At 36.0% G+C, this 72089-nt stretch overlaps 2 protein-coding genes across 2 annotated transcripts; both read left to right on the top strand.

The window, feature by feature from the left end:
- Nucleotides 1-47638: 47638 nt before the first annotated feature.
- LOC121726156 (insecticyanin-A-like) lies at nucleotides 47639-54896 on the top strand. Its single transcript, XM_042113387.1, has 4 exons — nucleotides 47639-47737; nucleotides 53608-53821; nucleotides 54179-54286; nucleotides 54712-54896. Exons 1-4 carry the CDS (start codon nucleotides 47639-47641, stop codon nucleotides 54894-54896), a joined length of 606 nt encoding a protein of 201 aa, XP_041969321.1.
- Nucleotides 54897-59991: 5095 nt separating this feature from the next.
- LOC121726151 (bilin-binding protein-like) lies at nucleotides 59992-68372 on the top strand. Its single transcript, XM_042113382.1, has 4 exons — nucleotides 59992-60090; nucleotides 62468-62678; nucleotides 64903-65010; nucleotides 68173-68372. Exons 1-4 carry the CDS (start codon nucleotides 59992-59994, stop codon nucleotides 68358-68360), a joined length of 606 nt encoding a protein of 201 aa, XP_041969316.1. The 3' UTR covers nucleotides 68361-68372.
- The last annotated feature ends 3717 nt before the right edge of the window (nucleotides 68373-72089 follow it).

The following is a 72089-nucleotide window of genomic DNA, read 5'->3' as shown; positions in this document are numbered from 1 at the left end:
ATTTCTATGCAAAATTACACGTCAACTATTTTCTCGTGTATTTGACATTATGTCGCCATAGTAAAAAAATATCTATTCTAGTAGATCTTTCAAACCTGTTTCTAATCTGTTGGTTGGTGGGGACGTTTCTTCCCAAGGTCCTTTGGATTATCGTAGTAGAAGCTACGAAGAGTCAAATATACACGTAGCTAAAGTCATAACCCATATTATTATGACTTCCTCATAGTCGGTAATAAAGGGTAATGTAATATTAACCATGACTTCATAAAGCAGCGTCACAAGTAAAAATAATTAATAGGCGGTTCTAATGAGAGATTAAAACATTAACGGTGGATAAGCTTTTATAAAATATAAACGCTGAAATTTTCTTTTCTCGTGGATAAATAAAATACACTTTTTCGCAATATAAAATTAATCGAAGTAAACAAAGGAGTCCATTTTCTGAAGTTTTACACGTTTTATTATTTAATTAACGTTTTTATATTGGTCCCTTTAAAAAGTATTTCCTTATTTTGTTTATGAAAAATTAAAGGACGAAATTTAATACTTACCTACGAAAGAGTTTTAAATTGAAAGCTGTTACTGATATTATGATAAAAAAAAATATTACTTACTGATAAAATTTTGCCAGCATGTTTATTTATTACTTTCTTATTTTACTTGAAATGTGTTTTTTTTATATTATAACAATAGCAGTACTAACAAATAAAATGATACGCGTAAGTCGTAAGTCGTAATAGGATTAAATATCGTATACTAGGAATAAGCACCTGGGAGACCAAATTTTTTTGGTGTTGGGGAAAAAGGACGTATCAAAAAATTTCATACAGGGTGTAACAAAAAAAAGTGATAATACTTTAGGGTGTGTATGTGTTCCTTGTAGAGAGTTCACTGTGAAAGTAGCAGCGCTGAAAGACCTTGTCTTTTCACTTTTGTATGGGGAAACTCGTGACACTGGGGCGCTTGCCTACAAAAGTAAAAAAAAGGTCTTTCAGCGCTACTACTTTCACAGTGAACTCTCTATAACAGGGGTCACCAAATGGCGGACCGCGGTCCGCATCCAGACCGCCAACCCATTGTGCGCGGACCAAGCATGTTCGAAGATGAAATTCGTTAAAAATTAATTTTAGTCTCGACATACTGATGAACATGTAGCAACAAAAAATGACACTTTTCTAATTGATACAAATAGGTCTTTGTAATTTCCGTAATTACATTTGTTTATTTTTTTTATGTGCGGACCACGAAGATCATTTTATTTCTTAAAACGGACCCCGAGCGAAACTAATTGGTGACCCCTCCTCTATAAGGAGCACGTACACACCTTAAATTATTATTACTTAGTTTTGTTACAACCTGTATAGTCTCCACTCTCCAAACAAAGTTCAAACACAGGATTGACAATTTGCTCAGCTCCCCTTTAAACGCATTCTAATAGCATCGAACTACAAACTATCGAACTCAGAGACAAAGTGAGATTTCGACATAAGCCCCATACATTTCCTGTTAAAATCTTCATTTAATTATAATTAAATAAATAATAATAATCGTCTCTGACTGCGGCATAAGTACCGTTAAGTCAACATAAAAGTTGTAATTGTATTCCGAAGTTCAGTGTGTAGATAGATAAGTCGATCGGAAGTTCCCGATCCGATCAGCTGAGAGCAAGTGCACACGGTAGAACACTTACCGTAGGATAGTTTAAGTCCGACAGTATGCTAAATCGGATCCGTGAAATTTGAATTTCAAATGTCCGTTTGAATTTGTGTATTTTTTGAAGTGTTGATTTGACTGTAATGCGAAGTTAAAAGGTACATTCGAGACTATATGAGAATCAGGGCTCTGGTCGTACAATCATTGCCTATAATTAATTTTGTAGATAACTAATACTCATACGTCTAGGTAGACTAATTGACGTTTACACCAAATAAAAACCCATTTTCACGGTAGGCGATGATGGATAACCTATTGCAGTCTGTAGAATACACTATTAGACAAGTTGATTCCTTAGCAGATGGTGGATCTTGGTCTTGTTAAGTCAAACCCCTCCGACCGATCACAGCTAACATTGAATTGACATAAGCATACTACATGACGTAGGTCCGTCAACTGCCTATGAATCAATTTCCTCGATGGTACCTACATAACACTTATAAGTTTTATAGAAAGTCTGTCTTTAATAATTAAACATAATTAAAGATTTTTCTTGACAGCTATATTATTGTACAGTTTACCAGTTTATCTTCACTAAATCGGACCTGCATAGTAGATAATATTGTATCGCTGAGTTCGATTCAGTATAAAATATTAGTACATTCTACAGCATCATTTAACTTGATCATATTATATTATGTAATAAGTGATCGTCCAAATTATTGAAATTTATCTCACTATAAGGGTCAAGCCATACCAAAACGCATGTATCGCTGCGCAACAAGACAACCGGCAACTAGATTTCGTATCCGGGGTACTATTTCATAATATCCATGTCGTGTCCCTTGCGAATCGCAAGTTGCGATGCTTCTCTGCGCAGAGCATCGCGACCTATGATCGCGACGCAGCGTAGTGCTACAACTATGCGCCGGCGCTGTGCGATGCTGCCCGGAAAAAAAATTATAAATAGGAATATCTTTTTGTGCCGTACACAAATTTTAATTTTTACATTTGATGAGAATAACAGTTAAACTTGTATTCCGATAACGTGAGGTAATGCGATGCCTTTTATTTTTTAGATGAAACGTTATTTTCTACATAAGATGATATTGGAATGTCTTTTCTCTCTCTCTATTTAAAGGGAAGGCCCTTGTCTGCCGCCACTTATAACTGTCATTCCCCAGCACTTTAGTTCTCTATATGACATGACATTTGCAGAATTGAAGTTTAATGGCGCATTTAAAAATTCATCGCGAGGCGTCGTGACTTTGCAATGTGAATAAACCCTAAGGATCTATACAGACGAACTGCAATCCAACCGCAAATAGCAGTTCAAGTGCAGTTTGAACGCAGTTGACACGACTGCAATAGAACTGCAAACCATTATCAACTGCATTCAAACTGCACTTGATTGCAGTTGAAATGCGGTCCGTCTGTATAGACCCTTACGCAAAATAGCAAAATCTGGGTATAGCGGTTTAATATGTGACAATATAGGATCGACACAAAGCAATCGGCTTGATTACACCGATGGAAATCATATTGTGGTGGTACATGGGTAATACGGCGGTTTTATTGCGTTCCACATATTCTATTCGTTACCGCATAGTGCGGTTCACAACAATTACCCCATTGTGGCGCGTAATTGGTTCGATTCCTGCTCGAATGTAGTGAGAATTACAGCGGGAACAATTGATGACTTGTATTCGAAATGTTATCGAAAGGGAACTGCTTGGAAATTATAACAGAGTTGTTCGATTCCGCTCACGTATAAAACTACATATTTGCACTGCGCAATTTTTTTATGGAAAGCCATATGGACAAACACAGTGACATCAATAGGCGTTAATATTTTTATTGATAAAACTGGTTTCAGACTCAACAGACTACGCTATAATATAAATAGCATATTATAGTATACAGCTCCTAGCACAAGAATATCGCACACCATACATTGTTATGGACACGTCCAAACTGTACTATAATATATATTATTAGCTTGCTATACGCTATGTATGGTGCGCGATATTCTTGTGCTTTGATCTATATACCATATGCTATTATATCATAGCGTAGTTTGAAACCTGCTTAAGTGAGAAAAGTCACCTTTAGACTATTTACATATTATAAATAAAGAGAAAGAGAGCGCCAAGGCTCTGTCACTAAAGTTAATAATAATTAGTTAATTAGTATCACAGTATTACAATATTCCCTAAATATTGTAACACTGTGTTAGTACGCTGGATGTGCAGTCCAATGTTAAGACGTTGGAATTACGAATTTACTATAATTATTATTATTATAGAAGTTAACTTTCAAATTCATAAAAACATAGGACTCCAAAATTGACACAACCTTAGACAAGAGAAAAGACGATACACACTTATTCTTTCTCTTTAATACATTTTGTCTTTGATGTTTTGTTCCGTTATACGAGGAACTCCTATAATTTCGCATAATAATAAAGTAATTCAGTAAAATACTATTTTACACATCTAGTGAATCCTCCTATACGTCTTATTTTGTATAACTACCATTGGTTTCATTTTGTATAACTTCCATGTTGTTATCGTTCTTCCGTGAGTGTATACAATTATTGACGTTGTCGGTAACAAGTAACGGGGCCTTTACGTAAACACCCCCGTTACGTGTACACACAAACCTTTTCGTGCTTACATACTTAGCGCCTGTTTAATTTACAGCTCTGTTTGTCAATGTAGTACACAAAATAACGAATGTGTATAAGGTTAAATAAACTCTTTCCCAAAATATCATAACTAAGCAAATACTTAAGGTATTTTTGTATAAATTCATGTTATTTTATAAATATTGACATTCAATAGTAAGTAGATATTAGACTTTCCTGAACTACTAACATATATTTATTAAACTAAGCAATAATTGAACTAATAAATTAATTGTTATTTTTCATTTTCTTCGACCTTTCTTCTTCATATATTTGACTCTGATAATTAATATATATGCACTATCTTTCTTCACAAAATATAGTACGGGAGCCCAGCCCAGAACAAATTTTTTTGTGATTACTAACAAGCTATTTTTTGTGAGTAGCTACATTTTGATAAGACAAACAACATTTTTATTTTCGAAAAATCTCGAAAGTGGTAGCTAACAGAGATAAAAAGGATTTCATACTTTGACTTGATGGCCCTAAAATATGGATTGTTTTATTTGTAGGACAAGGTTACTCTTAAATTATCTTATATCTTTAAATGAGCAATTCTTGTATATATCTATACATCTATACTCTATACATACATACATACATATAAATAAAATTGGAGTGTTTGTTTGTAATATTGAAAGAACCGTTTTTTACTAAATGCATATGAATGTATATAGGGTACAGACACCAAAACAACATTTTTTACAATTTTTGTCTGTATGTCTGTCTGTCTGTCTGTCTGTCTGTTTGTTCCGGCTAATCTCCGAAATGGCTGGAGTGATTTTGACGGGACTTTTTCTGGCAGATAGCTGATGTAGTAAGGAATAACTTAGGCTACTTTTTAACGGACTTCCGAAAAGGAGGATGATATATTTTACTATTTTTGTATTTGTTCTCAGACAACTACGCCATTTGTGGACCGATTTTCAAAATTCTTTTATTGTTATATGAGATGTAGCCCGATTTCGGTAACATGGTCACAAAAGTGGTGATCTGATGATGCGATCCATGAGAAATCGACAGGACTCCTTGAAATTCATATAGAAACATATAGTGATTTTACGTTTTTCTGAAGGATTTCAAGCTTAAACTACCAAAAAATAAGAATTTGCATCGAAGTATGCCCTGGTTCCGAAGGTCCTTATATATACATTATAGAGCTCTTGAATCCTTATAGATACATGTTCCGGAATTTCGGTGTTGTTTCAACAACTAAAAGCATAATAGACAATGTGTCAATAATTATACTAATCATCATCATCGCTATAATAATGCCATATCTTCACATTATTATCAAAACTCTTGCCTTTGATTAATAATTACACACCATTACAACATTAATGCAGATTCTACGTAATAAAACACTGGTTTTGTGGGATATTGGTGCCTAAAGTTTACGCGGACGAAATCGCGGGCAACAGCTAGTATATTATATAATTGGAATCTCGGAATCGGCTCCAACGATTTTCATGAAATTTAGTATATAGAGGGGTTTCGGGGGCGATAAATCGATGTAGCTAGGTATCATTTTTAGAAAATGTCATTTTATTCGTCTTTTAGCGCTGCTGCTTTCACAGTGAACTCTCTACAAGGAATCACTTATTTTTGTTACACACTGTATATTTATTATTTTTTTAAAGCTCACATTAAATTTTAATAGGAGTAAAAATCTCATTAAACAATAATTACCAGTACCGTCAACAACGTGATTAGTATAATATAATTCACAGAACGCTTCTCTCATCTAAATAGAAAACACACATGAAAGCCCTCCCGTAATAAAATTTCATTTGATGACTACATTTTTATAATTCTGTTTGTTCACGAAAATTGGTTTCATACAAATTACACAAAGTTTAAACGGGAGTATTTTAGCCATATTGGAAAGGTCGCATTTCGGTAAACTTGGTATTCCGAAATATATTCTTTGTACGACTCAGTAAATGCAGAAGACAGTCCCCCAGGAACCCTTTATTTTGCGCAATAGAAAGGAACCGAAGTTGATTTTGTATCACAGTCGTTGGGCAGATTCAATCTAACAAATGAAAGTCGTGTTTGTTGCTAAACTTTTCTAAAACGGCTGGACTGATTTTAATGAATTTTTGTGTGCTTATAACTCTGAGAATCCAACATAATATTTTTTTTCTGGACGAACCAGATATAACTAACATTTTATAACATAAGGACAATTACTAATTTTTTCCCTTACAATTTGAACAAAACTTATAAGAGATGAGGTATATCTGGCTATACATAAAATCCAAATTCTTCTGATTGCAAATCATTTTCCCAGCCCTTTTTATGCAAAAAACCGGCAAAATTATAACTGTTACTTACTAAAAGGCTTCTTCCACTCATTTCTTCAAATTATTACGGCCACGTGTAACTTCTTCTTATTAGTCATCGCCAATAATTATAATTATCTATTTGATTTGAATTAAAGTTAAGAAGTCGTTGGTGTTTGTTGTTTACAACTCGAAATAAATCAAAAAGGGAAATTATTTTGCAGAAACGAGTACGATTCGTTGAAAAACATAAAAAATATACTTACATCATTTATTACAGATCAAGTCCATATTCATCGGGAAAAAAATTAAATATTTCCTCTTACCTTTCTAATAGTTCCTGCAAATGAATGAGTATTAATGTGCCTCTTCAGGAGCTAGCTGGCAGAAAAATTAGCAATAAATCGTTCTTATGCAGCCATTTTCATAGAAATAAAAAGCTGAAATCATTAAAAACTAGTATTTAGTACGATCGCAATTAGGTCCAATATCGAATATTTTACTAACAAAGCACAATTTCCGCTTCATTGAGGAAATCTTGTATTCGATTTAAAATTAATAAACGATTTTTATATTGAGAATTTTATGGCCTCATAATGACTAAGGGTCAATTCAGACCGCAACGCGACGAGGCGAGGCGCGGCGCGGCATAAATTTGTATGGATTTGACAGATTTCAATTGCGTGAGACGTCTTGCGAATCTGTCAAATCCATATAAATTTAGAAATGCATCTACGCGTCGCGTTGCGGTCTGAATCAACCCTTAGGCGCTCAGTGACTAAGTTCCTGGAATAGTATTTAATATGTGTCAATATGTCACGTTCAAAGATCGGAAACGCTCAGTGAGCGGAAAAAAGCTCACAACGCGTTGTGGTCACAACTCACAGTATAAAACATCCACAACGCGAAATTCGTGTTATGACTTATGATAACGCGCACGACGCGTTGTGGCAATCAAAAGATCAAATAGCGAAATTCGTGTTATGGCTGACATTCTATTCGTTGTGGCAATCATTTACAAGACATTGAAAAGACATAAAAGAGCTGCGAGTCAAATTGCATAGGAACATTTATTTTCATTTTATTTTTTTCTAATTTTCATTTAATTTTTTTCCAAGAAACTGTAAGTGCGAAAGGTATTACAAAAAACACTTCGAACAATTTTTTTAAAATAACTTTTAAGATGCAGGAAAATATTTTATTTCAATTGTATAATTTATCTTTCTTGCGTATTTTTTCTGCGACGGCTACATTTCTATAAAATTACAAATTGTAAAGTTTATTTCAAGGGAAAAATATTTAAGCTATGTCTTGTTCGAAGGAAGCTCGGTCACCTTTTTGTGTACATGGGGAAAATGACACATCCCCAGTGGATTGGGGACATCTGCCGGGGTATGTGAGACTGCCCTGTCGTCGGTCTACCCACTAAAACCTCATGGTGCTCCACTCCTCGCTCAAGGCAAAGTTTCGAGTAATATCTCCTACCACAACATGCTCGGTCATCACTCTCACATGAAATAGTTTGGAAAAAAAAACTAAAAGAAACACCCTTTTTTCCTACGCCAGGAAAGGTCCTCAGACTCGGAGTATCTCCATACCAAATTTCAGCAAAATCGGTTCAGTGGCTTGGGCGTGAAGAGGTAACAGACAAAAAGACAGACACACACTTTCATATTTATAGCATTAGTTTGGATTATATTATTTGCTTTTCAGCTCGCACGTCTAAAATTGAAATCAGCTCAGAATAATTAAAATTGAATGTGGATACAGTGTAGAGTTGTGTGTTTTCCATTAACAGATATAAACAGTAATATTCAAGGTTGAGTGATTACACCGAGTGGTGCCGCAGCCCGCAGCTTAACCGGTTGTGTCATAGAGACCGTAGCCGTGTAGAGGGGCTACGGCGTAGGCCGCAGTATTCTAGTTTAGGGCGTTCGCTGCGTTGAGCGTGTGCCCGGCGCAGCTGCCCGGCGCGGGCGCCCGTCGCGCCGTGCGCCCGCCTGACCGTCGCGGGAGGCCGCGACGGTCACCCGTCTCTCGTAGCGGGCCAGTATAATTTCGATCGCGCCGATACCTATGGATTTTTTATTGATATAAGTACTAGCTGTCCCGGCAAACGTTTCTTTGCCATATAAAGTATTTCGCCCGTATTATTTTATTGAAGTGACTAAATAAGTATGTCACCATGGCAAAGTCCACCGCTATCCCGGCGCACAAACAATGGTCGCCATCAGTCTCGAGTTGTAATAATTTACTATTATTTATTCAAGAAATGCACTTTTCAATATATAAAGTACCCAGTAGCCAATTCTCAGACCTACTGAATATGCACAATGATTAAAATACTAAAATAGCTATAAAAAATAGGAGTTGGTGATAAAAAAGTAAAAATTTAGGGTTGCATGTATTTGTAATGCCACATTATAAAAAAATAAAAACAAAAAATTTCGTCCAAAAATAAAAATAAAAATTTAAGGGTGAACAACCCTTATTCCTTAGGGGTATGAGAAATAGATGTTGGCCGATTCTCAGACCTACTCAATATGCTCACAAAATTTCATGAGAATCGGTCAAGCCGTTTCGGAGGAGTACGGGAACGAACATTGTGACACGAGAATTTTATAAATAAGATTACCTAGGCAACAGACGACGACGCTGACGTGTACAAAGGCGTCAGCCAATCAGCCCATTCGTCACGTCTAGATTGTTGACCCGTCGCCCGCGGGCCGGGCACCGCTGCACGCGCCGCGTGCGACGACTGAACTGTCAACTACCTCACGCAGCGCTGCTCTATGGGATGACATGCAACAAGCACGCCTCGCGGGTGGCCGCGCCGGGCGCACGCTTAAGAGGATACGATAGAGGATAAGAGGATACTTAAGAGGAAATTGAAAATAGGTACTTGAAAATGTATTGCTGTCTCACCAATCTCAAGTCTCCCACCGCAGAGCGCGATAGAGACAACACGACAAAAGTTCTAATAAAAGAACAGAAAATCTTCGATTCGTTGTCCGCTGATTCCTTCCCCAAAACTTAACCGATTTAAGTACTTTTTACATTAAAAATTAAAACAAGGCTTGAGCTGTGTCCCTATGTTTTATTTTTTTTGTATATTTTAGCCAGTTTTGTTTTCTGGCTGTTTGAACACAGAGGAAAATCTTGCCATTTTTTTTTTGTTTTTGGACGTTCTTATCTTTTTTAATAATAAAATTATGAAAAAAAATAAAACATAGGGACATGCTAATAGTGGCCATAGATATTCAGGAAAAAAATCATAACTCTACCGGCATTATCCAGGGAGGAAACAGGGGACAGCGTTTATAAGGAAAAACGGCGGTGTGGACTCCTCTTAACGCAGCGAACGCCCGGATGGCCGCTGGGCTCAATTCAGACCGCAAAGCGACGCGTAGTTGCATTTCTAAAGTACTTCTCACGCAAATGAAATCTATCAATTCAATTAAGCGACTAAAAGAGCAACATTTTTTAAACTTTTGCATGGGAAAATTCCTGACGCTCGCCCATAAAATAAAATTTTGTTCTTTCAGCGCTGCAACTTTCACACTCATTATAAGGGTCTGTCTGCTACCTCTTCTTACCTTCTTTGCTGAAATTTGGTATGGAGATACTTTGAGTCCCGGAAAAGGACAAAGGATACTTTGTATCCCAAAACATGTACGGTTCCCACGCAATAAACGAATTTTGGCGCAACGGAGTTGCGGGCGTCATCTAATTATTAATCTCTGTTATTCGGCATGTCCCCTCTGTGGCACACTCCCAGGCGCAAGGTGAAGTGGCTGTAATTAGGTCACGCGATAAAATTCGTGAGGCGCCTCTGACACTTGTCTCTGCAGATCACTTCTACAACTTAAATTTGACGACGCATTACAACCAGAGTGATCTGTGACATTGGGTGAAGCCAAACGAGCGTAATTTGTGAGATGTGACTCGCAGAATTTCTGCGACTCACATCTGCGACTCATATCATGGGGGTGCATTTCAAATAGCCAATCCGCCATCTTGGATGTCCGCCATGTTGGATTTAAGTCACGTGACTATTTTTTTTTTCGTATTTCTGATAGCAAACCCTTTCATTTGATACCCACATCATGGGGGTGCAATTCAAATAGCCTGTCCGCCATCTTTGAGAGGCCGCCATATTTGATTTGTAATGACGTTTCTTAACTAATCATTTAGAACTCAGAGCCATGGGCGTATATAAGGGGGGTGTCCTGGGGGTCCGGACCCCCCCATCACTATCCATCTTACTTGTCCAATTTCGACAATAATATATGTACTTACCTCGCCGATTAAAATCGGTGCGGTACATGTATAAAAGAAATATTTTTGATTTCCTAAACACGTTGCCTATTTGCTGCAGCGGAACCCTTCATGGGCGATTCCAACTCGCACTTGGCCGCTTTTTTACGTTAGGGACCCCCCCCCCCCCCCCCCCCCTTATCAAAGCTATATATACGCCCGTGCAGTCAGAGCGTGTGGCAAATTTCATTGTAATCGAAGACCGGGAAGTGGGTCAAATTAAGATTCCAAGATTTTCTTACACACGTACATAGTTACAAGTGAAACTAATAAAACCGTGAAAAAAATATTAGTACCAACAATATTTCCAAGACTTGTAACTTGAAGCAAGCTGATCCGAACAGTGATGAATTCGTCTTGAACAAGCTCCCGGCTTGGTTATTACTTATTAGTTATTACAAGTTACTCAAACGAAAAGGCAAAATTAAGCTTTGCTTCGTTTGCATTTCATCGAAAATGTCATCAATATTATATTCTCCGGCAAAGTTGACTTGCCGTAATATTGCGGTAGTATATTTTAATATTAGAAATATGGTACAGTGTACAATCGGCAGCAATTATTGTATACCGTAGGTAAATAGGTACTCAAAATAAGAATCAAAATCAAAATTGATTTATTTTAGATTAAATAAAACAGAAGTTGATTCCTGGGCAGATGGGGGACCTACGTAGTTTGATTGCGTTACGTCAAACCCAGCCGGCAGGTCACATTATAGTAGAGGAGCCCAGGGTGCTCATCGTGTTCATAGAGACCTCTCGAGCGTCATAGAGAACTAGTAGGTTTATTACATTAGGTAAAACTGATAAAAGAATAATAAAGACGTTTTTTATTTTAGTGGTGAGTTCAGAAACTGCAGCCATTTTAAAGTTATAAAAAAGAAAATATATTCAGAAAATTGCTTATTTAGGTAAATTATAACAAGATTTTAGACAACAAGGAATAAATCATTTATTTTAATGCAACACAAAAAAATATCTGCGCAGCTTAGTTAGGATAATATGAAGCTTTATTTTTTTATATTTTAAAATGTCCCTACAAGGTAAGGTAAGGTTTATGGTTTATTTTAAGGTGCGATTAAGATAAGGACGATTCAAAGGTTAAGTAAGCCTAACCTTTGAATCGTCAGTGCTTAATATGGAAGCTTCTTTGGAGTATGCTAAACACCCCCTATCTTAATCTGACAAATCCGATGACATTTAAATATTCGTTTGAAATCTGATTTCTATACCATGACAACAAGACACAATATGTCGGAAGCTTAATCTGAATTCTGACACGCTCGAGCTCGTCGCGAAATCCACTCTTCCCCTCCCTAACTACAATTAACATTGAATTGACATGAACCGACCAAATGACTAACAAGGAATCAATTTTCTTGATGGTATACCCGAGGAAATTGATTCCTAGGCAGTTGATAGACCTACGTCGTTTAGTCGGCTTACGTCAATGCAATGTTAGCTGTGAATTGTGATTGGTCGGATGAGTTTGACGTAACGCGACCAAATTACTTAGGTCCCTCAGTTTAAATAGAATTCTTTGCTTAGGTCCGTCATCTGCCTAGGAATCAACTTCTCTGATAGTACAAAGAGCATTACTTAATTAAGGACTTAAAAAAGTATTGTTTTATACAAAAATGTTAAATACTACGCGATAGTTCTATGAAATTACATCTGATAATAATAATTGAAAATGAAAATTTCATTAAGTATCCCCGTTTCAATCCATATTTTTTTATGCATCTGCACCCAGTAAACACTAAACACCCAGAAGAAACGACTGTCAGCTGACTTCGGAAATGTTAAAAGTACGTATTATGTTGGTTACTGCCTTTTTCTTTCGCTCTTCTCTTCTTGGCGGGGCACTGCCGTGCACGATATTTAATAATATGGCACGTAATTGACACACCCTTTGTATTTTTTATTGAACATCATAAATGTAATGAAATAAGGAAAATAAAAAATACATTTTTTTCCTTCACTTTCCCGCTTCCCGCTTCCCGTAACGCTTCTGTCATTTTGATGTGATCAAATGAAACACAATATAAACGTTTTCATTACGTTTTACTGCCGTCAAAATTAACACCAAACAAAAAATACGCATTCCTGAAATCTGCGAACATAATTTCAGCGTTTTATTGCTTATTTTTTTACAACTTTTTACAACGTTTATATTTCGAAAACCATTTTCGTGCTACGCTTTTATGGTATTTTTATATCTATTGTTTTTTTGTGAATTCAATACCTTTTGAAACACGAAACAACGGTCGCATTTTTCGAATGCAGAGACCATTAACAGCACTTAAAAATGTAAAGTTGATTGTTTAGACGATGTTTAAATGCCTCCGTTTTAACGAGAGCAAATGAAGGTAAAAAGACTGTTAAATTTTATCCTGTCCGAGGAATTAACGAAAAAGCTTTCGCGTGTATAGGGTGATTATCCGGGCCGGGACACAATCGTTTGTTTAGTCCTCGTTTATCTACTAAATCCTTAATGCCACCAAATGTTTACAGACTTTATTGTAACATGCTTGTGCATTTTTATAAACTGCTTTCATAAAAGAACTAACCATAAATACCTACTACTTGAAAAAAGCTAGCGAAAATAACAAAAAATGTTAATTTTTTTGTTACTGGTCGCTGGAATTTATGGCACACACATTGTAAGCGGAGCTTGAAATATAGTATTAATAATCATTAGAACCTCAATAGATAGACCGACGAATAGGCATCATTATTTGGTGATATGATAGGTAAATATCATGTTTTACATATATTAAATATTTCGTGAAAACTCGTCGCTTTTTGCAAACGAAATGTAATGACTCATTATATCAAATGCGAAGCTTATATCGAATTAATGATTGCGATTAATGTACCTCGAATATCAATTTATCATATGAAATTAAGCTTTATTATGAGCAAAGAATCCACAGTATCATGTTTTAATTCAAGCGCTCAATAGGTGCTCTCGCTGGCCAATTAATATCGGGAGGATTAAAAAAAACAAAAGACGCCTTTTCCGGGAAATTAACAGGCTTTGCGACTTCTGGGAAACCTTCTAGGATAACTGGTAGCATCTGTTTTGTTTAAAATATACTTTGTTCTCGTTTTTTAGGGTTCCGTACCCAAAGGGAAAAAATGGGACCCTATTACTGAGACTTCGATGTCTGTCCGTCTCGAGGCCGTATCTGAAGAACCGCTATAGCTAGACTTCTGGAATTTTCACAGATTGTGTATAACTGTTGCCGCTACACAGTGTATTTTTTGTCCAAAAAATTGGCCATGCCTTTTTTTTGGAAATCTCATACAGAAATGTTATGTAAATAATTTATTAGTATTTACATGCGTTGATTTCTTATTATAAACAATAAAAATTCACTTTAATATTTTTTTTCAAAAAAGTTAAAAATTGCCATAACTTTTTAAACATTTACTTAATTGTCTTCTTGATTATTCTGATCAACAATAATAAAAAAACACACAATTTAACCCAATTTACATATTTCTGATACAAGTTTTTAATGATTTATTTACGATTTATGTTTTTTTTTCTTTAATTTTTTTATGAACGTATTTATAATTATTTGGATTTTATTTTTATACAGAATTGTTACTTAATTGTACTAGAATTCGTGTAAAAAAAATTAGATCCAAATAATAAAGGGCACCGAAGTTAGAGGCTTCCAAAGTTTTCTATGGTAACTATGGTTTTAGGGTTATCAATATTTCTATACCAAATTTTTTATTAATTTAAACTTTGTTTTTTTTTTATTCCTGACTAATATCTAATACTTAAACAGAAGGTTAGAGAAACTACATTGAGTCACTAAAGTAACTTTATAAATCGAGAAAATATTTTATTAATGCCGTGAAATATTTTTAAGCAGAAACAAAAAAAAAATTCAAAACTTATTAATCGGGACTAAACGCGACTTATTCTAATAGTAAGTCCCGATTAGTAAATTTTAATTATAAGGCAACGCGAAAGCTTAAAACGGTTACTTTTTATTTCAGTTTTTAAATATAAAAATACTTCAGTAAAGCAATATGCTATTACAAAAGCTTTGCAGTTTTCATATTAATTTGAATCCTACAATACTTATATGCTGACTTGGAAATTTCTTAACAAATTACAACTTTTCTAATGTACACATGGTGAGACATTTAATATATTTTATAATTATATTTCCGGTATAAAATGGTCTCATATAGATTTAACTATTACCGGAAATTTATTGTTTAATAGGTAGCCGGTGCAGACCGGGTCCGGTTTCGGATTTTATTCTGGTCTTAAAACGTCACGTGAACCGGGTGTCCGGGTTCCAATTAAAAAAATTAATATTTTAAATAATTTTATTGGGTAACGTATTATAACAAGTAGAATATTTGGTATTAATGATAATAATTTGTATAGAAAATATTAAAAATTATCAGACTTTAATTGAACTTAAAATAAATCTTTAGTATTAAAAAATAAGTGTCTGTTTGTGATACCAAACGATCAAATTAAGGCCACCTGGTGGCCGATTCTGTATCGTACATTTGTGAGTTAATCACTGAGTTAGTAACGAAACGGAGGAGTGAGCAACGGAAAGTCTCGCTTTTGTATGCATGTGAATACAAAAAGTGGCACTTTCTGTTCCTCACTCCTCCGGTTCGTTACTAACTCAGTTATTAACTCACAAATGTACGATACAGAATCGGCCAGCAGAGAAATTGAATGTCACGTGAGCGAAGCCGCGCGCAACAGATAGGTAATTGAATAAAACTATGTTTTCACTTGAAATTCCTGAAATAATACTCTACCAAACACACAGTGTTTCGACTAGTACATGCAAACAAGACAATATATTATATTTTATATTATTTAAGTATATTCATGGCATGTTACTATGGTAGATTTTTTGACTGACTTCAAAACTCGATACCTATAAGAGTGGAACAGCAGTGAAGCAAAGGGGAGCAGAGTAGTAAAGTATAACGCGAAGAAAATGTAAACTGTGGATAACATAATGAATTTCCACGCGGGCGGAGTCGCGGGCAGTAGCTAGTAAGTAAAAAAGACTATTACCTTCTATTTGTTTTGTTGAAGTTATAAACTTTATTAGAAAAATGAGCATAATATAAAAACCTACTTCAAATATTATTAAACTATACGGTAGCAACCCTATCCAAAATAATATAAAATTCAATAACTCCGGTGCCCCGCCTCATTTGGATCCCATTTTTTTTTGGGTTATAAGTATCAATAAAAAGAATATTTCAGTCTTAGTTTCAAATCCAAATATGAAAAGACATGGCGTTAAAAAAATTAAAACATAAATTTACAAAATCAGTCATAAATACGTAATCTTAAACAAATAAAGCCTGGATGTTTTTCGTTATCGTAGGGCTTGTAAGACACTATTTAGATCAATTAATAAAATCTTAAAATAATATCAAACTTTTGAGCTATAACTGTTTCTATATTTTTTCTGGAAACCATAGATTTTTTTTTTCAAGTACTAATTTGCATTCTTCTATATGAAATGGGCAGTCGGGTGTTCTCGTCCAGCATTTATAATCATAAATCCTATAAAATTAAGTAATAAAAACGGCATAGCCAATTTTTTGGACAAAAAATACACTGTGCGCTATAACAACAAATACTAAAAGCAAAATTAATTTAATATTAAAGGGGAGCTCCCACACAACAAACGTGATTTTTTGGCTTTTTTTTTCTTGATATCAAATCCTCAATTATATGTTTACTTAATAATTAATGATAACATTAAAATTAAAGAATTAATTTAGGGAGGCTCCCGCCTCCTATACAAAAAACAAAATTTTTGCTCTATGACGGTACGAAACTTGGTCAAAATATTAACTTATTTTCGATCTCTTACTCTTACGTACTTACTCGTAGCAAAATCATTGTACTTGCGGGCAAGTGGCAACTTACATAAGATATTAGATAATAGTTTTGACAGAGAAGTTAGGAATTAAATATTTGTAGGATTTTACATGGCATACCTACCGCTTGCGATTAGCTATGACTTATGAGTTATGACAAACATTTTTGATCACTATCATCATTATCTAAAATTTGAAAAGCATTAAGTTCTCTACACTTTGAATAGAATAGAATAAAATTTATTTGTGAAATGCAGGGAATACCACAGAACATATATTAATAGGACCAACAAGTAATACATGTAATAGGTGTTAAACTTAATAATAAATCGTTTCGCTACATTTTCACCTTCGTCAAGATATACAAATAATATTGAGAACCCAGGAATTGGCTGCAGGTCGATGATGACGGCCCACATAACGAATGTCCAGACGTTTCTCTTGGAATTGAATTTCAGGTAAGTTATTTGGGCTGCAGATTTGATCTGGAGCCGTGATTGCGAGCCGCACGGGCTAGCCTTGTAGCGTATATCGTGAAAATTGGTAAACCAATAAATACATGGCCGGCGTAGTGGGTTTAATTTGTGAGAATTGAAGTTTGATATCATCTTATTGCTTCATAAAATATGAAAACATGATAGTACAGGTTCTCCAGAACATTTTTGACTATTAACTCAAAATACAAAAAAATCAGCTAGTTAGGGTTCCCGACATGACACATTACAGAACCTTAAAATGGAACCCTGACCAGCAGATTTTTTGTATATTGATAGTTTTGTAGATTGCTAATATGTAGTTATATAATTTAACAGTAACATTGTCCTACAAATAGAACAATCCATAATATTTGAGGAGCATCAAATCGAAATATTTAATCCTTTCTATTTCTGTTAGCTACCACTTTCGAGAATTTTTGCAGCGGAAATTGTTGTTCGTCTTATGAAAATGAAGCTACTCACGGAAAATTAGATTGATAGTTATCAGGTCAAAAAAATATAATACTTATGTGAAATTTTCAGAAGTCTATCTATAGCGGTTTTTGAGATACAGTCTGGAGATAGACAGAGAGACGGCCAGACAGACGGATAGACATCGAGGTCTTAGTAATAGGGTCCCGTTTATACCCTTTGGGTACGGAACCCTAAAAAACCACTATTCGATACTGATTAGTGATTACGATTAGAAAATTTAGTTCACCGCCTACTCTTTTTTGACAGTTTGTACTTTGAGTCCCGGAAAAGGACATATTAGGATACTTTTACCGGAAAAATTTGCGGTTCCCGGGCGATCAACGAATTTTTGCGAAACGGAGTTGCAGGCGTCATCTAGTACTGAACATCTCTCAACTTTATTAAGGCGACGCCTTGATAATTTGGCTGTAGCGATATCGATTTTTCTCAGCAATGACTAAAGCTAAGAAATTAAAGTTCATTGTCAGTATTCATCATGTCTTTGTCTTTGAATTACCCATAGCATAACACGATTGGTCAACTTTTGTAACACAGAATAATCAATCAAAAAGACCTCTGTAAAAAAAGGGATTCCTATTTTGCCAACAGAGGAGAGTGATTTAAGCTTTCAAAAGTACATAAATTGGTTCAAGTATACACTTTAATTTGCTCATAGCTTATATGAAATGTATTTATGGTTTTAAAAGTACGCGACAAAAAACCATTTTGTCGCTTACGCCCTTTCCATTTTTTGCTGTTCCATTGCTTGTTTAGAAAACAAGCAATCTAAAACATATCCAAAACGGTTTTTTACTTTAACGCGGCGTCACCTTAAAGGAAACCTACACGTTACTACAACAGCAGTCGTGCAAAAAAAGGTAAAATCGGTGATTATTAGCAGACCTGTAAAAAGTCTGAGCGCACTAATAAAGCTCAAAGGAATCTGGGCCTAGAATCCCTAAAATCTAGATATTACGGACGTACTATCTGAAAACAGCACTGATTTCGTAATTATCATTTTCGTAATGAAAAGGAGCCCTTTTCATACCGAAAATGGGTCTTTGAAATTTCAAAGAATTTTTTAGGCTTCTATAGGAATACTTACTAGGTATTAAGAAATTTAAAAGAAAATCTACTGTCCTAGAAAATATTCCTGTAAAACGGCAGAATGTCCGATAACAGTTGAGGAGTGAGGACTGAGGTTGCTACTTTGCTTGGTATTCTCTATTTATACGTGGGAGAGCCATGCTTCGGCACGAATGGGCCGGCTCGACCGGATAAATACCACGTTCTCACAGAAAACCAGCGTGAAACAGCGCTTGCGCTGTGTTTCGCCGAGTGAGTGAGTTTACCGGAGGCCCAATCCCCTAACCCCTACCCTATTCCCTTCCCTACCCTCAACTATTCCCTTCCCTTCCCTTCCCTACCCTCCCCTATTACCCTATTCCCTCTTAAAAGGTCGGCAACGCACTTGCAGCTCTTCTGATGCTGCGAGTGTCCATGGGCGATGGAAGTTGCTTTCCATCAGGTGACCCATTTGCTCGTTTGCCCCCTTATTTCAATTAAAAAAAAAAAAAAACTTTGAATTTTTTAAGCATTCAGCACTTTCAAAACTTTTCACTTAATTAATTTTAAAGTCTAATTAGTATTTTTCTCGTAAAAATCTTGAATTCATAGATGTAAATTCACGTTTGTTTTGCGTCGACGGAAGGCGCGAGGCGCGGAGCTGTCTTCCTGTCCCCATTTCTGCCGCATCCCCGTTTCTGCCTATTCCTCGTTTCTGCCTCATTCCCGTTTCTGCCTCATTTGTTTCCACTGCAGGGAGTGCAAATGTTACACCCTTGACCAAAATCTAATGTTGCTAAGATTTAAAGGTTTTTGTTCCACATTTTTGATGTTGATTCTATACACTGTCGACCTGCGTAATGCGATTCACTGCTAAGTAGTGCCAAATGTAAATAATAAACGCTTAAAAATAATAAAATAAAATATAAGTTTTGACTTGGAAACACTAGAAGTGTATGTAAAATTATTATTACCGTGAATGTATGTATGTTGTTGTCGCAGTCATCCGGTTCAATATGCTATGACCTATGCTGAATGGCTAGCGCGTTCAATAACAAAAATTGATTGAATGACTAGGCTGAACGTTGATCGAACAATCGTCTTTCAATGCGACGTATGGCCCGTATGGGGCGACTCAACAAGCCCTAAATTCTCTCAATAGAAAAAAATCACGAAAATGCGTCTAATTTTCGCGAATTTTTCATAAATTGCCATAACCGTGCATTAAACTAAGTTAATATTAATAACACATTGTATAAAATTCTATCATTGAGAAACTGACCTAGCGGATTTTTAAATGATACAACATCTTTTATCGAAGTATTGAGAAAAAACTAATTTGGCGATGATTCCATGTCGTCCTTTTTCACCTGGCATAATAATAATAATAACTATGGACGCTTCACACCACGTCAGTCTGGCCTTGTGCTAAGTACCTAAAGGACTTGTGTTACAGGTACCAGACAACGGAAATATATTTAATTTATACTATACATATATTTAAGATTTTTATTATATTATACACATATTTAATACACACCCAGACCCGGGAACATTGAAAACTTTTTGTTCCGTCGGCGGGATTCGAACCCGCGACCCCCGGCTTGAGCTTCCAACGCACTCACCACTGAGCCACAGAGGTCGTCAAATATGAATGTCGGGCCGTAAGTGTGAAGAAAGAAGGACGATGTTTTAATTTTTTGCGTTAGTCGCCCACATAACTAGTTAGCGTGTTATAACTTGTTACATAGCCCTTTGAATAGAGCGGACATGAAATCAGGCAGGTGATTGAATGATGTTAATTTTTTCCCACTACGGCATTTGAAGTGTAGTCACCAACACAAAACCGCTATAAGAGCAAATGTTTTTTATGATTTGTATGGGCAAGCGCCCTAGTGTCATGAGTTTTGCCCATACAACAGTTTAGAAGAAGTTGCTCTTACAGCACTGCTACTTTCACAGTGAACTCTCTACAAGGAACACATACACACCCTAAAGTATTATCACTTAGTTTTGTTACACCCTGTATATCGGCAATTCGGCATGTAACAATGCTTTCATATATTATAGAGGGCCCATTATTGTAACACACTGTATCGAGTTTGAATCATGTTCTCTCATATTTCAAAAGTGTCAGACAAAGATCGCGCCCCGCGGGATATCCCGGTCCCGGGACGTATCTGTCTTCTGTTTACTACCAGTCTTTGTACAGTTATAGCTGTGTTAAATTCCCCACAAGACTGCAGTTACTAGAGCAAAAATAGTGATTTCCCCTATTGTTCACACTGATGGCGGCAAAATTGGTACATTTCACATAAATACTAGCTAAAAGCCGAACTTTGTGATGGCTTGCGACGTTTTTCTGCGTGTTAATAATCTTTAAGGCAGTTTTTTTTTATATTTTAATAGTAACCAAACCTTGACTGACCAATAATAACACATCTATAATTATATATGTTACGCTCAAAGACCGAAATCGCTCAATGAGCGAAAAATGGCTCACAACGCGTTGTGGTCACAGTGAAACAGCCACGACGCGAATTTCGCGCTAATGAACACGGCCACGACGCGTTCTGGCAATCACAAAAAGACCATAACGCGAAATTCGTGTCGTGGCTGATATGCTATTCGTTTTTACGTTACCTACGCATTATAAGAACATTGTAAAATAAAAAGAAAAAAGTATTGTTATTAAAAATATTTTAAACAAAATCACTTTAACGAAAGGAATAAAAGTAAGTAGAAAACGTATAAAAAGAAAAACATAATAAAGAGGCTTACTAATAAAGTTTTCGTTTTATGTCTCGTAAACGAGGCTCGTAGCAATCTTATACTGAATTTTTTTGTTAACTACGAATGATTGTTATATTGGTAATAAAAATAAGTTTAATGCTGCGAAAAGTAATTATTGAAATATGCTTTTAACGGTAACGTTCCTAATCATCATCAGTAATAATTTTAATAGATGACCCGTGAATAACTTGTCATTTAATAAATTATTTTAAGTTATTGTATAGCTTCTATACCGAATCAAGGAAATTAAACCTAACACCGTTGCGTTGCTGCACCGCTGTGCCGGTCGGTGCTGCGTTGCCGTGCAACGTCTATCGTAACCGTGTTTGTGTGCGACTAGACATATTATGCGAATTATAATTAATTACATTTAAGAGGAGTCCACGCCGCCATTTTTTCCATACAAACGTTGTCCCCTGTTTCCTCCCTGGATAATGCTAGTAGAGTTATAATTTTTTTTCCTGAATATCTACGGCCACCAATACAATGTCCCTATGTTTTCTTTTTTTTTTCATAATTTAATTATTACTTAAATAAGATATGAACGTTCAAAAACCAAAAAAAATGGCCAGATTTTCTGCTGTGTTCAAACATCCAGAAAACAGATTTGGCTAGATTTTACAAAAAAAATAAAACATAAGAACACAGATTAAGCCTTTCTTTAATCTTTAATGAAAAAAATACTTAAATCGGTAAAGTTTTGGAGAAGGAATCAGAGGACAACGAATCGTTGATTTTCTGCAGTTGTCTCTATCGCGTTCTGCGGTATAGGCTTCAGCTATTACAGATATTACACGTACTTTTTTTTCATTTCTCCTAGTGTATCCTCTTATAGCTTAACCGCGGCTGTCCCAGCAGTTTTATTTATTTATTTTTATTTTAATAGCAGAGCCAATAAACATTTTTAACGAAGATATACTTATTGCATTAGACGGAATTAGTATTATATTTCCGGGGCCGCAGTCCAAACGTGCCGCGAATAGTAATGAGGGAGGGGCGAAATATTCAATCTACTGCGTTAAGTGGGGTATGCGTTGTTTACGGCATGCTTATTAGAGATGTTTTAGTCGAGATACATTTGATAATAATTGAATACGTAACGGGAAGTAACTAACATTTTATAACATAAGGGCAATAATTACTCTTTTTTTCCCCTCAAAATTTGAATAAACCTTGTAACTTACATACTTCATCAGTCATCACCTGGCTGATATTATATCTGGCTATACATTAAATCCACTTTTTTTTTTCAAATATTTTTCTCTGCCCTAAATCTTCACTTCATCCACTAATAACGTCTTCAATTCGGACGAAATCCATTCTTCCATACTAGGTATACTATAGGTACTATAGTATTATAAATGCGAAAGTGTGTCCGTCTGTCTGTCTGTCTGTTACCTATTCACGCCCAAACCGCAGACCCGATTTTGCTAAAACGTCGTCTAGTGTTCCATAATTACACGAAATTTTTAAGTATCCATTATAACAATGAAGCTGATCAGAAAATTATGTCATCATTAATTTCATTAGGGATTAGTGATTACCCAATTAGGCTTCTCTCATCTGGCGACGAATTAACAATACGGAAATATAATTTAATACAGCTGCTTTGTATTCATAACTTTGAAGGACGGATGAAATATTATGTAATACAATGTGCCAGTCTTTTGGCAGCATTCCTTGATTAGCGAAGTACAGAGCCAGTTCACACGGCGCGTTGTGTCAGCGTTGCGTCGACGCAGTCGACTGCCGTTGCGTTGTTTTACATACAAATAACCTGCCAAACGGCGCGCTGCGTTGTCGCAACGCACACATGACGAACAGCAGCCCCCGAGACGAAGCGGTGCGGTGTGACTGCTTCGTAATAACGCTCCGATGACGCAGCGCTCGGCCCGTGTGGCCGGCCGCCGGCTATGCGTCAAACGGCAGCGCTGCGTGGCCTGCGTCGGACGCAACGCTGACGCAACGCTCCGTGTGGACTGGCTCTGAGGGTAAATTCAGACTACAACGGGACGCGTAGATGCATTTCTTAATTTGTACTGAATTGAAAGATCTCAATTGCGTGAGACGTCTTGCAAATCTGTCAAATCCATACAAATTTAGATATGCATCTACGCGTCGCGTTGCGGTCTGATTTAAGATTTAACCCGTTCAAAAGATGTCAAACATGACGCATTGTAACCTCGATTGATCGATCCTTGCCTTAAGAGGGCGAATGTAAAAAATTAAACATCGTCCTTCTTTCTTCACACTTATGCCTAGGGTTGCCAGGCGTCCGGATAAAGCCGGACACAGGCTTTTTGCTTGCGTGTTCGGCGAAAATCAAAGGCAGTCCGGCCTTTGTAGAGCCTCAAAACACAAATTATAGACGGTTTTACACCTAATGAGATGTAAAATAGTATAGCTATTAGATGTTAACCTTTTTTAATAAAACAGAAAAATTGTACAGTGGACACGAGCTGCCGAACGTGTTTCTTTATAAAAAGTTTAGATTCTAAGTACTCGAAAGCAACTCTTTTTTGTACAATGTCCAGCCAAACTGACTGCTTTGTCCGGCTTTTCGGTTTAGCGACGCAACCCTACTTATGCCCGTCTTTCATATGCCAGGGCAAAAAGAACGACGCGGAATCTAAACTAACTTGGCGCTTAGTTAGTTTTTTTTAATTATTTACTCGATAAATATACATTAAACAACATTTTAAAAATTTAAAAATCCGCTAATACTGTCCCTCGGTAAAAGAATTTTATATTATTTACTAAAATATTGACTCATTGAATGCACCATTTTGAAAAGAAATAAAATAATCGGTAAAAGATGCATCTTTGTCATTTTTTCTATAAAGAAAAATTTAAAATAATGTGTTTTCGCTAGTAAATTAGGCCAAAAATTGTGTTTCTTGTATGGGAGCCCCGTTAATTTTTATTTTATTTTAATTAAAGATATTTATTTAATATTAAAGAAGGACTTTAAGAAAAATGCAAGTACCTACCTGTTGTCTTTATTGATATATAGAGCAAAAAGGCCCAAAAAAATCACGTTTGTTGTATGAGAGCCCCCCTTCAATATTATTTTTATTTTGTTTTTAGTATTTGTTGTTATAGCGGCAATAGATCTACACTACCTATGAAAATTTCAGAATACTAGCTATAGCGGTTTTTCAGTTAGAGCCTGGAGACAAGCGGACATCGAATCGATGTCTCAGTAATAGGGTCCCGTTTTTACCCTTTGGGTACGGAACCCAAAAAATGAAACAATTTGTACCTTATATTATCAAGTCACCCCCTTAATGCCCAGGACATAGAACAAAAAATTCTTCAATATAATTTATTTCAAAGTGTAGGTGTGCCAAATTCCGTCGAGTCTATCAATATCCGTCGAGTAGCGTCAGAGCCTGTTCAATAAAAATTAACAACTAGGCAAACAATTAACAAATGCGAAAATGTTTCTATTTATAGTGATGACTACCTGTCTGTTCACTTGTTTACGCTTAAACCACTGAACTTGTTCTGATTAATTTTAGTGTGGATATTGTGCAATATTAGGTATATAGCTGATGTAGCTATTGGCTAATTTTTTTTATGAAATAAGGGGGCAAGCGAGCAAACGGGTCACCGGATGGAGAGCAACTTCCGTCGCTCATGGACACTCGCAGCATCAGAGGAGCTGCAGGTGCGTTACCGGCCTTTTAAGAGGGAATAGGGTAGGGTAGGGAAGGGTTTTGGTAGGGAAAAGAATAGGGTAGGGGATTGGGCCTCCGGTAAACTCACTCACTCGGCGAAACGTAGCGCGAGCGCTGTTTCACGCCGGCTTTCTGTGAGAACGTGGTATTTCTCCGGTCGAGCCGGCCCATTCGTGCCGAAGCATGGCTCTCCCACGTATAATATCAACAATATAGCCAGATTTGCTAGGTCTATCAATTTATTACTGACTTTCCACTATCTACAATCAACACTTCGCAATAAAATTGGCTTGCATTCGACGATAGTTATTGACGTCTCGTCTGACCCTTCTTACTATGTACCAGCTATTCCTACGACAATAATTCCTCACGCTGCTGAGTCATCAGATTCCTATCTTCAGATCACTTCTCAAGACTCTCAGCGACTATAGTCACCCTTTGGAATACATTCAATAGTATTCTTTATCGAAGACGAGCATCTACTTTATGTGATGGCGCCTGGCGGACCTACGTCATTTGGGCGGGTAAATAGTCGTGAATCGTGATCTGTAGGACTGGGCTTGACATAACAAAATAAGGCTTCGACGTCTTGCAAAACTGTCAAATCTATACAAATTTAGAAATGCATCTACGTGTCGCGATGCGGTCTGAATTGACCCTTATAGACTAACGTTAGCACGTAGACGATACGCATCGACGGCAGTCGCTGGATTTTTTTTTCATTGATTTTTTTAAACTTGTCAACGGCATGCAGTCCGTGTCGCGTGCCGTCGACAAGTGCCGTTCGTCTGTAAGCGCTCTTAGATAGATCTGCCATCTCCCAATGAAACAATTTCTCAGTTAGGACAATGATAATGATATTACTAAAACTAGATTACCTACCTACCCGCAACTTTGGAACGATTTATGGCACTGGTATCATACATTTTGTTACAACGGAAAATACCTAAACTATTTTCTTTCCGGGGACTCAAAACAATATTTGTAGCGGATTTTGAAGAGGTAACAGACAGACATTTAAGAAATTCATCTATGAGTGAATGGCAGGAATATTTAAAAGGAAAAGGAAATACAATATGCAAGTGGAAACACCGTTAACCTTGAAACCATCAAATGAGCCCGTCAAAATGAACAACTTTTTCTATGAGAACAATGCTGGGAACTAAAAAAATCCGTCTTCATACCCATACAAATTGCCGCATGGGTACGAAGACGGCATTATTCTCATAGAAAAAGTTGTTCATTTTGACGGGCTCATTTGATGGTTTTAAGGATAACGGTGTTTACACTAACGCACTGTATAAATCGATACATGAATTTATTAAAGTTGTGGTATAAACATTTCTATATCAACTAAAATTTGTTGTTTTTATCGTGAAATTGTGAAATTCTTCTTACTTTTTTTATGAAATAAGGGGGCAAACGAGCAAACGGGTCACCTGATGGAAAGCAACTTCCGTCGCCCATGGACACTCGCAGCATCAGAAGAGCTGCAAGTGCGTTGCCGGCCTTTTAAGAGGGAATAGGGTAATAGGGGAGGGTAGGGAAGGGAAGGGAATAGTTGAGGGTGGGGAAGGGAATAGGGTAGGGGTTAGGGGATTGGGCCTCCGGTAAACTCACTCACTCGGCGAAACACAGCGCAAGCGCTGTTTCACGCCGGTTTTCTGTGAGAACGTGGTATTTATCCGGTCGAGCCGGCCCATTCGTGCCGAAGCATGGCTCTCCCACGTATTACTTGTTAAAACCAAAACTAGTAACACAATTTCATACATGAAAGACAATAGGAGTTGAGGTTTCAGCTCGTGTGACGTCATAAAAGCTGTGCCGTGTCCCGCGAAATATAGAAATATATTATTTGCACTTTTTACTACCACAATATAACAAAATAGCAAAAATTCGTTTTTTGTATCTTTGAAAGCTATTTTCCACAACGTATTGTTGTATTTTGAAACAGAATATTGGGGAACAATGTTTTTCAGTATTGACAAAATATGAATCTCGTTTCTGATTTGAATAATAAAGGGTTTTTTGCGGCTATATCTAAACCTGGTAAGTACAGCTGGGGCCAATGTAACGTGATTCGCAAACATTTTCGTGAGACAAACTAGCACGATGGTTCTCAAACAAGCGGAACCAACCCTTTTAAGAAGTGACATTTTTGACGGACCCCCCAAAAAAAAAGAAAAAAGGTATCTGATTCAACATTACTAAAAACGCGAAGCTCAGCGAGCGGGCTCTAGCCTCTACTACTTACAACTTACAAGCCCGAAGACTCAGACTTTGAGCATGATTGCACTTCTGAATATTTGCGAATATTATAAAGGCGAAAGTGTCTCTGTCTGTCTGTCTGTTACCTCGAAATGCTTAAACCACTGAACAGATTTTGATGAAATTTGGTATGGAGATACTTTGAGAACCGGGAAACAACCGAGCAAGGACATAGGACAACCGGAAAAGGACATAGGATACCATCCCGAATAAATGGACGGTTCCCGCGCGATAAACGATCATTGGCGCAACGGAGTTACGACTTAGGAGCGTCATGTAGTAAATTATAATAGGATTTTTCTACAAAAATAACAAAAATTATCTCAGAAAAGTAATGTGTAAGTGAAAACATTATACGAAGGTCTGTTATAACTTTAACCATAGACAAACTTTCTTAGAAGTTTGCCATGTAACAATCCATCAAATGATAGTACTTTGTCTGTTTGTGTGTCCAAAATACACACTGGAGACACAGAAAACTATTTTATACAGGATAAGAAAACTTGTACAAACTACGGATGTTTTCTTAGCTTTTTACGTTGATAGATCGTTATTGATCATTCTAACGTTTTAACAACTAATTTACTACTGCTAAGGGTTAGTTCAACAAAAAAAGACAAGGGCTTGCTCTTCGAGAGCCGGCCGAAGTTAGGGTGAAGCCAAACGAGCGTAATTTGTGAGTTGTGTGTCGCAGAATTTCTGCCGCGTAAATATCTTTTCATACAAATCGTGACTCAAAAATTACTCTCGTGTGAATCAAACAGGACTTTTGTATGAAACTGAATGCAGCAGAATTTCTGCCAGCCGAAATTCTGCGTGCAAGTGCTAAAAATATATATGTACTAGATGTCCCGCGCGGCTTCGCCCGCGTAAATTAGAAATTTTACAGAATCCGTAGCTACATTTTCCCATAAAAAATATTTCCCCCGTTTTTCCCACATTTTCCTTAGTTTCTTCTGTCGTATTAGTCTTAGAGTAATAATATAATATAACCTTCTCGATAAATGATGAGTCTTACTCGATAAATGATCTATCTAACACTGAGATAAGTTTTTAAATCGGACCTGTAGTTTCTAAGATTGACGCGTTCAAGCAAACATACTCTTCAGGTTTATAATATTAGGTAGATATAGATTTTTTTTAATTATCGCTTGACAAACTCGAGTCTCGATCTAAAAGATTATGAAATGGTATAATATGGTAGTGATGATGATGATGATGATGATGAAGAATGTAATTTGCATAGTAGCATATGCTTTCTGTTCTTAAAACAACGCCGAAACTCCCAAACTTGTATCTATAAAGAATCAGGAATTCTCTCAGCACCTTCCGAACCACGGTATACCAGGTATATCTCGGTGCAAAATCTTACTTGTTGGTAGCATATGCTTAGAATACTTCTCACGAAACCGAAGTCACCATATGTTTCCCTATAAGTTTTGAGGAGTTCCCTCGATTACTTATGGATCCTTCATCAGATCACCACTTTTCTGAATATAATACCAAATTGGGATGATACCCTATATACCAAAAGAAAAATTTTGAAAATCGGTTAACAAACGGCGGAGTAATCGTTGAATATAAGAAAACGAACATAACACCTCCCCCATTTTGAAAGTCGGTTAAAATTGTAGCCTATGTGTTATTTATTTAATATTTTAATCAGCACATGAATTGAATAACAAAATTTTTTTCAAATTAATCGTAGCACCATCTGTCAGGACAAACTAAAATTGAAATAGAATAATATTGAATGCGATGATAGCGCCGTCCGCCGGATCTAATGTAAAATATTCCAAAATCAACAACTCCTTATAAATAAGAAATTAATTGAAAAAACATTTTCCAGTAGACCAAACTGTAAATCTAAACCATTCTCGAATCTCCACGAACACACACAAAAAATTTCATCAAAATTGGTCCAGTCGTTTAGGAGGAGTTCAGTCACATACACACGCACACAAGAAATATATATATTAAGATAAAGATTGGGCCTATCTAATCTGTCTGATATCACTCTGATACCATAACATGCTCTTGACTCTTGAGTCTTGCCTAAACTTTTTATGTAGATACTATGAGAGTCAGAAAGGACATACCTACACGAGTTAAACGATAGATAGTTATATAATTTTTAACTGACTTCAAAAAAGGAGGAAGTTTGCCAATTCGACAGTATATAATATTATATTTTAACTGTTCGTGACCTGTTTTAAAGTATTTTCTGTGTTGAATTGTGGTGAAAAAGTACCCTCTCAGCGGTCATACGTTGTTGGCTGCTAATCTAACCCTGGCCATGGACCCTGGCTCCGGTCCAACTAATGACCGTCATTGGAATTACTCGCCATTCCAAATAATTAAACTCTACATTCTAGACAGTTTATTAGTTCCGATGACCACGACGATTGGGATTAGGTATCAAAAATCTTTAAGCTATTTCATAGCTTTATCACGGGCTTTGAGCGTGGCGACCGAATGGAGCGTGGAGACCGTGGCGTTGCCAGACTTCTACACGGCGTTTGTGTGCGTGCGACCCGTCGTATGCGATTTATAATTTCATAAGTTGATAAAAAATTATAGGCAATAGTTTACCGCGGAAGTACCCGAGTGCATCACACATATTTTTTATTTGTCATATAGACGTGATGACGTGAGTCTCCATAATAAGACGTGATGGATAACCATGAGTCATGATTGCCACCAAGATAGTGAAACTGTTAATAGAACGACCAATCGACGTCGATTATTGACAATTCTAAACATATATGCGTATTGAGAACATGCTAAATTAATCTACAAAACCAGAAATGGTCCGCTTTAAAAGCAATTTATCGAAATTCGAATTATAACATGTATTTTAATTATATTGCTATTATGATCACGCAATGAAGTTACTGTTGAATGAATGAACAAATTAATATTATGTTTTTAAACATGAATTAATATTTAATTACGGTTTCAAATTGTTGTATTCCAGGAATAAGTAATAACATAAAAGTATATTTTTGCAGCTTCGCCCGTCTAAACCAAAATGCAAATTCTAAACTGCAACACCCATAAAAATTATTTGCACTGGTTTAAAATCTTTCAGCGATTTTTGCACGAAGAGCTGAAACTGAAATATGAATAAATATTAACACAAGCCACAAACTCGATAGATTTAAAAAGTAAAAAAAGTAAAACGGCCGTAAAGCACGCGTAAAAAATCTTTTGAGTCTCTGGAGCGGAGCCGGGCGGAAGCGGCCGGATTATATAAAGGTTTCCGGTCTACGGGTCGCGGAATAACCGGTAAGCCCTCTCGCGGTGGAAAATGAATGTAAATAGTGCATTATGAATGCTTAGTCCTTGATCCTTGGTCTGTTTGTGGCAACAATTACGTATAAGAGTTTTTAAATTAAAAGCCAATGATATTCTACTTATACAGATATGTTACGTCCATACTATTTTCCGGCTTGAATCTCTTCCGAACAATTTTCAAATTCAAAATTGCAAATATTGACAAATTTGACAGATAAGTGAAACAAAAGATATGAAAAACCATTTACATAAAAGAGACAGTTCTATTTTTAAACGTCGAATCGTATCGCTGTCTCTTTCTTCGCCTGAGCTATGACGAAAATTCGATTTTTTCCAAATTGTTCGAAAAAATAATTGAAAATGTAAATAATCGAGGTATTTATTGCAATCAGGACATGTGGTAAGAGATTCCATGTGTTTTGTTTACTTTCGAGTCATAATTGGTACATTTTCGATACACGCACGACGTCATTTTCAATTTATTTAGGTAAGATAAGACGCAGCACGTTCGTGATTGCGCTCGATGCAGACTAAACAACAGACGGCCCAATTGGGCCGTATTTGAATCTTCACAACGCGCGCGGTAGTAACATATCTGCTTTGAGTTTTTCATCATTGTTAAAAGCTATAATTGTTGACTTGCAGAGGTATACATGCAATGATGAAAAACTCAAAGCAGATATGTTACTACCGCGCGCGTTGTGAAGATTCAAATACGGCCCAATGGGGAAGGCCGGTCGAAACTTTTCGTAGATGCCGCCACCTTAGCTTTTACCTGTCAATGATTTTGTCAAACAACAACAACAATTTTATTTAGTAGTTTTGCATAATTTCTGTATTAATTATATTGAAATCATTATGTATTCGTCTTGGCGTGTAAGTGAGCTAAAAGCTGAGCTAATGAAAAGAGGCGCATCGCTTAACGGAAGACGGGCAGAATTAGTCGAAAGGTATAACCTCAAAAATATTTGATTTTCATTTTTTTCCAATAAAATTAGGCACTTATAGCCAAAAAATGGAAAAAATGTGTACCTTTTTACAAATATTTTTAAGTTACGTAACAATATTAAGTAAATATTCAATTGGAGCTTGAATTATAACTTCTGTTGTTGTTATTTATTCTTAACTTTTTCACCTTGTAGATTGGAACTTTACTACCGGAATTTCAATTTTGGAAGTGCAGAGAATCAGTCCGTTGACGATGTGATGGAAGTTCCTCATGTTAGGACATATCGGGACATAAATGCTAGTTCATTGTTACCTCATGTAACCCAAACTCACATACGACAGTAATTTTGCTTGTAAGTATACATAGCCCATGTACATAAGTACAAAATATATTTTCATTACAATTCAATCAAATAGGTACCTATAATCACCTATAATATTTTATTACTATTTTTAGTGATGACAAGAAAATAAGTGAAGCTAAGGCATTGTGTGAGTCCCGATACCTACCTTGTTTTAGCAAGAGGATTTGGATTCAAATATGGGGGAAAATACCTTTATTAAAGGATATTGCAAAAAACTATGAAGCAGCTGCAATATGAAGTAAATTTAAAGCTTCACAAAAGTGGAATAGCACAGGAATCTAACTGTAAACAAGTTTTTGTTTCTTAAAATAAACTTGGTTTAGTTATAAGAAACAAAAACTTATTATTCAGCTATATCTGTAATATATTAATTATAAAGCATTAATGTGATGAAACTGGATTAAAGCATTGTTATAATATAAGATCAAATAAATAATACACATTGATTTTGTACTTTTTATTATCAACAATACATTTCCAAACTTACATAACATAAAACAAATAAAAAATATTTCTGATGCTAAAGGCACATAAAAAGAGTTTGTAAAATTTTGTATGTTTTTGTTACACCTATCAATCTCTCAATGTGCACACATTGCCTGGCAAGCTTCTGGTCATGTTTTAGCAAAACCCCTGCTATTTGTGACTTGCCTTTTAAAAAAGTAGGTATGTTAATAGTAAATGTTATGTTTTTTATTGCAAAGATTCAAGACCTATTTGATTTGATTGAACATTAAAACCCCTGTCTGCCATTATAATACAGTCTCCTTCTTGACACTAATTATCTATTAAAGGACTCCACTGTATCATATTTTGACGGTCACTTGTTGCTCCGCCGTACCCTTGAGAACAATTATCCACCTGGGGTTGAGCCTACTAAAAATTTAATAGTATTTTTATTTTTGTATGAGCTAGTATGAATGAGTAGCTCTTTGGGCAGGGTATCTGTAGTATATGTATGTGTGTATCTGTGTTGATTCTTGAGACCTAAAATAATAATTTTATATTATAAAAACATGTGTGGAAAAAAACTATGTCTACTTATATATTATGATTTACTTACAAATATAGTTAAAATAATAACATACCTGATAAATACTTATGTTTTGGAAGTCGGAATCATGGAAATGTTTACATTTTTATGGGGCCTAACTTCGGGCCTAAAGTTTTTCCTTATTATAGCTTTCAGCCACATCTTAGCCATATTAGGATCTTTTGGGAATTATAGTGGGCACCTATTTCTTTACAAAACGGGACTTCACACATCTTAGGCATGTTATTTATTTAAAATAATCGAAAATTCCCTTTTAATTCCATACACTTTGACAACTACAAGGTGAAAGCTACTATAGCGCCACTTTGACAGTTGCCAACCCCATTGGGCCGTCTGTTGTTTAGTCTGCATCGAGCGCAATCACGAACGTGCTGCGTCTTGTCTTACCTAAATAAATTGAAAATGACGTCGTTTCGAAAGTAAACAAAACACATGGAATCTCTTACCACATGTCTTGATTGCAATAAATACCTCGATTATTTACATTTTCGATTATTTTTGGAACAATTTGGAAAAAATTCGAATTTTCGTCATAGCTCAGGCGCAAAAAGAGACAGCGATACGATTCGACGTTTAAAAATAAAACTGTCTCTTTTATGTAAATGGTTTTTCATATATTTTGTTTCGCTTATCTGTCAAATTTGTCAATGTTTGCAATTTTGAATTTGAAAATTGTTCGGAAGAGATTTAAGCCGGAAAATAGTATGGACGTAACATATCTGTATAAGTAGAATATCATTGTATACATGTTTACATTATGACTGAAGACGCTCTAAATGAAAGTCTTTAAAACTGTGGTATTCCGTATTCTATATTATTAGGTGTAAAGAGTTAAGCAGTAATCATAATAATAATTATTTTAAGTAATCTAAGATAACAACTGTCATGACTCATGAGTCATGACTATTATACAGGGTGTAACAAAAATAAGTGATAATACTTTAGGGAGTGTACGCGTTCCTTGTAGAGAGTTCACTAAGCATAACACCTCGCTCGGTCGGAAGATTTTTCTTCTCGGCCACCACTAACAACATTCCCACAAAGTTTTACAAAGAGAGTATAAAACCAATTTAATCAAGCAACTTTTACACGAGGGCTAAAGTTTCATATGCTCACATCAAAGGCGAAATTAGCTCATAAACAACATCCGATTAGACTCATAAGTTAGCTCATAAGTCCCGATTTCAACCTTTGCGTACGGAACCTAAAAATGCACAGAACCAAAGCAAAGTATAAACTTTATTTTACAATTTATATACTTACAACTACCTAAATTACTTATATTAAAATTTACTGTTCAGTTGAAGCCCATAATATGATATATACAGCGGATAATAATAAATAATTATAATTATTATTGATTACATGGCCGTTTTTGTTCATTATTAATGTAGGTTAATGTATTGGTTGCGGGGGGTACTGGATTATTTCACGTTTTATCAGTTTTAAATGCGCCTGTTTTATCCTCGATAAGTGCATTAATTGTAATCTGTAGTGTTCATGGGCGTAGCCAGGATTCTATATGGGGGGGGGGGGCATAGGTCTTGGCCCTTTTGGGGAATTAAGACAATCCTATGAGTATATGACAATAGTACTACATAATATACGCGTCGAATTGATAACCTCCTTTTTTGAAGTTCTCTAAAACAAAATCAGTGCTCTAAATTCGAAACGAATTTTTGAATTAAATATTTTTCTAGCTTGCAAAGAGCCCAAGACTTTTATCCAGACAGCCACGTACGATCTACCTCTACAGTCTACAGTCTACACTGTACATCTTCGAGCAACATAGCGCACAAACGAGTTTATCTGTCCTCTGGGCTTGTGATTGCCTGTGCGCCGGCCCGGGACTCGGGAGCATGCAGTAAATCCTACTTTAGGGACCCCGTGTGGCTATTGAGATAATACATTTCAGTGCACTAACAACGCGCTGTCTTGGTCTCCAAACACAATTTTATATTTTATGGGCAATCTACAATTTTATAGACGCGATGAGTTCTTCACTTTCTTTTTTGTTCAAACTTACCTCTTTCATCGTAAGGCGTATTCATAATTCAATTTAGCAAATTGTGGCCAGTGGATTTTTATTTTCAGGATGAAAATTGATTCATAGACAGATTTATTTATTTATTTATTATCATTTTAAACTTACCAAATAATCAGACATCTGCCATATGAATCAACATCAAATCTGCCTATGAACAAATGTTAATAATGAACAAAATCTCTGATTCCTGAAATGAAAAACCTCAACCAAACCACAACCAACCAAAAAGCAAAACACATTTTCAAAATTGCCTAACTTTTGAAAACGAATTTACTCTCTTTCCTTCGTCCTTCTCTCTACAATTCATCTTGGGAGTTGTCGCCACGAATGTGACCGCAGTTCGCACAGTTCAGCCTCATTACACAGAACTCCGCCTGCGGCTTCCAACTTTGGATAATCAACTTTGTCTGCTTTCATTGTACTTTTTTATTAGAAATGTATATTTCATACATTATATTTGGAAGAAATGCAAAATACAAAATTTTAAATTACAGAGAAACGGCTTATTAGTAGGTATAGACGATGGACCTATGTATAGTATAGTTCTTGCAATCTACGAGCGCGCGCAGCCTTTATTTGTAGTTGGAAATACGAATAGACATTTTCGTTAGTGTGCGTACCTAACGGAGCAGTCAGTAGCGAGCGAGCCATGTACGCGTGTCAGGCGCGGTCGCAGCCTGAAGTTTTGGAGGGGGTCACACACTAGTCACTACTCACTACACTAAAAACTTATCGCTGTTACAGGATAACTAGAAATTTCCTTTTATTATTTGGCAAGATTTTGAGATTTTTCAATTTGACCTTAGATTTTGGGGGGGTCATGTCCCCTGTGACCCACCCCAACCCCCCCCCCCTTCGGACCGCGCCTGACGCGTGTATAGAATTATAATTTATAGATATGGTCACTAACACAACTAAGGGCGCCGCGCACTCATAGATTGCAAGAACTATAACTTGTGACTAAGGTCAGGAAATGTCAAGACAAAGTTATTAATTACGTAGATCCGCCGTCTGAAGAAGTAGAAGCTATGGTAAATGGTGCAAGGAACAAAACCTTTGCAAGAAATTTGAGAAAGAAATGAGATGAATTTCATATTTCGCTAGTCGATTCTAGCTAACCCATGCCAATAACTCGCCTACCGTCCCATTTGTTGTAATATAAATAAATACAGATCCAATCGCCATTTATAGAAGAAAATACTGAAGGAAATTCTCCGAAGTGAATCGAAGTAAAACAACAATTACTGTGAGAAACTAGCTCTATCTTCATTGAAATGAACATTTAATAAAAGTTTATGCAAATCGAAGAGGCGACCGCCGCCGTAGGGCGGGCGGGGACGGGCGGGGGCGGCGGAAGGCGGGGCGGCAAACTCCTGAATGCTCAACTTTTAATTCTTCACTTTGCTTCGAAATTTCGCCAAACAGCTAAACAAAGACGAAATAAAGTCAATACTCAATACCATTTCCAATGACCTAAATTCTGATCTTCATTAAAATTACTTTTTTTAATGAAATAAGGGGGCAAACGAACAAACGGGTCACCTGATGGAAAGCAACTACCGTCGCCCACAGACACTCGCAGCATCAGAAGAGCTGCAGGTGCGTTGTCGGCCTTTTAAGAGGGAATAGGTTAATAGGGGAGGGTAGGGATGGGAATAGGGTAGGGGATTGGGCCTCCGGTAAACTCACTCACTCGGCGAAACACAGCGCAAGCGCTGTCTCACGCCGGTTTACAGTGAGAACGTGGTATTTCTCCTGTAGAGCCGGCCCATTTGTGCCGACTTCCGAAGCATGGCTCTCCAACTTTGTCTTCAATTGCACTATTTTAATGCTATGCAACATCAATGCAGCAGTTTCAGTTAGCTCGCTAATGCTATGTTCCGTTCCATTTATTTACAAATAAAATAAACATATTATACCGGTTAATTAATACGTTAATAGTTTTCTCGTGAACTGTCAAACCTTCGACATTTCCGGAAATACTAATTTGTAGCTTGAAAGTTAAGTTACATTTATATTTCACACCACCTTTAAATTTAACCATCGTTACAACAACATACAGAGCATAATATGATAATATTATCTAATCAAAAAACGGCTAAGTGCGAGTCGGACTCGTGCACGTAGGGTTCCGTTTTTTGTATGAGATTCTCTTAAATATTTATTATGTTTTAATTTTATCATTAATTAATTAAGCTTAAATAGAATTAAGTATTTTGTGGATATTTCAAGTTGCCATTATGGATATAGATCGAAAAAGGCAAAAAATAGCGTTTGTAGTATGGCATCCCAAATTCAAATTCTTTATTAAGCATACAATAATATACAATAGTATAAAAGCTAGGTAGCGTACATCACGTCGTCTAATCGAATTCTAAGTAAAAATTTGTGTTATGCATTTAACACAAGTTTTTACTTAATATACATAATAAAATGCGAAAGTGTGTCTGTCTTTCTGTCTGTATGTCTGTCCGTCTGTCTGGTTCCCGCGTGATAAACGAATTTTGGCGCAACGGAGTTTAACATAATAAATGTAAAAATAAATCATTTAACCAGGGGCGTCCCCTGGTTAAATGATTTATTTTTCCCTTAGGTGCAGGGTGTGCGTTGCACACGGGCGCTGCGGTCCTAGGGGCGCCGAGCTCTCAAGGGGGGGCGCCAAGTGGGGCTCCACTCGGCGCGCGCCCGCTTTGGCCGGCCGCTGCGCTTTGATGACAACGTAAAAAGAACTCCAGTTTGCATACATTTTGTGCAACATCTGGAACACTTCTTATCTTTGTCGAAATTCAAATTACAGCAATAGGTTAACGAATGACTCAAACGAGGGTGTAGAGTGCGTGAGCGGGAACCTAAGCGATTTCTGCTGGAACTTATTCAGGGTGATTAGGAACAAAACATACTAAAAGTCCTTACGTCTAGGAGGTGAAGCGGAGGGAGAGGGGGACAAAGGTCTAAATTTTTGGGTTTTCGCTAATAACTAAAAAACTATGCGTTGTAGCAAAAAATATTCGAAGATGGAATTAAAGCTTATTAAATTCTCTATAAATTAGATTCTTTACTTTAGAACTACACACTCAGGAAAAGTCAAAATTAAAAAAAGCTTTATTATATATTCCTTTCTATTTCTGTTTGAATAATAGCTTCTATGCTTCGTTCAGTAAGTGAGTGGGCCTCGCTCACCGAACCCTACATCCCTCATCCCCCCATCCGCTCACCCATCCCCTCATCACACCCCTTGAAGCGGCATCGCACCTGTAGCACCCCTGGTGCTGCAGACGTCACATAGACATTATGGAAACCATTTTACATCAGGTAGACCATACTCTTGTTTGCCAGCTTAGTTATTTGTATAAAAAACATCATGAATCATCGGGAATGAGCTGAGCTGACCCCTCAAGAGTGAGGGTGGAAAATTGAAGGTATAATATCTTGACGCCAAGAACAATAGACGACTTACCAGCGTCTGAGGCTTTACTAAGAACAATATTTTGTTGCTGCAAACAGAATTAGAAAGGAATACCTACATATTTAAAATGAAGTTTTTTTTAATTTTCACTTTTCCTGAGCGTGTAGTTCGAAAACAGATGAGAATTTGGAAAAATTGCAGAAATCTAATTTATAGACAATTTAATAAGCTTTATTTTCTTCATAGAATACTTTTTGCTACAACGCATCGTTTTTTTGTTATTGGTAAAAAACCAAAAAATGAGACCATTGTTGCCCCTCCCTCCAGCTCACCTCCTAGACGTCAGGACTTTTAGTATGTTTTGTCCTTAACTACCCTGAATAAGTTTTCTACATCTACTTTGTTGACTGAGCCACAAAGTAAGGCGCGCCACGAGCGGCTCGGCTTTTGCAAATAATGCAATTAAACATACCGGCCAATTTTTTTAGGGCTTAGGTATCAGTCCATTTAACCAAAAATAGGGTGTTAATTTTGTACATAGGAAAATTTTCGGAAGCTTTTTCTCAACATTTTAGTACTTAACTGAGTGATTAAATAAGTATATCGATAACTACATAATATTATTCCCCATTAGAATTTTTTAGGTCAATTTTGAACTAAGATAAGTAAAAAAATAGGATTTTGGTGCGATCTCGGCAACGCGGCCAATAAATATGGTCAAGGCGGACAAACTGTACTTGTTCTTTGTACCCATTTCATTTTGACCGCGCGCTTGTTAGGGGGCGCTAGGGTAATGTTTGCACACGGGCGCCACATGGGCTAGAGACGGCCTTTTCTCATTTAACACTCCTACTACGAGCCCTGCACTATATTATAATAGGCCTAGTGTGTAAACTTTAAACAGACATTAACATCCTAATTAAAATTAATAAAGCAAAATTAATTAGGGTGGGTTGCACCATCGGCGTTGTTATAGTTAAGGTTAAGAGGTTATCGTCAAATATGGCGTCTATGATTGACTTTAACTAGAGATTTGACAGTTCATATTTTGACATTTTGTTGTAACTACTACTTAGTTAAAACGCCTCCGTGGTCTAGTGGTATAGAGCGCGGCTCTTGACTCGGAGGTCGTGGGTTCGATTCCCACGTTGGAAACATGTTATTTCCAAGTTTGGTTAGGACGATGCAGGCTGATCACCTGATTGTCTGACAAGTAAGATGATCCATGCGTCGGATGGGCATGTAAAAAGTCGGTCCTGCGCCTGATCTCTCGCCAGTCGTGTCGGTCTTCCGTCCCACTGGGTTATGAGAGTAAAGGAATAGAGAGTGCTCTTGTGTACTGCGCACACACTTGGGCACTATAAAATTACTCCTGCGTAGCTGGCCTGGTTTCAATGAAACCGGCCACCGTCACCGAAACCGGTGTGGGAGCTATTATTATTATTACTTAGTTAAAGTTATGGTTAAAGTAAGTTGGTGCCATCCACCCTTATTATTCATTATTTTATGATTAATGATTATAATATCATTTAAATTAATTAATGTTTGTGCTGGTACAACTAATTTAACGCCACTGAGCACAAATAATTCTTAAATATGGATATGGAATCCATACTAATATTATAAATGTGCAAAGGTGTCTGTCTCTCCGTTACCTCTTCACGCCGAAACTACTTCACCGAATTTGATGAAATTTGGTAATTGGTATAGAGATACGCAAAACGGTGAAGTGATTTGGGCGTGAAGAGATAACAGACAGACAGGCAGACAGACACACTTTCGCATTTATAATATTAGTATGGATTTATTTATCAGTAACAAAATCATGAAAAATGTGTGTTCCAACTTCCAAAATAAGACTTAACTGCAGTAGGTATAATATAGCCATTGGCTATGCTACATTTTGACATCTGGGCGACAGTGGCCAGCAGCCATTGTTTTGGACACAACCCAATATTGACTCTTTATTATATTTATAATAGTTTATTATTTTCATTATAACTATTTTGTACTGCACTAAGTAAGGGAACTGATAGAATAAGGAAACACAATCAAAGTGCTATTGTATTTTCGCCATCTACCTACGTTTATGTCAAAACAGGCCAAAAATCTGCCAAAACAGGGCGGCCAATCTTTTTTTACCACTTTTTTAGGGTTCCGTACCCAAAGGGTAAAAACGGGACCCTATTACTGAGACTTCGATGTCTGTCCGTCTGTCTCCAGGCTGTATCTCAAAAACCGCTATAGCTAGACTTCTGAAATTTTCACAGAGTGTTTATATCTGTTGCCGCTATAACAACAAATACTAAAAATAAAATAAAGTTAATATTTAAGGGGGGCTCCCATACAACAAACATATTTTTTTGGCCTTTTTTGCTCGTAGTCAATAAAGGCACCAGTGAAATTGAAATTTTCACTAAAACCTTAATTTTATTTGTACTCTAATAATAAATAGTAAAATTAAAATAAAAAAAATATTGAAGGGGGGCTCCAAACATAATTTTTGCCTACTCTCGCTCTATAGCGGTACGGAACCCTTGGCCGATTATTACCTATTTTTGCTCTATAATGGTATGGAACCCTTCATGCGCGAGTCGAACTCGCACTTGGCTGATTTTTTTTGCCATGTCTACTAAACCTTCCTACGTCTATGACTAAGCGACTAGATTTATGATGTCTATGACAAGTTGTCTAGATTTATGATTCAGAATTTCAGCAACTAATTAGGCACAGATGAATTCTGTCTGAATGAAATCTGAATAAATCTTGCGAACGTCATTATCTGCAACTTCATTATGTGATTAATTAAAACATTTTCTGTGGATTCATAATTAAATATTATGACTTCCAAGAAGAATGTCTGAGTATGATTGTATAAATAAAGTTTTCTAAATATATATTATACAGCCGTCGTTATTATGATGACGATGATGCACTGGATTTAAAACTTTACATGAGTGCAGCTCTTTTTAAAAGTAAAATAATTTACTTACTCAAATTATATTTCTTCATCTTTTAGTTTATACAGGGTGTAACAAAATACGTATGTGTTCCTTATACCTGAGTTAACCTGAAAGAGTTAAAGTAGAAGCGCTTAAAGAGCAAATTTTTTTGGTGATTTGTATGAGCAAGCGGCAAGCGCCCCAGCTTTATGAATTGGGCATTGGTAAATAATATAATAAAAAGAAAATGCTCAGTCTATGCACTATGCAGCTACTTTCACAGTGAACTCTATGAACGGGACCCATACACACCCTATAGTATTATGACTTGGTTTTGTTACACCTGTATATTCGGGCCACTGCACCGCTGACCTTTCTCACATGGTTTCACCATGTGAGAAAGTAAGATTCACGCAGGTTTGCTTTTGAGACTACATTTATGAAGTAAAGCATTCTAGCTTGTGTCGGTTATTTTAGGTTTTTTTTTTTTTTTTTTTAATTAAATAAGGGGGCAAACGAGCAAACGGGTCACCTGATGGTAAGCAACTACCGTCGCCCATGGACACTCGCAACATCAGAAGAGCTGCAGGTGCGTTGCCGGCCTTTTAAGAGGGAATACGCTCTTTTCTTGAAGGTTTGCAGGTCGTATCGGTCTGGAAATACTGCTGGTGACAGTTCATTCCAGAGTTTTACAGTGCGCGGCAGAAAGTTACGCGAAAAATGCACTGTGGAAGACTGCCACTCATCAAGGTGATGAGGATGGTATGTTTTTCGCGTGGGACGATAGCGAAAAGTTGCAGGTGGTATGATTCCGAACAATTCCTCAGAGCACTCCCCGTGATACAACCGATAGAGGATGCAGAGTGAAGTTACATCTCGGCGTAATTCCAGGGGGTCCAAGCTGTTTGAAACACTATGGCAGTCAACAATTCGTGCAGCCCTTCGTTGGATACGATCCAGAGGGAGCAGTTGGTATTTTGGCGCCCCTGCCCAGAGATGAGAACAATATTCCATATGAGGCCGAACCTGCGCCTTGTAGAGAGATAGGTTTAAATTTTTCTAGATAACAATGTGCTAAACTATTTAACTTATGTTATAGCTGCACATAATATCACGTTTTTAACCCATTAGTCATTAAACAATATTTAAATAGTAAATAGACTAATAACTTAGTAGTCATAGTACAGTAGAGACTCGATTATCCGGGCCTCAGTTCCCGGACGGATACTATGGTCCGGACTGTCGGATATACATATATATAATATACTAGATGTCCCGCGCGGCTTCGCCCGCGTAAATTAGGAATTTTACAGAATCCGTACATTTTCCCATTAAAAATATTTCCCCCGTTTTTCCCACATTTTCCTGAGTTTCTTCGGTCGTATTTGTCTTAGCGTGATAATATAATATAGCCTATATTCTTACTCGATAAATGATCTATCTAACACTGAGATAAGTTTTTAAATCGGACCTGTATAGTTCCTGAGATTGACGCGTTCAAGCAAACATACTCTTCAGGTTTATAATATTAGGTAGGTATAGATTTTTTTTAATCATCGCTTGACAAACTCGAGTCTCGATCTAAAAGACTATGAAATGGTATAATATGGTAGTGATGATGATGATGATGATGATGATGATGAATGTAATTTGCATAGTAGCGTATGCTTTCTGTTCTTAAAACAACGCCGAAACTCCCAAACTTGTATCTATAAAGAATCAGGAGTTCTCTCAGCACCTTCCGAACCACAGTATACCAGGTATACCTTGGTGCAAAATCTTACTTGTTGGTAGCATATGCTTAGAATACTTCTCACGAAACCGAAGTCACCACATGTTTCCCTATAAGTTTTGAGGAGTTCCCTCGATTAATTATGGATCCTTCATCAGATCACCACTTTTGTAAATATAATACCAAATCGGGATGATACCCTATATACCAAAAGAAAAATTTTGAAAATCGGTTAACAAACGGCGGAGTAATCGTTGAATATAAGAAAACGAACATAACAACTCCCCCATTTTGAAAGTTGGTTAAAATTGTAGCCTATGTGTTATTCTGATGTATAAGCTATATTATAGTAAAGTTTCATTAAAATCCGTTCAGTAGTTTTTGCGTGAAAGAGTAACAAACATCCATACATCCAAACAAACTTTCGCCTTTATAATATTAGTAGGACAAGGCAATAATGTCCCATCGAGGCCAGCTGTACCTATAAATTTTCCTCCGTTTAAGCTACGTGTACGTTCGTCACTCACAAGAATGGATCTGAATATTTCAAATGTTTTGAACGTTCGTTTACATCACGCACATTTTCAATGACTTCGAATCAAACGGTCTATTTCATCCATTTCCACTTTTCTCGATTACTTGTGTTGAAAAATATTTTCGGCATATATTTTACAATTTTTGTATCGGATTAAAAACCAAGGCGTTTTTGCTTTCAGTTGGGAAATCAAACCCTGGGGAATGGAAAATCATCTAGTTACCTCAAAAGTCACTGACTAGTGGCGTTTATGCAATGAACGTCTTTTTTAAGTACTAGAGATCGCCCATTGGTCGAAATTCGACCTTAGTTTCAACGACATTGGACTACTACCTAGTCGTTATGTCTATTGTTCTAGTACCTATTAGTGGAGTCGCCAGAGGTTTTAACCTCCGAAAATTGTGATAGTGAATGGATTTTTGTTTTTGAGGTGTCATTATGTTTTTTACTCTATAACTTCCAAAGTTTACCAAAAATTTTTTTGTGCTTTTAATTTTTTAGTTACTTAATTAAAAATTAAAATTTCACCATATAAAACCAGTCAAGAAAAAAAAAATTTTTCTTGTTCCTGTTATTTAATGACTCTTATCCGATTGTTTACATTAAAAATAACCAAAACCACATTTTTTAAAAACGAAAGTTTGTTTTGCTAAGCTAAATAAAACTATAAGATTTTTGCAGTTTTTAGAGATTAACGCTCGTCGTAACCAAGATAAAAGGGTTTGGGAGAATTTCAGGGTCGTAAAGAAAAGTGTGTTACACGTTCTTATTGTGCGTATTTAATTTTTAGAGAAATGATGAGGTTTAAGTACTTTAAAACGTTTTAATATCTCCAAAAATGTGTAAAATAGACCAAATTTCTTTTTTTACATTTGTTGGGAATTTATTTAAGTAAGAGCTAAAACATTAAATGCATCGACAAATTAAAGGCTTTTCCTAGCCTTTGAAATATATTTAAATATCCTAATTAAAGCCAGAAAAAAAATTGGGTGCTACACATCTCACGTACTAAAGACGCATGCTGCGACCTATGTTTGTAAAATGCTTACCTGAATACAAAAAATATCAGTTCTTAACCTAATTTGTATTTTTTTTTCTTTAAGTATGTTTTATCGAATGTAATTAATGAAAAAAAAATTATAAGTAAAAAATAAATTTTATTCTGTTAAAACCTAACCAAAAGAAATAAAATACAGATTTTCTTCGAAATATACGCGAAAAGTTTGTGCTACATTTTTGGGAAAGTTAATAAAGTAAGAGCTTAAAAAATTACGAATTAACAAAAAGAAGTCTTTGTAAAGCCTAAGAAATAATTTTAAACTTCCTATTTAAAACCAAAAAAAAATAGTAACGCCATTTATCGGGTACTTACTGCCGAAGCACACAACAAACTTATTCGGAGGTATGCTCATCTAGATACAAAAATGTTAATTTTTGAATCTAAATTATATATTTTTTCCACTTATTTTCTTTTTTTGGAATATAAGCAACGATATGAATACAAAAAATTATGATATATTTTATCATTTTGCTACATAACTGAACTGAAAGAAATGCAGGTTTTCTTCAAAATTTTAAAATTTATGAGTGTAACTGAAGTAGTATAGAATACTTAAAAAATTAAAAGCACAACTTTTCAATAGGTAAAATTTATTATTTATGTTATCAGCTACACATTGCTCTTTTTCTTTTCAATTTTCATCCACTATTATGGAAATCGAAGGTTAGCATGATTTTTACGCTCTAGGAATTCCACTATATAATATTTTGTAAAAAAATATTGACATTATCATATTTTTTTCAACCCTTGTCTCTGGGACTCAGCTGATCTCAGACTGGCCGTGTGAGTATTGTCTAAAGCGGGGAATTCACTACCGGGCTGCCCGCGGGCCGCCCGGTCTGGCACAAGTCTGCCGCTTGCCCCTATTGACCACACACAGAACAGGCAAGTCAGTCGAATAGATAGAGGGCTGCAGCACGGCCGTGAACTCATGGACTCAATCTTTTTTGTAACAAATATTATATTTGTTTATTGTGTATAATATTATATTTGTTTCGTTTTTAGTATTACATTTTTTTACTAAAGTAATCATATTTTAATATAGTTAAACTTTTATTATAATTGAGTTTTCACATTGAATCATATTTTAATAACAAAACCACATACTTTGAATATTGACTATTGTCACAATATACATATAAACGTTAGGTAACAATACCGCTTAGGGTTGATTCAGACCGCAACGCGACGCGTAGATGCATTTCTAAATTAGTATGGATTTGACAGATTCGCAAGACATCTGACGCAATTGAAATCTTTCAAATCCATACAAATTTAGGAATGCATCTACGCGTCGCGTTGCGGTCTGAATCAACCCTTAATGCTTAGTCAAGTACGAGTAAGTCAACAGACTATTATAGGAGAGATGAAAATTAGTATTAATTATTATATTTTATAAGAAATCATTTGACCTTTCATTTAAAACAATTTATTTGCCAATCAAAATATTTCATTAAATGTTATTTAATTTATTTAATTAAAATATTATTTGTAATGAAATAATATAAAGTTTTTTTGTCTCTACTCTCTCCTGAAAACTTTCCGAGCATGGCTTTCGCGATATAGTTAAGTTAAAATTTAAAAAAAAACTAGAACGCCCACTTTGACCCATCTTCGTCAAGGGTCGTTTTGAGCGAAAATGATGACGTCATGAGTGACGACATAGCCGCGATCAAAACGACCCCGGTCGCCAAAGTGAACGGCAGAAGGGGACGTTTAATTGAGCGTTTTGGTCAAAATTAACGTCATCTGGAACGCAGCCCTTGTTGTCAAAAGACTTCAACCATAAATAAAAGAGTATAATTCGTATGTATAGGCTTGTCACTCAATAATAATCAGTCATTTTTCCTAGTGTGAGTGAGTAGTGTGTGTAATGTTTTATTTGTTAAAAAAATATATGATAAAAGCACGGATAAAAGCATAATTTCAAAATAATATTAGCTCGATGCACTCCTTCACCATATAAACTATAACTGTGCAAAATTTCATTCACCTACGTTTCCGCATTTTTCGTCAAAAGGGATACAAAGTTTTTCGTTCACGTATTAATATATAGATAGATTTTCGAAGTATTATTCGAATAGGAAAGGATGTATTGAGATGCGTGTTTTTTTACAGAGAATATGAATTTACCATAAGGAACCATTTTCAATTAAATAAAAGATTTTGGAAAAAATCTGACTTATGAAGTTTTTGAAATGACCGATTCAATTTATTATTACAACCGTAAAACAAACCATAAACATAAGTACCACCTATTTTTATTAAGAAAATATAGTAATAAAACAATTAAAATAATACATTAAGAAGTATTATTATATACTAACTTTCATCCCCTATTTTAACCCCTTGGGGTTGGAATTTATCAAAATCCTTTCTTAGCGGATGCCTACGTCATAACATCTACCTGCATGCAAAATTTCAGCCCGATACGTCCAGTGGTTTGGGCTGTGCGTTGATAGATCACCATGTCAGTCAGTCACCTTTGAGTTTTATATAAGTATATAGATTAATATTTTTGAATAAAAAATAATTAAATCGAGAATAGCGATGTCACGATAATTTATTTTATTTTGAAACATTCATTTTTTAATTAATTAGGACTGGTATAAAAGGTCGACGTTTTTTAAAATTGTCATCAGAAGCCGATCAACAAGTCCAAAATGTTCTCTTTGGTGCTGTCTGCTGCTATCCTCTCTGTGGTGCGGGCCCGGGACTGTCCAGCTAAGGTGGACCTGGTTGCGAATTTCGATTTGACTTCGGTAAGTTGAAGACACCTGGATATTCCAGTAGGATCCAACATTTAAGTACCACTGGCACACACAGGTATACAGATTGTAAAATAATCGGCCAAGTGCGAGTCGGACTCGCGCACGAAGGGTTCCGTACCGTTATAAAGCGAAAAAATAGTGTTAGCCCCTCTTAATTATAAAATATATTTTAATTTTATTATTAAATATTAAAATACATATTATGTTATTAAGGATTTTGTGAATATTTCAAGTACCTACCTGTTGCCATTATGCATTACGAGCTAAAAAAGCCAAAAAAATCATGTTTGTTGTATGGGAGCCCCCCTTAAATAATAACTTTATTTTATTTTTAGTATTTGTTGCTAAAGCGGCAACAAATATACACAATCTGTGAAAATTTCAAATCTCTAGCTATTACCGTTCTTGAATTACAGCGTGGAGACAGACAGACAGACGGACAGACATTGAAGTCTCAGTAATAGGATCCCGTTTTTACCCTTTGGGTACGGAACCCAAAAAATTAAGTATTAATATTATTAGGGTGTGTTAAGGGATTGCAATCCGGAAAACCGGATCCGAAAATTTGCCGGATCCGGTGTCATTTTATGGGTACCGGATCCGGTCCCAATATACCGGATCCGGAGACCGGATCCGGTGTTAGCGATTTGTGGCAATAGTTAATAGAATCAGGCGTTACTTTGCGGAAATCCAGTTTAAAATTTTGTATATTAATATTTTTATTTTATTTATTTATTTATTTATTCTCTTAAATTAAGACATATTTATAAAAGTGACACTATAACATTGGCGTACTTATCTCTTTAAGAGATCTCTTCCAGCAAACCATAAACAGAAGTGGATATAAAATGGTGTGAAAACAGGGCAATGTACACTAAAGACACAACATTTAAACTAGTACAATTTAAAGACATAATACTTAAACTTAAATCCTATAACTAAATTCATAATATCTATCTATACTTATAAAATTACATGTCCTGACTGACTGACTGACTGTCTCATCATCGCTGAGCAAAAACTGTTAAAGTTACAGTCACGAAATTTGGTAGGTAGGGTTGTTTTATTAAGTAGATACCCACTAAGGAAGAAATTTTGAAAATTTTACCCCGAAGGGGGTGAAATAGGGGTTGAAAGTCTGAATGAAAGTCCGTCATTTCTTAAGTTAGGAACATGAAACTTTATTTTTGAATTACGGATTAAAAATGAATGAATACGTATTTGAGCGTTTTTGGAAATTCTACTCCCAAGGGGGTGAAATTGGGGTTGAAAGTGAGAATGAAAGTGTGAATGAAAGTCCGTTATTTCTTGAGTTCGAAACATGAAACTTTATTTTTAGGCTAATGATTAAATATTAATGGATACGTGTTAAAGCGTTTCTGGAAATTCTACCCCCAAGGGGGTGAAATAGGGGTTGAAAGTGTGAATGAAAGTCCGTTATTTCTTGAGTTAGAAACATGAAACTTTATTTTTAGGCTAATGATTAAATATTAATGGATACTTGTTTAAGCGTTTCTGGAAATTCTACCCATTAAGGAAGGAGTTTTGAAAATTTTACCCCCAAGGGGGTGAAATTGGGGTTGAAACTTTGAATGAAAGTCCGTCATTTCTTGAGTTAGAAACATGAAACTTTATTTTTGTGCTACTGCTTAAAAATGAATAGAATTACCAGAAACGCATAAATACGTATATTTATGCGTTTCTGGTAATTCTACCCCCAAGGGGGTGAAATTCCGTCATTTCATAAATTAGAAACATGAAAGTTTATTGACGTTTGCGTTTGACGTTTGCTTAAATAGGGTCCCGTTTTTACCCTTTGTATAAGGAACCACAAAAAGGGGAAAACTATCCATCTTTGTTATTAAGTATAACTATGTTAACGCGGACGAAGTCGCGGGCAACAGCTAGTATTAATATACATACTTAAATAAGTAACATAATAATAATAAACATACATAAACAATACTTACATACAATATAAATGAACGTAATTTTAACTTAGTAAAAATCATAGATATTATGTGATATGAAGAATCAGATTTCGTAACAAAAATATATAACTTAGAAGTAAATTAAGCCTGTGATAAATAGTACCATTTCAGTCTTTATTTAAATGTGGAAACAGTAGGTGCCTCACGAATGTGATCTGGCAAACTGTTCCATAGTTGCGCCGCCTTACATGAAAATTAATCATAGAAGATTGTGTTACAGTGAGGAATAGCTAGTGGTCTCTTAAGTGCACAGGAGCGAACTGGTCTCTCGCTAGGTGGAGTAAAAGAGAACCTTTCGTGTAGATATTGAGGTGAGTGAGAACGAAGCAGTTTAAAGAGGAGCGTGAGAATGTGCGAATTCCGACGCTGACGTATTGGGAGCCAATTAAGACGCTTGCGAAACTCAGTAATGTGGTCATATTTACGCAAACCAAACACATAGCGAATACAAAGGTTTTGCAGGCGTTCTAGTTTGTTTAGTAACACTTCTGTCAGGTCCAAATAAACCACATCAGCAAAGTCAAGCAACGGAAGAATGAGCGATTGTACCAGTAGCAACTTAGTCTGGAAAGGGAGAAAATTCTGGAGCCGCTTAAGTGAATGCATAGCACCATTTACACGGCTGCTGACACTGTTGATCTGAGCACACCAATATAAGTTGGAGTCAAAAATAACACCCAAATTTTTCGCCTCGTTGGATATCTGTATTATTTTGCCATTATAGATAATGTTTTCAAGGCTATGGAACTCTGCTACGAATTTGTTTGCTGCCTATGATAACCGCTTGCGATTTGTTAGGGTTAACAAGGAGACCGAAGGTATTTGCAAAGTCGTTAATTCTCGCAAGGTCTTCGTTCAATTGGCGTATCGCATTATTTATCTCTGTCAGCGTGCTGTGTATGTGCTTTTTAGCTAAATTCCTCGAAATAAACATCAACCTGTAAGTAAATGAGTATGCCGTGCTGCGTATGCCTATGCGTACACTCACTCATGTACTTACAATTTGAGGTTTATTTCGTGGAATATTGCTAAAAATAATAATATACTTTAATTTGTGGCAAACTGATATGGTTATTGCATGAATAATTTACGTTAAGTGCGTTACCCCTGGATAAGCTTTTTCTCACTTTTTTAGGGTTCTGTAGTGAACAATGAACCGTTATAGTTATTCTGTCTGTCCGCGGTTTTGCTCAGAGACTATATATAGGACCTACAAAGCTGTAAATTGGTATGAATATACATATTAATTATTCCAACAAAATGGTATATAAAATTTTAAAAATATTTTTTTTTTATGGTACCTCCCATACACATAGGCGGGATGATTTTTTTTCGCGTCCACGCCACCGTGTGGGGTGTTCGTTGGATAGGTTTTAAAAAATATTACGAGTATTCTTAGATCATTTTCCGATTTAGGGATCCATTTGTGCAATATGAAGTTTTTAAAGTGGAAAAAATAGTTAGAGTCCAGTGTCCCCCTCCCTTCTACCAGCTAAACGGTTGCTTCTAGAAATGTGAAAAAATCACGGGAGTAGGAAATGTGCTGAATTTAAAAGGAAAATTATCACGGCTAAGAAGACTTCAAAGTTATTGAGTAATAGTCGATCAACTAAAAAAATATATTCGGCGAAGTATAAAGGAACTTTTCGTTCAAATTCCTTTGAACGTGACTAAGATGATGTTGTTAGTAGTATACTCGTAAAATACGTCATAAATGTATATTCATTGACTATAAATAATAATAATAATAAATAAGTTATTTGCTGAGTGACGCTTTTAAATGATGAGCAACAAATGGATGTTTATCGTTAAATATCAACTCGCCATTGACTACAGCTACGTATGGTGGTGGGGAGGGTGCAATTAACCTGCTCATTCTTCTAGGCTAGGCCGACTAGTAGCCCTAGCACGGCCACCATTAGATATGCGAAAGTATAGACAAACTGTGGAGATAAACTTAAGGTAGCGTTATGATCTTTTTTCGTTCCCAAAAATTCAATTTAAATGCCACTTTATGACAGACTATAGACCTAAAAATTCAAATAATATCCTACTCTATGTTATAATTATACTATAGTCTGTCATAAAGTGGTATTTTAATTGAATTTTTCTCGGTCTCGATTGGCCGCGGTAAAGAGCGGAACGGCACCTTTAGTTTATGTCCACAGTTTGTCTATACTTTCGCATTTCTACTGGTGGCCGTGCTAAGGCTTTAGGTTGCGATAATGCCGTAATGTGCTTGAGCAACCATACGGACATTTAAAATATGATTCCATGCTCTACAGTTTTTAAAGAGTGGTTATCTCGCTTTGAAAATATTGCATTAATCAGCTACAAGTAATGCATATATGCCTTGTTTTTGAATTAGAAAGCAAATGAAATGAAAAAATAGGATGATTTTCGATTTTTAGTTCCATTTCATCAATCCGGATTGACGGTAATCCGGTCAAATCCGGTCCGGATTGAAAATGACGCCGGATTGCAATCTATGCAAGTAATGCGAAATGCAAGTAGTTCCCAATATTTGATCTATCTCTGGTTTTGCCATACTAGAGATAGGAATAGCCATAAACTTATAATATGCGTTATAAGTGTAGGGGAATAGCTCACATTAGACATACTCGTAAGAGACATATATTTTATGTCAATTCAATGTTAGCTGCAATCGGTTGTATGTCAAACCAGAGATAGATTGAATATTGGGAACGGCCGTTAGAGGAGTTCACTTTGAAAGTAGCTTTTGTAGCAGTGTTGAAAGAGTTACTTTTTTACTATTCTATGACGTCAGCGCATTTCTTAAAGAAACATAAAGGTCAAAACTCAAAAGTAACTTCTTTCAGTCCTGCTACTTTCAACGTAAACTTTATATTATGGACGCAATACACACAAAGTATTATCCCATTGTTTTGTTACACCTGTATACCCTGTATATAGCGTAAAAATAGCGATCAACAATCCACTAGCAATAATCGCGCGATCGATTGCTGGGTATAAAAAATAATGGTATCATGTATAGCGATCGATTGCAATCGTATTGTTTTGGCTGATGTGTGATACGAAATTGCGATTTTGGAGCAATTCTCGCGCAATCGAGCGCGCTATCGCGTTGCTCTCGCAAGATACGTGATACGGCTGCGGTTCTCGGTGGTTATGTCTTTGGGCTCTCGTATCAAAGAGCGGTTAGATGTAAACGACAAATCGAAAACGATTCGGTAGCGTTGTATGTCAAATACAACGTTTGTCCCTGAAGGTATGCTTCAAATGTATGCTTTGAACGGTACAGCACTTGGTACTACTAATATATATGGTTTACGAGAGTTAGGCTGCGTTACCACCAGAGATCGGTTGCGAGGAATGTGTTTTTAAGATCCAATAGCATCGCCGCCATGAGCGATGTTATGACAAGCTCACGTTAATGAAGCGATTCTATTGGTTCTCAAAAACACATTCCTCGCAACACATCTCTGGTGGAAACGGAGCCTAATACTGTGGAGCGACAAAGTGACAGATTTCCTTTATCGGCTTGTTATGTTGTCTACATCACAGCCGAGAAGAAACCACAACTCCATGGTAATTACTAATTAGTAAAATACAAATTACTCGTAGTTATTAAAATCTAAGGACGCCGGAACTTTAAATAATATTAGCATGGATATAGATGGTATAATACTATTATACTATTGTATATAGGTATAGCTTTTATACTATTGTATATTATTGTATGCTTAATAAAGAATTTGAATTTGAAAAAATAATAATAATAATTACATGCATAAAAATATATTTTTCCTGGATTTCCCTCAATACTTGCATTCATAGCGCCACCATGCAGGCGAATGCTCCCAATTAAAATCCTTTTGTTTATGACAGTACGCCCAAGGCACGTGGTACGAGATAGCCCGCTACACCAACACTCTGGAGAATTCTGGCAACTGCGTCATCACCAATTACACCAAGAGAGGTGACAACGACTTCGTGATAGAAGTCAGCGAGGTTCAGGACGGCAAGCTGATCGTCTACGATGGACTGCTGGACCTGTCAACTGATGACCATCTGAAGGGCATCGTTAACTACGTCTTCTTGAGTAAGCATTCTTTCAGTGATAATTAGACATCTATCTTTAAAATAAAATAAATAAAATTTGAGGGCTGTAGAAACATATCATTTTAGAAATCCATTTACTAATTCATTTAGCATTACAATCTTTTAATGTGGTTAGGCAACCGCTGCAAAACTAAATAACAAAAATATTTAAGCGTAGGCGTGCTCAACTATTTTTTGAATATTAAAAAATTATGACGGACCATTTATACTCTACATAGCCACGGATTTATAAATAAGTGGCCTACACAAACAGCAAACTACTAAAAATATAAATCGGACTGACCACTGACTAGAATCTAGATACTATAAACTACAGGTGAACACTGCTTACTTACAGACGGCAAGTCAAACTACAAAATCCCGATCACTTTCCTGGCAGTAGACTACAACAACTACGCCATCAAGTACGCCTGCATGACCGACCCCAAAACCAAAGCCAAAACTGGTAAGGAACTGATTGTTACAAGAATCGTGTATTTAAGTCTTCTATTAAAAGGATCGAAATGTAATCTTGTAAGTGATCGGTTGCTACTGGCGGTGGTTAACACCCCACTGTTTATCAGTTTTTTTTAATCTAACAAGATGATGCTCGCAACTCCGTTGAGCCAAAACTCGTTTTCTTCGGAATTTTCCGAGACAAAAAGTATCCTAATTTCTATGTCCTTTGCCGGGACTCAAAGTATCTCCATACCAAATTTCAGCAAAATTGGTTTAGCGGTTTGGCCGTGCAGAGGTGACAGACAGACACACTTACGCATTTTTAATAATAATAACAATAATCATTTTATTTCCAGATTAACATCCATAGCATTTTTTATAATATTAGTATGGAAGTATGGATATCATAATTATTCGTCCTTTGCTCATCAGAACTAGCATGGGTCCTCTCAAGAACCAAGCAGTTGTCGTCCAGCACCAAGGCCACAGTGGACGGCATCATCGCATCCTCCAAGGTCCTGGACAAAAACCGCTTCTTCTGGGACGACTTCGGTGACAGCTCCTGCAAGGCCACCGGCAGCAGCATCGACAGGACTCTGCCGAAGAGAATGTCGTAGTTGCAGTCACCGCTTTCATTGGTTCGATATCATGTGTGATGAATAAACTTAGAAGCAAGATAGTATTTTAGTCGTTTATTCTTAATGTCTTTATCGGGAGTTTCTGGCCAGGGAACCCTGGGGAGTCTGAGAGATAGGTGGTGTAAAAGTTTGATTTCTTTTAATTAGTAAAAAATAATCTTGCAATTACAATATAAGTACTAGAAATAAGCACAAGCTGGATATGCCAGTGATTAGACTTAGTAAAGTCAGTAAATCTTTTAAAGGTCAATGTATACGCCTTTACAAGAAAATCCCAGAAAACGTTCAAAATCTTTCCATTAATAAATTTAAAAAAGTAGTCAAAGAGCGTTTGTGTGCCAAAGCTTATTATAAGGTCAATGATTTCATAGAAGATGGCACATCTTGGGAGTAGGATGGCTTCTTGCAAGGCTACTTCTACATTATTATATTATGACTTACAATTATGAATGTTGACATTGTATATAATATTAAGTTACAAAATTGTAAACTTTATTTTAAAAAGAACAATTTTTCTCTCACTTTTTGGTAAAAAGTGGGACCCGTGCGAGTTTCTTACGCCGGTTCTTCTCGCCGGGGTAGTTCCCGAACCGGTGGTAGGCATCAGGTAGGCATACTGAAAAAATTTGATTCAAATTTACTCAGAAATAAAACATTTTTTATTATTTTATTTTAACTAATTAGCGCACCTGAGATCAACTACAGACCATGTCTTCTTGGCCTGTGTGCCATCTTCTCAAGGTTGAGAAATCTTAGCCTATACTATCAATGAACAAAGAGAATGGTTACAAACCCCTTATCACCTAAATGTAAAATCGTTGAAACGAAAACTTCAACCCCATTGTCACACCTACTTCTAAGTTTAAAAAAATGTGTTATCCTTTATCACATTCTAAGGCCAAGTTAGTTCACAGTTGGCTGGGTTGGCGCCGTCCCAAGCGGAGTGAGTGCGGACATATCTGAATTACTACTTCTATCTCTTTCACGCCTAATTTACCCGACTCGTTTGCACCGAAGTTCGACTTTTTACACCCACTTGGATGGTTAATGATATCATCCAATTTATAGTTTAGTAGTCTAATGCTGGGGCTACACTGAGGAGAAAAAAACTAGATCAAAATCGGTCTACCCGTTTGGATGCTACGATGCCAGTTGCCACGGACACACGTCACACACACACCGATAGACAGACATAATATAATAATAATAATAATATCTATGGACGGCTCACACCACGTTAATCTGGCCCCGTGCTAAGTACCTAAAGGACTTTTAAGTTACAGGTACCAGACAACGGAAATATATTTAATACTTTTATACTATACATATATTTACATTTATTTTATACATAGATTTTTATTATATCATACACATATTTAATACACATCCAGACCCGGGAACATTGAAAACTTTTTGTTCCGTCGGCGGGATTTGAACCCGCGACCCCCGGCTTGAGCTACCAACGCGCTCACCACTGAGCCACAGAGGTCGTCGAATATAACACCCCTCTTTTTTGTCGGGGTTAAAAATAGTTTTCTTGATTTGAGAACTCTACATCTCAATTATGTAAAACAGTTATTTTTACAGTGGCAAAACCTAGTTGGCTTTTTTCTTATTTGCTACTTTTACACCTAAATTATGTAAAGCAAGCATTACCAGAAAAAAACTGTTATAGTCATAAAGTTAATATACCTAGTGGAATAGAGCAACAACAATCTCGAGCTGTCAAACGAAACCGAAATTGGTTTCATCTGTGTTTAAAAATATGTGTACGTATACACTTACACAAGCATGGTTGAACATGATTTCTATGAGATTAAATTGTCAACGTGCGGCACGTGCCGACTGGACGTCAAAAAAAGAGTGCTGATGTCATGTATCACAGTGTTACTGATAATGACATCTCTCTTGCTCAGGTCTTTGTTTCTCTATTCCGCTAGGTATATTAACTTTATGGTTATAGCCGTAAATCGTAATAGAAATGTATGTCATAACTCATAGACTATGACTCATAGAGTACATAATATTAGCTGATATTAGTGCTAAGTTTTAAACTAAACTAATAGAGCAATTTTTCAATTCTGAACTTATGACCTGCCAAATTCGATAATAAAGAATAAACTGGCAATATTTTTCAACTCGACGCTCTAGTTTCATATTCAAAAATGTGAGTGTGAATTTCTGTAACTGCACAAATCCATATTATCGTAACCGCTTTAGGTTTCATGCGCCCTTACACTTTCTAGTGGACTTATTCAATCGTTCCAGCCCGGGTATTAACCAAAAATGGTGAAATTGTGGTCGAGTATAATTTTACGGCGTCGACACTTTCGCAATGTGTCGGGATGGATTTTATGACGTTCGCAGATTATTATTTAGCCAACATTCCGAATAAAAGCTTTTATTGCGTGAGCAGTTTTTTCTTATGACTATCATTCATCGACTATGCGCTTTATAGTTATACCCCTTAGGCCCTTACTAATAAACGTTGTTGCTTTGAATAGTTAGTGTTTTGTTCCTGTCACACAAGTGACATTTTTAATTGGATTGAAGAAGACAAAACACTGTATAACTATTCAAAGCTTATACAGCGTTTATTAGTAAGGGGGATAGGCTCTAATATTTCTTAGATTAAACTAAACTTTAAAATACTTTTTTTACCGTCTGAACTCAAAGTGTCATTTTTATTAATAAAATTAATTAATTATATTCCTAATCATAAGCAACAGGTTTTATTTTAAAATTAGGGGACAAACGAGCAAACGACTACCGAGTACTCGCAACATCAGAAGAGTTGCAAGTGCCTACCTTATCAGAGGAAATACGCTCTCTAGTCTCTTCTTGTCAATCTAAATGCTAGTTCTGACAATATCATATTCATGTTACATTGTACTACGTGTATAAACCCTAATCGAAACCTGATAACTATTAACCTGTAATTGAATTCGCAATCAACCGAGTCGAAGTGAATAATCGGCAGGAGTCAGGGTCTTTGTGGCCCGGCGGCTGTACAACTGCATAATACACCCGGAAATAACTTCTGCGGTCTGTGAGACCCAGCGCAAACGGGCCACCGTAAGTGAACAGAGCAATAATTTTAAAGTGAAAAGTCTGAAAACTTTAAATTGTTTTTTAACTTTCGCGTTTCTTCTGATGGAAATAAACTCGCCTCAGGACACGTGGTATGATCAAAATATGCTAAGATGGAAATGAAAGTAGACCGTTTGTCATGTCTGTCGGCGTGGCATAGGAGAGAAGTTTTTTTTCTACTAAGTATATGGCGAAAATGTATGCCTGCTGTTGTGTTTGCACATCCATGAGAATACCTACGGAGTTTCGTCACAATGTCAGCTTCATTTTCTACTTGTGGTCATAGAGCGGATGTTCGGAAAACCCGGGTACCCGATTTTCATTTCACACAAATCCCAAACCCAGATTTTGAAAATTGGGTCCAGGTTTCGATGCCCTTTATTAATTTGGAACGAAGTTCCTTATCGCGCGTTCGGCGTAAATCTGAAGGCTAGACAGAACGATATTTGACCTTGATTTGACCTCGACACTTTTTTATTAGTACCTGCATGTTAGGGGCAGAGGGCGTTGGTAGTAAGTATTCCTGTGGCGTTTTTTTTTTTAATAAATAGCAACGCGTTGTAAGTATTCCTGCCTGCCTAGCATACGCCAACGAGATATCTCACTCTCGAGATAATTAAAAACTACTCGTCTCATAATGTCAAAATCTCGACATTATCTCGACAAAACTCTATAAAATGTGTTATTTCGATGATAGATCTACGCGAGAAAATATGTTTGTCATACTAGGGTCAATAGAGATGAAGAGACAAACCATCAAACATCGAGAAAACATGTAGAGTTTTTTAATTAATTTTTTTGAATGTGATATTATGTATACAGCTTTTTAGGGTTCCGTAGGTTGAACATCAGAAATAACTTCGTTCATTTGAGAGGTGTCCCTTGACACCTCTCAAGTTTTTATTTTAGTTTGTATCAGTAGTTTAAGTGCTATGTACCTCTTTTTATCTTTTGGTGTAAGTATATAGTAACAAAAAATATCGGTGACTGTTTAAATCTAAAGTCGCTCGTCCACGCTACCCTGAATCGTTGGCCTTGGCTAACTCAAATCGCAGTTTATTATTGGGAATTGCAAATCTATTACTCTTTGACTTCTAAAGCGCGCACTATATTATTGTAATTTACCGGTTCATTGGTTCAATTAAATGGATTTAGCATCAGTGTCATGGCATCACGACTGATAGGTTTTTAATTTTTATGTAAAAGTTTAATACAAAAGCGTATACAAGGTGTAACAAAACTAAGTGATCATATTTTAGGGTGTGTATGTGTTCCTTATTTAGAGTTCATTGTGAAAGAAGATACGCTGAAAGAGCAATTTTTCCATACAAAGATGAAAAAAAGTTACTCTTTCAGCGCTGCCACTTTCACAGCGGACCCGTACACACCCTAAAGTATATTATCACTTAGTTTTGTTACACCCTGTATTTTGTCGTGAAAACATTCAGTACGGCAATGTGGCATGCAGTGTAACCAGCGTCACGTTTTGATAACATTACAAAATATTACAATGTAGTTTTGATTACTATTTCATTATACCTATTTCTTTATTATCTGTAGAAAACAATAATAGAAAGTAATGTTCTCCGATGAACTATTTTTGTTGTTATTCTAATCTAAGAATGTTTAACATAAAAATAAATAACTATAAGTAATATACAGTCTTAATCATGTAGGTAATAAATAATTTCGGACTACTAAGGCCAAGTTCGCACTTGCTTTGCCACGTCTCCCGAAGATTTAAGATTTCAGACATAAATTCAATTTGCATAAAAAATAAAATAATTATCAGAATAGTCCAAAACATTATTAGCATGGAACTATTCCTGCAGCTGGTATGCTGAGTATCTTGAAAATAATTAAAACTTCAAGGGTGGTATTATTAAAATTCATCTAAGTATTTAAAATGAATGTAACTGTTGAGTATAAAAGAGTCTAACATTCTTCTAGTATTCGGTGAGTAGAAATAGTTTAACCAGCAAAAATGTCGAAGTTTGTTATAAGCTGTATTTTTTTCTTGGCTGTGGCGCACGCGCAGAAGTGTCCAAAGGTGGATTTACTTGAAAACTTTGATTTGAGCAAGGTACTTATGTTTTTTTTTCTAATGGTTAAGAGACTCCTTATGTTTTCCTTATGGGTCAGCCCATAAGGAATCCTTTCACCCTACAGACTAAGCTCCCTCCTCGTCACATCCTAGCTCAGAGGTCACCAAATGGCGGACCGCGGTCCGCATCCGGACCGCCGCGCCGCGGCCGACCCATTGTGTGAGGACCAAGCATGTTCGAAAATGAACTTCGTTAAAAATTAATTTCGATCTCGACATACAGCATACTGATAAACATATAATATTATAGTTGCAACAAATAATATTGACACTTTTCTCATTGATACAAATAAAAACCTTTGTAATTTCCGTAATTACATTTGTTTATTTTTTTTTATGTGCGGACCGCGATGGTCATTTTATTTCTTAAAACGGACCCCGAGAGAAACTAATTGGTGACCTCCGGCCTAGCTCAATGGTGAAGTATTTCTAAATTCTATATTACTCTGAGCTTTACTAATAAGTACTCATTTACATTATTTGAAAAACAACAATTTGCAAAATATTACATTTTGCTCATATACGTCAGTATCGTAATATGAGCAAAATGCAAATTATATAATTTAAAAATAGCATAAAGAAAATAAAAATAAATGCAAGGTACAAAATTATGGTTAATTATCATAACTTGCTACTTGTGGAGGCTTGTAATTGGCATTTTATAAACCATCACATCCATAATAAGTTAATATTATAAAATATGCCAAAGTGTGTCTGTCTGTCTGTTACCTCTTCACGCCCAAACTGCTGAACCAATTTTGCTGAAATTTGGCTTGGAAATTCTTTGAGTCCCGGGAAAGGACATGGGATACTTTTTGTTTCGAAAAAATGTACGGTCCCCGCGCGATAAACGAATTTTGGCGCAACGGAGTTGCGGGCATCATCTAGGTAATACTAGATAGTAGACTAGTATAGCATTTTATTGTAGCTAGTTGTAAGCTACCCAAATATTATAAAATAAATAAACTTGGAGCTAATTTTATTTAATCGACCTGAAATTTTCCATAATTGGAGGAAAATGTTATCTGTTTATAAACAATTTAAAAACATAAAGTTTCATAATAAACTCTATACTTACTCTAAATAACCACGGTTTTTAGGAGAATAATATCACTTTACTAATTCGTATTCAAGTCGTGCACGACTTTCTGATTACGCGCCAAAACTTGAAGAAAAAACGCAATGATCGATTTTTTTATCAAATCAGTGAAATGATTGTGAAGACTGAGATTTTTAAGTCGGACGGTTGCGTTCACTCGGAGACTATTAGTAGATCGAGATCAGATGGCAACAAGCTTCGATCAAATATTTCTGTCTCTCCCGTATAAATCTGGCAACGCGAACGTCGCATCGACCGTTCAGCTCGGTGTGCATGTCGCAACTCGCAACTCGCAACTCGCAGCTAACTGGTTTGAATAGCCGTTCAATCAGACAGCCCTTTGACGGAACATTTAATCACACGTCTAGCTTTTTCATTGTGTATTTAAGTCGCTCAAAACGTTCAACACTACAGCTGATTCAAAAGACGCCGTTTGATTTCATTAGTTCAGCGCTCACCACCGCGGCGCTAGGTGCGTTTTGTTTACAATATGGCATCAACTTATCGATGTTTTATGGAGAGGTTGTATTAAGATATTTTTCATAAATATACGTCACAAGTATTATTAAAGACACAGAAATTATGGGGGCACATACGAGTGAATCAAAATTTAAACTAATATTCGAGGAGAAATTACGGGATTATCTATGAAATGCGTCACCAAGATATTTATTGCAATTGTGTTCAAACTTCAAAATGAGTTAGAAGACAATTAATCTGCCTGTTATCATTACGCTTGTGTAATAATAGCATTAAACTAATGGTCACCTTAGTTAATTTTCCATTTAACCAGTTGGCTAAGCGTCATCTATCTGTATTGTTGAACGTTGCAGTCAACAAGTCGGCTAAACGACGTATAGCCGTGTTATTGATGGCGTTGTTTAGTCAAAGGGCTAGCTGTTTGATTGATTGGCTTTTTTAACCAGTTGACTGCGATATGTACACCACTGACGGGTATCCACACCTCGAGCCACACCGAGCCGAAGTCTGCCGAACTAAAGCGACGGGAGACGAACTTTAGGTGTTTTTCGTTATTATACTTGATTCGGTCGCCACGCCTTGAGCACGCGATAAAAGCTATGCAATTATAGCTAATAGCTTAAGGCTCAATTTTACCAACCTCTATTCTATGTTAACAGCTTGTTAAAATGTCATATATTCTCTTTCATTCATAATATGAAAAAAGTGATACTAATTCAAGCATTAACTTTAACAGTCGTTGGTGAAATTGGGTCTATTATTATAATATAATTTCAGTACGCCCAAGGCGCGTGGTACGAGATAGCGAGATACAACAACTCGGTGGAGCGGTACGGGAACTGCGTCGTCAGCAACTATACGAGGAGCGACAACGATTACGTCATCGAGGTGACGGAGATACAGGACGGCAAGAAGATCGTGTACGACGGCATCGTGGATGTGTCCACCGATGAACATCGGAAGGGGAATATCACTTATATCTTCCTGGGTAAGAGTAAAGTTAGGCTTCAGCTTCGAAATCAGCACGCAGCGGAAGCGGTGGTTGTGCGTGACAATGTATTATGTCGCAGCCAACTGGTTAAAATAGCCGTTCAATCAAACAGCTAGCCCTTGGACTGAACAACGCCATTCAATCACTCGGCTATACGCTAGGTGCGTTTTGTTTACAATATGGCGTCAACTAACCAGTGTTTTGTGGTTGTATTAAGATATTTTTCGTAAATATACGTCACAAGTATTATTATAGAGGGCATATACGATTGAATCAAAATATTTTAAACTAATATTCGAGGAGAAATTACGGGATTACCTATGAAATGCGTCACCAAGATATTTATTGCAATTGTATTCCCAACTTCAAAATAAGTTAGAATACAATTAATCTGACTGTTATCATTACGCTTGTGTAATAATAGCACTAAACTAATGGTCACATTAGTTAATTTTCTATTTAATCAGTTGGCTAAGCGTCCTCTAGCTGTAGTGTTTTCACGTTGCCGTTGTAGCCAACAAGTCTGCTAAACGACGTATAGCCGAGTGATTGAATGGCGTTGTTCAGTCAAAGGGCTAGCTGTTTGATTGAATGGCTTTTTTAACCAGTCGACTGCGACATATACATAGATATAAATATATATCTATACATTGTCACGCGTCAATTTATATCAGGGGTCCCCAAACTTATTTTGCCTACTGCCCACTTTGCGAAAAAATGATCATCAATTTAAAATGCATCCAGATGAAATAAACCCCCCAAGCCTCTACACAACGCCCCCATTTTTTTCTGGGTGCCACACTGTCCCCCTTTAGACCTCCAGCGCCCACAAGGGGGCGCACAGTGTGATAAAAACCTCGATTTTGTTTCACAACGTTTTTCTTTCAAAATACTATAGTTGATAGCTATAAGTATAAACATTAGAGTAAAACTCCGAGATCGATATTCTTTGTAGTTATTTTTTTAAAGAGTGTCAAAGTTGGCGTTTTTCCGGGTAAAAAATTTGCATAAAAATTAATAGAAAAAAAACTAATCAAGTAACATTAATTTTGTTTATGCCAATTAAACAAGCACTTAATACTTGACTTTTTCTCCGAATTTGGTTAACCTACTGTGATCAAGTAGGCAGATATTTATTTATTTAGTAATTTTAGTTTTTTATTTGTTATTTCGCGATTAGATCGAATTAGAAAAAGTTTTAAGCATGAAATGATAGTGTGAGTAATCCTTTATCAATGTTATCAAAAATCACACTCTAATAACCTCTGTGTCAGAAGTAATATCCAATTCAATTGTTTGAGCATATAAAAACATTAATTTACGTCATATTTTTTCACTTTTTAGATTTTTTATTATTAGACCTACCTAAACGTGATCCTGATATTTTTTGTATAGATATCGATTGCGAATTTGCGTATCAACCGGATAAATCAAACAAGAGACCTTTAGTGACAACCTTAGGTACTTACAAAAAATCCGAATTTTTATTAAAAAAAATTTAAATACGATATAACTTCTGACACAGAGGTTATTAGAGTGTGATTTTTGATAACATTGATAAAGGATTACTCACACTATCATTTCATGCTTAAAACTTTTTCTAATTCGATCTAATCGCGAAATTTAAAATAAAAAACTAAAATTACTAAATAAATAAATATCTCCCTACTTGATCACAGTAGGTTAACCAAATTCGGAGAAAAAGTAAAGTATTAAGTGCTTGTTCAATTGGTATATACAAAATTAATGTTACTTGATTAGTTTTTTTTTAATTAATTTTTATGCAAATTTTTGACCCGGAAAAACGCCAACTTTGACACTCTTTAAAAAAATAACTACAAAGAATATCGATCTCGGAGTTTTACTCTAATGTTTATATAGCTATTAACTATAGTATTTTGAAAGAAAAACGCGGTGAAACAAAATCGAGGTTTTTATCACACTGTGGGGCGTTATCGCCCACTTTGGGAAAGACTGTATTATATGGATAAGGCTTTTAGTACACAATTGCAGAAAATACGAAACATGCACAATTGCAGAAAGATAAAGATTTAAAGAAAATGTAATGTTTCAGCAATTACTGGTATAGTTAGTTCATTACAATTTACAACACGGTTAAATTTGTTTTATACTTAAATTTTTAAATAAAAATTATAGGAACCATAATAATTTTTTTTTTTATATTTATAGGTACTGTGTTTACCAACGCTCATATTTTCAGATAACAACATAACGTACAGGTACTCGATGATCTTTCTCTCCGTGGACTACGACAGCTACGCTCTGAAGTACTCTTGCCAATACGACCCCAATACAAAAAGCTCTCTCGGTAAGTCGAGTTACTTTTATTTTATTTACCTTTAAAATACATATGTATTTATACCTGTTCCATTCAGATGTTTAAAGAGCAAAGTTCCTTAACATTGCTCTTTAAACATCTAAATGGAAAAGGTTCCTAATTACCTAAACGGTAATCCTTAGTACAGTTTACAGTCTTTTTAACACTAATAAGCTATACAGTATATAAGTATATGCTTCAAATCACGATTTAAATGTATTTTTAAGCAAATTCAAAAAGGAGGAGGATCTTAAATCTTTATTTGGTTTTAGCTGTCTTTTTAACTGACTTAAAAAAAGGAGGTTATCGATTCGACCCGTATGTATGACGTAATACTTCCAGAATTGCCCAGTTTTCGTGTATGTTACTCTATATCAGCGTCTGAACAAATGTGCTAAATTTCAAAAGTGTATACATATGTAATGTATGTATTTATGTATGTATGTAATATGTATGTTTTTATGTTTGTGTTCGCATAATATCTCCGGAACTACAAGTCAGATTTAAGTGATTCTTTTTTTGTTGTACTAAATATTGTTTAACTTATGTTGTCGGTTTTATCTTTTATCTTTTTTTAAATATTATTTGAGTGAAAATTTTTACGACGAACAACTGCAGTGAGAATTTAGAACACTGCCTACCAATTAACCCGGCGTCATGGGGGTTGGGTCTGTGAGACCCATCACTTTTTATTTCACTTGTAATTCGGTTACCATGCGTTCGGCGTTGCCAAATTTCTCAATAGCTGGAGCTGTTGAGTTGGTCTATAAGTCACAGGTGACGCGTTAGTCCTGCGACGGCCGCAGCGGTAGTAACAGGGGCCCAAAGTTGCATAAGGTATGTGAGACCCATCCCCGCAGTCAGTGTAACAATTTCGGGACATCTTACGCAGACATTATTGTAATAATTATCAGTCTTTTTAACATTTTTTTTGTATTTTTGTTGTGTTTTACAATGGAATTAGATAATTTATAGTAAAATGTATTATATTTTTTGTAGGTACTTACTTAATTACTTTTTTGCGTTTTTTGTAGGTACTTGAAGTACTTTAATCTTCGATCGTGGATTCTTGGAAATCTATTGTTATTATGTTGTTGTCGCGATCATCGGTGATCTTAATATGGATCTCAAAATGGATCGAAAGAGGCAGAACGACAACCCATTCTTTCAATTTTACAAGAGTCGGAACTCGGACTCTGATTTTACCTCGTCTGACCAGGAAATATGCGAAGAAGAAGATCTCTTGAGTAAACGTAGGAATTTTAGTGACGCAGAGCAAGATATCTCTGGCGATGATGACATTCCACTGTCTTAGAAATCGATTGTCGGAAGAGCATTGTCAGTACAATGCTCTTCCTTCTATTTGAATCGGCTAGTTCATGGCAAAGACGGTACAATTTGGTACAAGACGCCTATTGAAAAATTTCTTGGTGAATCATCAGGGGAACCTCCGACAAAGAAGCCGAATATTCGCAAAAGATGCCAAGACTGTCCAGCCAAAAAAGACCGTAAAACGAATTATTTCATTTGCGAAAGTTGCAACTTGCACCAAACACATTTGCTTTGAACATGTTGTACCTTTCTGTGCTGATTGCACCAAAGATAATGATTAGATGTGATTATTTGTTAATTTTTTATAAAAATATTTTAGCATTCTTTAAATAAGTGCCATTAAAAAATTAAAACTGATTGTTAATTAGTAATAGACTAACATTTAAGTAGAGGAGAAATATTTTGTTAATTTTTGTCGTTCTTTTTTTAAGGCTCTATTAAGTATGGTTAAAAATTATATAATACTAGATGTCCCGCGCGGCTTCGCCCGCGTAAATTAGAAATTTTACAGAATCCGTAGGTACATTTTCCCATAAAAAATATTTCCCCCGTTTTTCCCACATTTTCCTGAGTTTCTTCTGTCGTATTAGTCTTAGAGTAATAATATAATATAACCTTCTCGATAAATGATGAGTCTTACTCGATAAATGATCTATCTAACACTGAGATAAGTTTTTAAATCGGACCTGTAGTTTCTGAGATTGACGCGTTCAAGCAAACATACTCTTCAGGTTTATAATATTAGGTAGATATAGATTTTTTTTAATTATCGCTTGACAAACTCGAGTCTCGATGTAAAAGACTATGAAATGGTATAATATGGTAGTGATGATGATGATGATGATGATGAAGAATGTAATTTGCATAGTAGCATATGCTTTCTGTTCTTAAAACAACGCCGAAACTCCCAAACTTGTATCTATAAAGAATCAGGAGTTCTCTCAGCACCTTCCGAACCACGGTATACCAGGTATATCTCGGTGCAAAATCTTACTTGTTGGTAGCATATGCTTAGAATACTTCTCACGAAACCGAAGTCACCATATGTTTCCCTATAAGTTTTGAGGAGTTCCCTCGATTACTTATGGATCCTTCATCAGATCACCACTTTTCTGAATATAATACCAAATTGGGATGATACCCTACATACCAAAAGAAAAATTTTGAAAATCGGTTAACAAACGGCGGAGTAATCGTTGAATATAAGAAAACGAACATAACACCTCCCCCATTTTGAAAGTCGGTTAAAATTGTAGCCTATGTGTTATTTATTTAATATTTTAATCAGCACATGAATTGAATAACAAATTTTTTTTCAAATTAATCGTAGCACCATCTGTCAGGACAAACTAAAATTGAAATAGAATAATATTGAATGCGATGATAGCGCCGTCCGCCGGATCTAATGTAAAACATTCCAAAATCAACAACTCCTTATAAATAAGAAATTAATTGAAAAAACATTTTCCAGTAGACCAAACTGTAAATCTAAACCATTCTCGAATCTCCACGAACACACACAAAAAATTTCATCAAAATTGGTCCAGTCGTTTAGGAGGAGTTCAGTCACATACACACGCACACAAGAAATATATATATATTAAGATATTTATGTTTCATTAATTCATATAAATACACATTGAACTTAATATAAACATATAAAATAAATTGATTATTATAAAAGGTTAGACTAATTTTGATATCTAAGACACGGGTATGTGAGACCCACTCCAACGTCCGTGTAACAGTTTTCTGCCCCCATGACGCCGGGTTAAAAAAAAATTGAACGTAGCTACAATTTACTCAATTTATCATTTGCAGTGTTCGCCTGGATTTACTCCAAAACGCCGAAGCTGTCAGACAGCGCCAAGGCCACCATCGACAGCTACCTTGCCACCTCCAAGCTCCTCGACAGGTCCAAGTTCTACTGGGACGCCTTCAGCGACGACGCGTGCAGGTTCAACACGACATCCATTGACCGAACGCTGCCGAGTAGAATGAAAAACTAGTTTGGCGTTGTTTATTGCTTAATAAACTTGTTTTCTTTAATTTTTTGTTTCTTTTTCTACGTCAGATGAAAAAATATTGCTCAAAATATAATTATTACAAATAGCAACTTTGCTAGATTTCAGGTACGAATTAAATTTCTAAAATGTACTTGTACCTACCACTGAAAATGATTTCGCTGTTTTAACCATAAAGTTATACTTAAGTAATACTAGGTATACTTTATGGTTTTAACTATTATTGACGTATATCCACTATTCAAATCCTTATTTACTTAATTACGAGTTATCAGTAACGAATTTTCAGGTTTAACCGGAAATTGCACGTCTTACAAAATTTTAGGAAAGTTACAATAAATGGCTTAGTATTCCGACAAACTATTTCCAAGGCACTGTATTTGCAAAGGAATCCAAAGACTGACCCTGAACGTTTTACATATTTTACAAATACTTGTGCTCTACTTACTTTACTTAAATATCATTAATGTACAATTAAATGCGTTCATAAGAACCAAAAATGCATATAAAAGTATCATAGGATGTGCACGGCTACTGAGAAAGTGTAAGGATGTTTGTCTCTCTGTTGTTGTCCGCTGCGTTGCTGACGTTGGCCCGGGCCCAGGACTGCCTCCCGGTGGAACACGTCATCAATTTCGACTTGGAAAGAGTAAGGACTATTTTTTTGACAATATTATCACCGACGACGAGTAGCTTCTACATCCGCTTCACCTAGCCCAGTTTCTGCAAAAAAAAAACCGGCCAAGTGCGAGTTGGACTCGCCCATGAAGGGTTCCGCAGCAGCAATAAGGTTTATTTCTATGAAATTTAAAGGTTTATTTTTATATTTCAGTTGATTTAATGAAAGTTAAATTAAGGTTTACTATTTATGACGTACGAATTGCTAGATCTCGTTCAAACCAATTTTCGTTGGTAGTTTTTATAGTAACGTACATCATATATTTTTTTAGAATTATCATGTTTAGAAGTTAGAGGGAGGGGGACACACATTTTACCACTTTGAAAGAGTATCTCTCGCAAACTATTCAGGTTAGAAAAAAATGATATTAGTAACCTCAATATGATTTACCCCATCCATAGATACCACATACGCATAGGTTAGACGAAAAAAAATTTTTTTGTTTCAGTTATACCTACCTATGGGGACCCCTAAAATTTTTGATAATTTTTCCATTTTTGCATCAAAATCTTAATGCGGTTCACAGACTACATCTACTTACCAAGTTTCAATAGTATAATATAGCTCTTATAGTTTCGGAGAAAAATGGCTGTGACATACGGACGGACAGACAGACAGACAGACAGACAGACATGGCGAATCTACAGTGTGTAACAAAAATAAGTGAAAATACTTTAGGGTGTGTACGTGTTCCTTGTAGAGAGTTCACTGCGAAAGTAGCAGCGATGTAAGACGAAAAAAATTTTTCACTTTTGTATGGGCAAGGGCCCGATCGTCACGAGTTTCCCCATACAAAAGTGAAAAAAATTTTTGGTCTTTCAGCGCTGCTACTTTCACAGTGAACTCTCTACAAGAAACACGTACACACCCTTAAGTATTTTCACTTATTTTTGTTACACACTGTAGATTCGCCATGTCTGTCTGTCTGTCTGTCTGTCCGTCCGTATGTCACAGCCATTTTTCTCCGAAACTATAAGAGCTATATTATACTATTGAAACTTGGTAAGTAGATGTAGTCTGTGAACCGCATTAAGATTTTGATGCAAAAATGGAAAAATTATCAAAAATTTTAGGGGTCCCCATAGGTATAACTGAAACAAAAAAAATTTTTTTCGTCTAACCTATGCGTATGTGGTATCTATGGATGGGGTAAATCATATTGAGGTTACTAATATCATTTTTTTCTAACCTGAATAGTTTGCGAGAGATATTATCACTTATTTTTGTTACAACCTGTATAAGGGTTCCGTTTTTTGCCATTTGGCTACGGAACCCTAAAAATGCACATAAAAAGGCGAAAATTGAGTTTTTTTATGGGAAATTATTTATTTAATTTTTTGGGGTTCCGTAGTCAACAAGGAACCCTTATAGTTTCAGTCTGTCCGTCAGTCTGACCGTATGTCCGTCTGTCTGTCTGTCTGTCCGCGGTTTTGCTCAGAGACTATAGGACCTACAAAGCTGTAATTTGGCACATATTAACTACCAGCTAAACGGCTGCTTCTGATTAGTGCCATACTGTTACAAATCGTTCGAATTATGAATGAAATCTTAGGATTTTAAAAAAAATATTGTTCGCATTCACGACCTCCCACAGGTATGGTATTATCAGACTTCTATTTATGATCATACAGGGAACTGTTAAAAAAAGTTTCAGGGTGGTACAAATAAAAAAAAATCTCCTTCGCAGTTTAAGGCGGCCATTGGGAACTGTCGGAAACGTGGCAACTCGCGTCCCGCAAGCATTATATCGACCGATGAATTTCATTGGTCGATATCACGGTCGGTGAAATATTACTCTTTAAGTCGTTCGCAACTAAAGAATAAATATTAGTATGGAATTAAGGATACATTTACGCACTTATATCAGACGAGCTTTAGCCCGCGGCTTCGCTCGCGTTAAGAAGTATTATTATATACAAACTTTCATCCCCTATTTTAACCCCTTGGAGGTAGAATTTATCAAAATCCCTTCTTAGTGGATGCATACGTCATAACATCTACCTGCATGCCAAATTTCAGCCTGATCCGTCCAGTGGTTTAGGCTGTGCGTTGATAGATCACTATGTCAATCAGTCAGTTACCTTTGAATTTTATATATTACGAGCTTTTGCCCGCGGCTTCGCTCGCGTTAAGAAGTATTATTATATACAAACTTTCATCCCCTATTTTAACCCCTTGGAGGTAGAATTTATCAAAATCCCTTCTTAGCGGATGCATACGTCATAACATCTACCTGCATGCCAAATTTCAGCCCCATCCGTCCAGTGGTTTAGGCTGTGCGTTGATAGATCACTATGTCAATCAGTCAGCCACCTTTGAATTTTATATATATATATAGATGTGACGCTGGATGCCCTGTGTGGGTCCAATAAAGTTCTGAACACTCTCAGACAGCTACCTTTATTAAAATCAGTCATCAGCCATCATTAGCTCTGCGGAGCTCAAATGGTCGCTTTGAAGAATCATGATATGAATCATAATAAGATTCATTTTTCTAAAATCTCAAAATGCAACTCAGCTTGCAATTCATTTCTGTATTTTTGTACTGATTTGACATTTGTCAGTTTGACAGTTTTGACAATTCATTTACTGAATTGGTTGAGAGGAATTGCTAAATGTGACCATTTTAGCCCGGTAGTATACTTACATAATATTGCCATTGCATTACAGAATCATAATTTTTCTCTTTATCAAAACAAATTTAGAAGAATGAGGCGCTTACGATATCATCTTTAATCTTTAAATAGTATAAAACAAAGTCGCTTTCCGCTGTCTGTATGTATGTGTGTATGTATGCTTAGATCTTTAAAACTACTCAACGGATTTTGATGCGGTTTTTTTTAATAGATTGAGTGTTTCAAGAGGAAGGTTTATATGTATAACATATGCATAATATGGTAGAGAAACACTGATAATTTTAGAGGTTTCTAATGTTATGTCGTAAATAAATTCATTTTTTTGCGTTTATATTGCAAACGCTGGCTAAACCCTACGAGATAGATCAAAATAATGTACTACAGTATTGTACACCTTAA

The sequence above is a fragment of the Aricia agestis genome, chromosome 4 (assembly GCF_905147365.1).
Source record: "Aricia agestis chromosome 4, ilAriAges1.1, whole genome shotgun sequence".
NCBI lineage: Eukaryota > Metazoa > Arthropoda > Insecta > Lepidoptera > Lycaenidae > Aricia > Aricia agestis.
Note: the sequence above shows the minus strand (reverse complement) of the source record. Positions and strands in the feature narration are given on the sequence as shown.

Coding starts and splice junctions, on each gene's coding strand:
- LOC121726156 (XM_042113387.1), top strand. CDS start 47,639: ATGTTCTCTTTGGTGCTGTCTGCTGCTATCCTCTCTGTGGTGCGGGCC. Junction 47,738..53,607: donor CGAATTTCGATTTGACTTCG/GTAAGTTGAAGA, acceptor TGTTTATGACAG/TACGCCCAAGGCACGTGGTA. Junction 54,287..54,711: donor CAAAACCAAAGCCAAAACTG/GTAAGGAACTGA, acceptor TTTGCTCATCAG/AACTAGCATGGGTCCTCTCA.
- LOC121726151 (XM_042113382.1), top strand. CDS start 59,992: ATGTCGAAGTTTGTTATAAGCTGTATTTTTTTCTTGGCTGTGGCGCAC. Junction 62,679..64,902: donor TATCACTTATATCTTCCTGG/GTAAGAGTAAAG, acceptor TCATATTTTCAG/ATAACAACATAACGTACAGG. Junction 65,011..68,172: donor CAATACAAAAAGCTCTCTCG/GTAAGTCGAGTT, acceptor TATCATTTGCAG/TGTTCGCCTGGATTTACTCC.